Genomic DNA, 72,089 nt, shown 5'->3' on the forward strand with positions numbered 1-72,089 from the left:
CCATGCCTTGGTTCTTTCTATCCCCCGTTCTCTGCATTTTTTTTTTCATTGTATTACCATTTAACATATCATATCTGTTCATTGTGAGCCTCTGTATACTAGAATGTGAACAGAAAATGTATCTGACTTGAACACAGCCATATCTAAGAGCCTAAAGCCTACCCAGCACATGACAGGTATTCAAAAAATATTTGTTAAATAAATTAATGGTGCACACAGCCATTACAGACTACTTAGAATTTCATGGAAGTGTTCTATATTCCTTTGTCTTTTTGTGCTCTATTCCCTCTGCCAAAAATATCTTTTCCTATTTCTTTCATTTAGCAAATTCTTGCTTACATTTCAAAACTCACTTTCAGAATTGCCTTCTCAAGGCCATCTTGCTCAAATCTAGAGAATACTGCTCCACAATACTTACCTTCTGGCCCCTGTCTTTGTTGATTCACTTGAGAGTCTCTCTGCTAAACTATAATTTCCTTAAAGGAATTCTGTTTTATATAATTTTCCCTCTTCTTACTTGATTTACAGCCACACTAATTGGGTAACTCCAGACTTAAAGTTTCCTGTTGGGCAATAAGAAGATGATACCTCATTTACCAAGAGAATTCTCTTACCATAGGAGGAGGTCATAGAGAAATTCTAAATCATGCCACTATTTTCTCAACCAAATTACTAATAATGTTAACATGTGTGTAATACGTAAAAATTTAATATTCTAAGGAATATTGGTCATCCAAAGCACAACTTCAAACCTTGTTTTATCAGGTATTTTCTATGTGATTATTAGCATTTGCCTTTAGTAATTTCTTTACATATAAAATTTTAAAGTTGGAATAAATGACCTCTAGGACTCCCCCCTTTCAAAGGTTCTATAATGCAATTAATAGTAACAGCCATAACCAATAACCATAAATAATAAATTGAGAACATATGGTATCATTGTACTGTATTTTTCAGCTAAAATTATTATTAATTAATTTAATTTGGCATCTTCATGGCTCCAATTTTTTCTTTCTTTCTTTCTTTCTTTTTTTTTTTTTTTTTTTTTTTTTGCAGCCAGCTAACTTGTTTGTTTGACTTTGTCTGTTGGGGATAAAGGTATCCTCTCTTTCTGTTAATTGGGAAAAAAAACTAATGACTGTCCAGTAATTATTTTTCATCAAATTCTTTTGATTATGGATTTGTTTTTATGAAATCAGTTGAGAGAATCAAGTGTTGAGTGGAGTATTTTATAAGTCTAGTAACACAATGACAAATGTTTGATTAAATATATATAAGATGTTAAGATCACACACACACACACACACACACACACACACACATTAAAGCACATAATTTTGAGAATTTAAGCAATATCAAGAGATACCCAGAAACTTCAAATAAACAAATGAAAGAGCATAAAAATCACCTTTATAAAATCCCAGATCCTTTTGGAGAATAATAGCCTAAAAGACTAGGCCAGGATAACAAGTCAAGTACTTCTTTGGAAGAACTAGCATTATTTATTTAAACAGGGACAAAAGAAAATGTAATAAACCTTCTAGCTGCCTTGGGTCACAGCATGTGGCTTATAACCTAAACAAAGGAAAGAATTTGACAGATTCTACAGGTTAGTCATGATGGAAATAATTTTCATGATTTAGCTGACAGGTCCTTTTATATTTTTGTTGTAGATAAAGTGGAATGGAGAGATATATTACACTGACTAGCATGCTCTCAGTCTGATTTTATTCTATTACCTTTAGTTTCTTCTCTAGTTTTCTCCCTTCTTAGTTGAGTCTGCTCGCATTGAAAGTGAACAATAAATCACCTGGTTTGCTTCCCAAGAGACCAGGATAGGATTGAAGTAACGTGGAGCACAAGATTCTTTTAATTTCCTTAGATCTATGACTGAGAAGGCATTTGAAGCTCGGGAGTACTCTGCTTTTTTGTGAGACTGAACTAGATTCTATGATTTTGTGGAGAGAGTCATACCAGATAGCTCACGGAGTTATCTCTGTCACTAACAGTGTAACCTTGGGGAATATACTTAAACTCTTTATTTTCCTAATGTGAGAAATAGGTATGAAATTGTTTTTTGTTTTTGTTTCGTTTTCTTTTCTTTTTGCAAATTTATTGAGGCTTAAATGAGATCATGTCTACAAAGCACTTAATATACAACCTTGCATTTATTCTTTCAGCAAGTATTTATTGAGTTCCTATGTTCCACACTCTAAGCTATAGTAAACTCTCAGTAAATACTAACCATTATTATGTTTATTATCACCATCATTAGCCTATCAATGCCAGTAGAGAAACATTTCAAACAACTATTCATATTGCAATTTCAAGAGTCCCTTTGTGGAAGGGAGAGGGAGTGGTAAGTAAAAAATTACTTTTAACCTGCGTAAAAAGTCATGCCTAGAGGAATAAACTATGTTGGTGCCTTTTCTAGATCTCTATGTTAGGATTAATTCTGGATTTTGCAAAGCAAAAACACAGGTTTGTGGCTCCATAATTAATATTTATTCATTTGATATTTTTAAAAGGCTATTAGAGAAACACACACACACAAGTTGTTAAAAGAGGATATCTGAAATCTATTAAGGAAGATAAAACTTGTATAAAAAACAAAGTATATGATAAATGTCACATTGATGGTATAAAGTGCTGAAGAGGAAAGCTATAGAATAGTGTACCCTAAAAATAAGCCTTATAATAGCTTCAATGTCTATGACTCCAATCTAAATTTGAAGCTAGTACTTAACCCCCCTCCCCTCTTACACAGTGTGACTTCATAAATCAAATCATTTCTTCCAAATGGAATTCCCAAAGAGCAAATAGAGGGCTTCAAAACTGCCATCCTTGGAAGCTGCTGGTGTTCAGACATTTTATGACTTTTCTCTTTAAACTGATTGTGAAGCCTCCATTTTAGTGAATTTCTTTGGTTCTGCTCCTCTTTCTTTGTAACAAAAGGATAGTTATTTTGAGTCAATCCCTTGACGCCAAGTGAAAAGAGAACAATCTTGTATAGGAGAATTAGACACATTTAGAAGCTAAATATGGCACTCCTGTTAAGCAGTCTTGGAAAATTTCAAGGCAAAGGGATTCATAAGGAAATTGCAGTTGGGAAGAGAATAACAAGCATCTGAAAGACAGAGAATAGAATGAGAGGAATAGTTACAAGTGCAAGTATAGAATCAGATAATTGAGGCAAATCGTGCGCAGTGCTTTGAGTTTTTCAGAAGAAATTTACCACAATATATAAATTTAAAGTATTATTAGCGAACACCGAACCTTCTCAATATAATCAGCCGCTGAGAAAAGCATGCACCAGGAAAAGATCATCATGTAGCAACAATTCATTTAAACTTCAGGGCATGTAATTGTTTAAAAAAGCATTCAAAATACCCTCGATGGGTGATAAACGGGTAGTTACAGAAGTTATCTATCCCATCCACAATTAAGCTGAGCCCATTGGCTAGCCCCCTTGGGGGAGTTTGCTGTGACTGTATTCAAAGTTATGATCTCCATTTGATGTACAGATATCACATCTGTGGAAGGATTAACTGTACATTTCAAATCATAGGTGGCTAAGGAATAGAAATTAAATTACATACCAATAGACTTTAAGACATTTCCCCTCCAAAATGCTTCTAAATGATAATAAAGAATTGAAAGCTCCATGAAGTACCTCTAAAAAGTAATCCATGCTAGTTGTGTCAGAATTTCTAAAAGATATAATTTCTAAAGATATAATCCCATTTATTGTTAAAGCTCTTGGGGCTAAATCCCAGGCCAACTTATTTTCTCCCTCTATAGTAATTCTCTCTCTCTCTCTCTCTCTCTCTCATCTCTCTCTCTCTCTCTCTGTCTCATTTCTTTTATAACATTATGACTTAAATTACAATCTATTCTCTGGTAGTAGATCTCCAATCAACACTCCACTTCTAAACAAAAACTTAACCATATATATTCCACTGCCTCCTCAATGTATCCCCCTAGATGTCTTACAGGTACTTCACACCCAACATACCCCAAACTGAACTCATGAGCTTGATCCTCAAGCCTGTTCCTCCTCCAAGTCTCCATCATTCTACAAACAGGTGTCATCATGCACTTATTTTCTCAGTACAGTCTTAGCCGTTAACTTTAACCCCCTCTATACAAAACCATCCCACTCCCTGCCCCATCTAATTAATCACCAAATCCACATATTCTCCTCTAAATGTTTTGAATGTGTCTGTGACTGTAATGATAATGAGAGAAATGTTTATGTAGCATTTACTCTGCGACAAGCTGTGTTCTAAGTACTTTACATATATTGACTCTTTGAACGCTGTCAAGAGCCCCATGAGTAGGTATTATTGCTGTTACTATTCCAGTTTTACCGAAGAGGACATTAAGGCAAAAATAAGTTAAATAAATTCCTCAAGGTAGCCCCACAATCAGACAGTCTGGCTTCAGGTCCCATGCTATTACCCACAGTGTTACCCCAGCCAGAGTTGGTACCAGAACATTCCCAAAGAGCATGTAGAGGACTTCAAATCATCTATGGAAGCTGTTGGTGTTCAGATGTGAGGTTTTCATTTTAGTGAATTTCTTACCTAGATTTTTCAATATCATCCTAACTTTTCCACTCTTTTATCCACTTTGGTGTTTTTTTGTTTATTTTGTTTTGTTTTATGCCCATCCCATATCCATTCTCCATTATAACCAGAGTGAGTTTTTTAAAATTAAACTCTAGCTAGGGTATGTACACTAGTCAAAAAAAAATTTTTTTTTCAACGTCATCCTATTACTCTTAAAATCAAGGAAAAGGTTCTTAGCCAGACTTATGTGATTAGGCCCCTGTCAGCCTCTTCAGGCTTCTCTTCTGACACTGTCTGGCTGACTGCCTACACTGTGGTTTTGTATCAGCTTCTTGAATACAACATTTTCTTCCTAACTCTAGATCCTGAAGATGCTACTCGAGTCTCAGCTTAGCTGAATTCTACTCGTCATTAGGTCATCTTTGCAAAACCATTTCCTAAGGTAAGTTACTCTTGATGTCCCTTAAAATTGATCTGATGGACCCATACAGCATTGAAATCAATTTTAATTAATTACATATTCATTTAACATTAGTATTCCACACTAAACTGTATGTTTCATGAAGCCAAGAACTCCATATATATTTTGATAGAGGAATCACCAGTGCCATGCACATTGCCTGGCACTTAGTAAGCATTTTATGAGTATAATTTTAATTATTAAATAAATGAAATACTTTTATTTTTGTGCTGATTAGAAATGTAAGCCATGTTCACACAGAGAGTATAGAAATTTTCAAACAATAAAATTACCCCCCCACCAGAAAAAAATCTAACAAAAGTGATAATCACCATTAACATATGGGTAGATATTTTTTAGTTTTTATTTTACCCCTTCACACACCCACACACAATTTTGCATCTTATAGGTATAGCTTAATTTGATTTGGTTTAAATGGCTAAATTCTACTCTATTTCCTTCTCTTTTTTTTTTCTTCCTGAAACCAGGAAGTACCTGTCACCGTGTTTAAGTTATAATTAACAGATAATTACTGAAGTCTCAATTTGTATAAGGCACTACACTAGAAACTCAAGTTTCAAAATGTGTAAATGAAATGACCCTTGTTCTGAGAAATCAAGAGGAATACATTTTTTGACACATGATTTGATAAAATAGAATATTCAAAATTGTGATTGACCTGAAAATCAATACAAATGATTATTATCACTTCACGACAAGGCTTCTGTTCTAAAAGATCCTACAGTCCAATTGGCAAGATGAAATGCATACACTGAAAGACAACTAAATATACAACCTATGCTAAGTGGCCAAATCGGTCATTTAAACTACAGTAATTCAGATGTTTAAGATATTGGCATAGGCTGACATAATCACGGCAGGTTTCACTGAGAAGTTAGAAGAGTAGATTCTATAATATATTTAGAATGATGAGTTAGCTTAAGATGATCTGTATGCTTCATTAATCCTCTTTTCAATATTCTCTTATTTTGAACAATTATAATTCCTCAAAGAGTTTCTTTTTTCAACTCTATTTTGCATTATTTTTTCTTTAAACTGGCATTTACTAAAGTGCGATACTCCAAGTGATAGTCCATACACACACACACACACACACACACACACACACACGCACACACACAGGTTCTAAGCTACAAATATGTTTGGGTCAAACACATTACAAACTATTTCTTTTTCTTGGACAGTCATAAAGTTCATTAGCCAATACAGAACTTTACAAAGCTCAGAGTAAACTGAAAAAAACCTGTTTAGTTTTATTTAACCTAGTCAATCCTACAGTTTTTCAACCATGGAGCTCATCTTTAATGAGATATCTAATAATACCCATGCAAAAGTATTTCATGGAAGACAATTAAATACAGATGGCATTTATACACTTCATATGTTGATTCTCAGAAATATAATTGGAGACTACTCCACAACAAATATGTAGTTTCAGTCTATCTATATTTTATCAGTTCAATAATCTTTCTTTTAAAAAACAACCCGAATAGGGGTGCCTGGGTGGCTCAGTTGGTTAAGCGTCCGACTTCAGCTCAGGTCACGATCTCACGGTCGGTGAGTTTGAGCCCCGCGTCAGGCTTTGGGCTGATGGCTCAGAGCCTGGAGCCTGCTTCCGATTCTGTGTCTCCCTCTCTCTCTGCCCCTCCCCCGTTCATGCTCTGTCTCTCTCTCTCTCTCAAAAATAAACAAACGTTTAAAAAATAAGTAAATAAATAAATAAAAATAAAAAAATAAAAAGGTCTCTCCTATCAAAACAAAAAATAAATAAATGACCCGAATAAATCAGGCTGTCATAGTCCATCTTTTTTTTCCAACCTCATGGACTTCAATCCTGTTTCTTTTTTAGCCACTCCAAAATTCCAATATAATTTTTCGTGATTCAAGACACCTCATCCAGCTTAGCAGTTTGTCACAGAGAGATCTGTAACCAAAATAGCTTTTGTTCTTTGAAAATGTTATGTCTAATTTTCCAGGTAGGCCATCTGAATTTTACCTTTGTTATGCGTCTTTTCCAACATACCTAATTAGAAAATATACCATTCTTTGTCAGTGCACAGAACATTCACACAAAACAAAAGGAAAGAAAAATTGGAGTGCAAAAAAATTGTCTTGCTCCATTTCTCTGATAACCTGGTGTCATAAACAAAGTAGTTTCAGGTTTGAGACACTATGTTAACAAAGTGACATAGAATAAAGAGGAAAAATAAGAGGTCATAAATGGGAAGGGAGAAAACTTTCCATCTAGAAGATTAATAAGGTCTTTAAGGAGGAGAATGACAATAAGATACAGAAAAAACAGAAAAAGACAAATGTGCAAACAACTCTAAATACTGGTTCCATCTTCTGCTCCATGAATTTCATCTCACTGTTCAAAGGCCAGCTCAAATAAAACTTCTCTGAACTTACAACCATGGCAGCACCCTCCCTCACTCTCTGGTCGAGCAAGAATTCTCTCTTCCTCATCTGCCACCTAAAGCATTTTGTGCACTTTGGACCTATTTTCTCATTACAGTATGTTTCAAGTTGCATTGCATATGGTGAGATGCTCATTTGCCTGACTTGACTAGACTGTGGTCTTAGCTTCTTCTCCCTTGGTCCCAGGACAGTGTTGCAGAGTGTAAAGCATGAGGGCTTTAGAAGAGAATTAAATTTAAATTATAGCTCTGTGACATACTAGATGCAAGAACTTCTCTCAATAACTTCCACTGTCTAGTGGACGATTCGGGGGAAAATTAAATGAGATAGTTTGTATAAGGCTCCTGATATATATTGCAAATATTCTGTAAATTATTAGTAAGTTGCAAATATTCTGTAAATTGTTAGTTTTTTTCATTGTAGACATACGATCAGTTCTATCAAAGACAGAAGAGAAAAAGAAGGAAGAAAAATATGGTACCAAGTCTAATCACCTCAGTGCTCAGTGCTGAGCACTGATGGGGTTGAGCTGGGTTGGGGAAGAGGGGAGGTTTGTAGGATACTAGGTGGGAAAAGAGACCGGGATAGAAGCCTCACCCTTCATCATATGTTTCAGACCTTTAATGGGATAAGTGGGAGAGAGGGAAGTACTGAAAATTAGGAGTCAATATCCAATGTTTGTTGGTGGTAAAAGAAATTAGAAGAGTAACACAGAAGCCTGGCTGTGCAGACTGGCTTCCAGATTCTGAGTATATGAATCAATTCCAAGGTGGTGGGGGTGTGGTAAAGATATAAATATGTCTATCCAGATGGGCTTGGAAACCAAGGTCTTTTTGAGCCTGTATCTGAGAGCAGTCTGGTAGATACAGTTGCAACATGAATCTGGGGGAATCAGCCATGGGAGAAACAAGATAAAAGCTGAAAGCTGAGGAATCTGTGCCAGAATCAGACACTGTAAAATCCAAGAATTCCTGGGATGGAACCAGAGTGTGTAAAAGAATTCCATTTTTTTATCCAATTTAGAGAATAAAACCTTCAAATGCTTTTGGTCACCCCTGAATCCTCAGGGAGTGCCAGAGATCTAATCTCGCAGCCTACAGGCTGGGAGCCCACTTAAGTGCCAAGGGATTTCTATGTTCATCATGATACCAATCTGGAAACCAACAGGGTGCCATAAATGCCCTTAAACTTTCCCAAGTCAATCTAGGATTCCCATGCCGTAGTACCACATACCAAGCAGCACTGAGCCTCTCTGTGGCCCTAACAACTGCTGAGGTATTGGCAGAGTCCTGGGTCAAGTTTTTGCTGCTTCTCCCAGGAGAAGTTGGTAATGATTTCAAACACCACAGGGGAAAGAAGTGTTTAGAAGGGAGATGATGACAAATGGTGGAAGGGGAAATGGATGAAATGGTTGAAAAGAGAAAAGATGAAGAAAAGCAGTAAGCAAGAAGAAATTGTAATTTTCATAAATTTTCAAGGTCAATTGGCATGACAATATTTTAGTGTCTTTGAAGTACAATACTAAGTTTGAGGTGATGAAAGGAAATTCATCAGCTCCCCCAAATCCAAGCTGAGTATGTGATCAACTGTTCATTCACCCCGTGGCTGAAAGGCAATGAAAACACCAAGGCATGATTAACCCACAGGAATTGGGGAAAAGAAGGTACTTACCCGATTTAATTTGAGCTTGTGGCTTAGCCACTGCACGGGGGCCTTTGCCTTGCTGTTCCTTTTTACAGGAACTTCTAGAGAACAACTCTCCGCAGCTGTGTTGATGCTTTTTTTCCTAAAAGGAAATGTCAGAAGACTGTCTCTTTAGTGCTATTTTAATTAGGCTCTGCTTGAAAGTATTGTGCGTGTGTGAATCTTGTGATCACGATCTTAATTAGGATCGTATTTAGATTCAGACTCAAACTGGACTGGATAATCATCTCCATTACCTTGCATTAGATATGAGGAACCAAGTGTGTGCCATTTGTACTGGGAGTATTGTACAAACACAGGACCTTATTAGTGTTTTGTTCTTTCTAGCTCTTCTTGGTTTCTTTCCTCCTTCTGAAACCTGATATGATGTGTGTTCAGGAAGCAGCAACAGCATATGCACCAGCCATTTGGGAGGGCAAAGAGGAGGACAGGAACTGACAGCAGGAAATAGAGACCACATTTTCAAAATATGTTTCTAGCATGACTATTCTCTAATGAGAGTCGTGTTCTCTTTCAGATGGCAGTGACCGCCAATGAGACGCATTGTTTCTCCAAGCCCTATTTAGCCCAGCATTATTGAAATAAGGGTCATAGCTCTTCTTGAAATATCGAAGTATTTTACATAAGGAAATTTGAAATAGCTAGAAAAATAATTGCTTCGGTCATGAGAAGATGTAAAGGATTATGCTGCCTGTGATAATCTATTCAGGAAAATATTTCTCTAGACTAAAAATCACACATAACTTGTAAGTGGCCACTAACTCTGAGGGGTTTTGTGTGCATATTAATATATTGTTTTCCTTTTAAAGTAATGAAAAATGAGTTTCTAGGGGTTTATTCTCTTGCCTTAGAGGACTGATACAAAAGAGAAGGCCAGTAATGCCCCCGTGTGGCCAAAGCATGGCATAGCAAGCTTCTTTTCACAGCGTTGAAGAAGCAAAGCCACTTGAGACTTACTCGGTCTCTCCATTTATAAATTTCTGGTTTTGAAAATGAACAGCCAAAAAGAACAATCTTCACTAAGCCCATAAACATAAATGATTAATTAGACTATAATATGTTTAAATAAATCCTACTACAGAAAGCCTCTACATAATTCAGAAAATGCTAAAGATAGCAGAATTTTAAAAGCATCCACTTTTAATATAAGAATGGCTAACTCATTACTTACAGAAACCAATGTTCTTGACCATGAAAAAATGTTTAAAAGGTCATTGATTATGTATACAGTGAGATACAGTAAATATATTCCTTCTTTGTTCAATTCTTAGAACCTTAAATACTAAATATGTAAAAAAGAAATCGTAGAACAAGATAGTATTTCCTTAGAAACATTTATGATGTAGTATCATAAAGTCAGCTTTATTGGTGAATATACAGGGGCACTTCCAGACATCCCATTGATTAGAATGCGGAATATTAGTGGTTTAATCATTCCATCTGCTCATTTTGTCCTTTTAAATGGTATCCCTTGAAGGGATAGGAAGGAAAGAAAAAGAGGGGGAAAGAAAAAGAAAGATAGGGGGAAGAAAAAGAAAAGAGAAAAATTGGCTAGTGACATGAAAATCCCAATTTCTGGGCTTTCGGTATGTTTCCAGACATAAAAGAGGTCCTGCATAAAATTGGCACTTGACAAAATGTGTTGTTTATTCAATCCACACCATACCCAGTTTCGATAAAAACTAAAAAAAATAGCATCTCAGTGGGCAGCCACATGTCCAGCTCACCCTCTGGGGATTTGAATTGCAAGAGGAATAAGGGAAAATAGATGCTGGAGGATAATTAGCCACCACCAAGGAAGGACACACACTGAGCCCCATGTGGCAGATGAGGTATTCTATGGCCTCTCTGCTCACCTTTGCAGTTTCACTGTTCTCCCGTCAGAGGGTCAGTGGGATACTGGAAGACACAAGCATCATATGGACGGTGCTCTCTGAAGTTCCACCATAGCTGGAGAGACCCATTGTGATCCAGCTTCTGCTCATTCCAATCTCACCTTCCCTCTCTCCTAACCCTCGTCACGCAAGTTTTTTATGTGCCTCTATTTCCTCTGGATGTAACATACCATTCCACACTTCTAAACTTCTGCCCATCCATTTCCCATCCTCTGATTTCTCTTGACTAACTGATAGTCTTCGTTGAAAACTGCTTAAGTGCGCTATCCTTCAACAAAGCACCCCTCACTCTCCAGACCAAACTACAAGACCCTTGTCTACTCTCTTAGTACCACATCATTGTCATTTCACTCTGCACATTATAAAGAATGCTCCTCTGCTTAATAATGGTTCAGGTGACACAGGCTCAATACTGGGAGAAATGGAACACAACGTAGAAAAATGTCAGTTTGACTCAGCATCTCCATATCATGAGTGATTGTGCTCTCCCAGTGTAGATGTGGTCTTTGAATAATGTAATGGTCTATGGCATGTGCATTGTATTTGAAGCACTGTTCCGTTATATATTTACTTACAATGAAAAGTAAAATCCAAAATACAAACATCTATATTTACGGTTTTCATAGGATGGAAAAGAAGCAAAAAGTGACCAATGAACATTTACAGCTCTTACAGTAACTTTTGGTATAGTATACACAAACCATTTTGAACATATGAACTTACATAAGCCCATGTTTTCTCTGGCATCTAATCTTTGCCTATAAAAAAAATAAGTGTCTATACTGGAATATTCTATTTACTTGACTACTTCCCTTACTAAACTGCAAACTCTTTAATTCAAGATGCATGCCTTATTCTTCCTTACATCTCAGCACCCAGAACAATTCCTGGTATGCGGAATCATTTCTCACTATGAAAGCTTTCATAGAATCCCATTCGGGTCATATTAGAAGAACTTGCATAGCTTTACTTGCACAGCATCACCATAGAAGTTTCCAGAAGAAATTTGTTTTCCCTGAGTTCAGATGTCCCATAGAAGTAGAAAACTGAAGTCAATAAATTAAGCTTTAAAATGTACTAGTGAGGTTAATGTAGTAGAATTTTCTAATATTAACACGGATGTTTCTGCAAATATGAGTCCTGCTTCTCCACTGTAGGAGAAAGTACTCACAGCCACAAAACCATATGTAATCTATGCTCCAACAGCCAGGTCATACTGGCCCCATAGCCTTCCTTCCACGGGGAAGACTTCATTACTACAGGAGTATGGGGTAGGTAACATCAGAGAAGTCTGGATTTTGGAGGGATCACTGGATGCAAGTTGAATTCCCACTGCAGAATCAGCATCATCCCTGGTAACATTAGAAGTTGTAGAAAAATCAAATTCCTGAAATACACAGCCTGATAGTGCCAACAGAACAGGCACAATTTTCTTCATCAAGCCCAGTAAAGTATGGGTGGTGTTCTTAAAAGTTTGGCCTCAAGTCTGCTCCTCCAGAATTCCCAAGAATTCTGAAAACTCTGCTATCTTTCAGTGCGTAATCCTCAGAAGTATGGTCTAAAACCAGCACCAGCAACATTCCTGAGAACTTATTAGGAATTTAAACCATTAAGCCCACTCCAGACCCACTGAATCAACAATCTGTGTTTAAAAAGCCTTTCCAGGTAATGCTAAATGCATGCTCAAGTTCCACGCCATTAATGAATCTCTTTTCTGCTACTTGCAATTAAGAGCCCTGATTGGCGTATCTACCAATCACTACTTGCCTTTGTTAGGAGGCTGCATTATGTTGGGTTACCTAATTATAGACCTATGGAATTTGTATGGCTTGGCAGATTCAAAGAAAAACTAGAAAAAAATCAGAGTATTTCTTACCTAGAAATAAAGACATTTCTTTTCAATATCTTTTATTCTAAATTGAGTCTAGAAAGTGAAACACTTCTGGAAGGCACCATTATTGTGGTTTGTTTTTGTTTGCTTATTTGATTTAATTACCCAGAGTTTCTAATGAAGGGATTCTTTCAAATTTTATTATTACTTGTTTTCTAAAGCGCTCAGCTTTAGAAATTTGAGCATGTTTTTAGCTAATATGGGAAAGAGGTAATTAGGAAGTTGCATCCAAGGTGAAAAGTCAAGGAAGAGCCATTTTGACTTGAAACATCATCCCCTGTGGTTTTCAATGTGTCTTAAACTCTCTTACAAGTCATAAAATCTCAGGCTGGGAGATATTTCACAATTTATCTCATTTGGCCATCTTTTAAAATGCATTCACTCTACATCTCTGTCATGGGAAGCCCAGTCTAACCGAGTACTGGCATTGAGAGGAACAAATTCTCTCCTGGAGACTGCACCCTTTTGGACAGTTCTTACTGCTAAACCAATCTTCCTTATACTGAGATACTGTCCGTCTATCTGAAATTTCTCATCAATCTGACTTCTCCTCTCTGTTCACACCCTAAATTTCTCAATGATAACAATTTAAATATTTTTAGATGATGCCTTTGGTACATCTTATTCTTTTTTTTTAATTTTTTAATGTTTATTTATTATTGAGAGACAGAGAGACACAGAGCATGAGCAGGAGAGGGGAGACACAGAACCCGAAGCAGGCTCCAGGCTTTGAGCTGTCAGCACAGAGCCGGACGCAGGGCTCGAACTCACAAACTGTGAGATAATGACCTGAGCCAAAGTCAAAGCTGGATGCTTAACCGACTGAGCCACCCAGGTGCCCCACGGTACATCTTATTCTTATCTCTAGGCCTTACAGAATCCATTCCCTAATGTTCAGGCCTGAACACACTTCGTGCAACAGAGTTTGAAGCCCCTACATTCATTCTCTTTTTAACGTGTTTCAGTTTGTCTAAATACCTCTTGATACATCATCCCTGCAAAATCTGAGCAGTCTGAAGAAAAGTGGGTCTGTGCCCATCCTCATTCTACATTCTGTTTATTCAATTGATGCATCCCCCAAACTCACATTAGCCTTTGGGACATGCACATCACATAGTTGACTTCTAGAAATAGGACTGTCCTCTAATACCTCTAAGCATTTTTACACATTCTGCTCAGAAACTACTAACTTCATCATCCCTGGAAAGTGCAGTTATATTTCTATTTTTTGACCCAAGTATAGGACCTCATATTTATCCCTGTTAAATTTCATTATGTTTTTTCACTTCAAAACGTTTCACCCTGTCAAGATCTTTTGGGATCCTAATTCTGCCATCCGACACATTCTTTATCCCTCCCAGCTTTGTCATCTGCAAATTTGTTGAGACTTCCCTCTATAGCTTCACCCAAGTCACAAATTCTGAAAGGAGAAAATATGACAAGAGTATGGAACATAACCCTGAGATTGTCAATAGAAATTTCTCTCCAGATGCGTGTTTATCTATAAATCAGGTCCTTTGGTTAATATTCTGTCAATTATTCACTTAATTATAAGACACTTAATTCATACTTATCCTTCTTATCTATGAGAATACATGATATACTTTGCTAAATGAATTACTGGAGTTCAAATGCTCCACGTCAAATGCTTTATACCAATCTAACAACTCTATCAAAGAAAGAAATGAAATACATCTTAGTGACCACATGGTGATCCTTAGTGACTATCACTTCCTATCATTTGCTAGGATTCTAGGATTAAAGAATGCCCTGTTAGTAAAATTATTCAGTCTCATGACAAAAGTGCATGAGCTGAAAAGAGATAAGTCAGTCAGTTATCATAAATCTTCTTTAAAGATTAATCTTTTTAAAAACAGTAAATCTATTAAGTCAATATATATATACACACACATACACTTAAGTAGAAAATACACATATATGTGTATAAATTATTCTATAAAAAGCATAACTTTTCTGATTAAAATTAGGGTTGGGGTGGAGTGCCCAGAGCCACTGGACTGAATCTCCAAATCCCTACAGCTCTTCATTAGACTTCCCTGAAGAATCCCGAGAAGTACCCGAACATAGTTTTTAAAAAGTACTGCTTTAAGCCATTGATTAGACATTTACCAATATGAATTAGTTTTTAAGTCAGCTTTCAAAAACCCAGCTATGAGCTAGTGTCTTAAAACAAAAGTACGTTTTGGTAAGACAGGAAAGGGAATATAGGATAGAATCTAAAAACAGGGATCATGTCTTGAGGCATCTGGGTGGCTCAAGCATCGACTCTTGGTTCTGGCTCAGGTCATGATCTCATGGTTCATGAGTTCAATCCCCACATCAGACTCTGTGCTGATGGCATGCAGCCTGCTTGGGATTCTGTCTCCCTCTCCCTCTGCCCCTCCCCTGCTCACTCTCTATCTATCTGTCTCTCTCAAAAATAAATAAATAAATAAGTAAATAAACAAACAAACATTAAAAAAATTTTTAAACAGGGATCATGTCCAAACCATCCAATTCTTTGAAGGATTAGAAAGGCAAGCAAGGTTCCTCTGAATTCTCTTACTAAACAAATAGCCAGAAGGCCAGCATATCCCTTCACATTTTAGCCACAGACTTGCTTCCCAGATGAAGAGTCTTTACGCAATTACAAGGCAAACATGTAATGTAAATTTTCACATTCACCCTAAAACAGGAGCTTCGATGTCCTTTAGTCCATAGACATTTACTGAGTACCTATTATGTGCCAGGTACCCAATTAGGTATTTTTCAAGATGGTAGCATCATTCAGCATCACAAAGCCAGTGAGACTCACATGGAACGTGAGACTCGAAGCAGCTAAGTTTCTTGCCCAAGTTCACAAACTAGTTAGCGGGAAGTGCAATCAGGACTTAAACCCAAAGAATATCTGGCTCCAGCTCTCAAGAAGCTCTCTGTATAATCAAAGAGACAGTTATGCAAATAAATGATTGCTCAGATACTGCATCTATAGATTCATATTGACAGCTCTCCTAATTTAATCAGAGCTTTCTTCACCATGCTGGAGAGAAGCACGGAAAACAGAAAGGAGAGTGGGCAACAACCAGGAAATCTGGTACACACTTAAGACAGGCAAGTGCCGGCTGCCATCCTATAGAGAAAACTGAATGTACATTTCCTTCACGTCCTATGCATTCGAAGTACTGTCACCTAACAGGCAGCTGTACTGAAGTATGCTCACGACACCTGCTCTTAAGATGACTTGCCAGAGAACAACTTTCGAGACTTCACCCTTAAATATCTCCAAGGCTTCTGCTAATGCCGTGGTCCTAAAATGCTAAAAAGACATTAAATCATGTTTATGTCAATGGCAGCTCTTAAGGCCTTGGTTAATTTTTTTCACGGCAGCAAAGGGAAAGAAACAGGACCTGCATTTGGCACCAATATACGCCTGGCTCCCTTACTGTGCCAACAAGCCTGACTTGAAGCATTTGTAGTGGCTTTCAGCTGCCGCAGACCACCTCTCTGCGGCTCAGCAGATGGTTTAGAGCAGTAGCAAAAGCAGCAGAGGCCATTTTAGGCTCCAGGAAATGTAGCAGGTGTTCCAGGTTCTGAAGAAAATTATGCCCAACTTTGCCTTTCATCGTTTCTTTTTTTTCTTGACGTACGAGAGATTTTCTCCCTGTCTGTTGCCTCTGTCTACACCTAATATGGCAGTAGGGTACGTCAGTGACCTCGAGAAAAGGTTACAAGTGTGCGAGGATAATTAAGGAAAATACTTCTGGGTATCTGATGCAGAATGCTATCTGTTAAGACATTTTTCCACTTGGGGCTTACGGTATTTCCTCCTGTGAATGCACAATGTCACCTTCTCAGGAATCCAGAATTTGACCTGGGAGGAATCACCTAGGATTTGAGATCAGAAGTATTTTAATGAGCAATACAGGAAAGTTTGGGAAAGTGATTTAAAAAAAAAACTTTAATTATTTTTGAGAAAGAGAGAGCGTGAACGGGGGACGGGCAGAGAGAGAGAGAGAGAGAGGGACACAGAATCTGAAGCAGGCTCCAGGCTCTGAGCTGTCAACGCTGAGTCCAATGCGGGGCTTGAATTCATGAACCTCGAGGTCATGACCTGAGCCGAAGTCGGACGATTAACCGACTGAGCCACCCAGGCGCCCCAAAGGTAATTTTAAAGAAATCAGAGACAGAATTAAGTTCCTGTAACTAGTGTTCAGGGTTTTTGAACTGGCACCTCTTCTCTATGGGTTTTTGTGCTCAACCAAGAGGAACTATTTTCACACTACTGTCTCCTGGGTTTCCTCCTTTTCAGGCCACTCCTTCCCTCATGCTCCTGCCCTTCAATAATTTTAATACTGCACAGGGTTCCACTGTTGGGCCTCAGTGCTTGGCGTTCTATGAATTCTCCCTGAGTGATACCATCTAAACCTCTGGCTTCAACTTCGATCCATATGCGGACGCCGGCTAGGGCAGACTTTGTTCCAGATCTACATAACCAGCCAACTGAAATCAGTGAATTCCAAGTTTAGCCAGCACCTTCTCGTCCCACTCCCCACACCAAATCTAACTTTGTTTCCAGATTCACTGTCTAAAGGAGGATCTGAGGGTGGAACGCCACCTTCCACCCAGTTCTCCAAGCCAGAAACCTGGGAGACTATAACTTTTCCTCCCTTCACCCCAAACTAAAATGTCACCAATGTTTGTCACTTCTTCCATAGTACTATCTCTCAAAAAAGGTTTTTGTACTTTTCATGTCTATTGCTATTGCTCAGGCCCTCCCCACTTCTTGCCTCCTTTCCACTTGCCTTTCCACTTGCCTCCCTGTTTTGTTCCTTTTTATCTAAAAGATTATCCAAACATGTTACTTTCCTACCTCTCTCTCACAATTTCCCATAACCATCATAATCCAGCCCCAGCCAACTTCTCTTCCTTCATTTCTTAACATTAATGAGCTCTGTACGGAAGCCACAATGAACTACTTGGAGTTCCCCTCAAATTTTAATTTATCATATACTCCCATGTTATATTTCTTTTGTCTAGAATTGGGTATCTCTCCTCTCGGTAGCCTCACCATTCTAGGAGTTCAAGCATCACAGCCATTAACTCTACATACTGAGAGAAGATTGAATAGCAAATTGCTCAACCATGTGGGTCCTGGGGGCAGGCAGATTCTAGTTTAATTTGCGTCTTATACTAGTTGTTTGATCTTGAGCAAGTGTCCTCACCCTCTCTCTACGCCTCTGTGTTTCTCATCCACAAAGTGGAATTAATGATAGTTCTTATAGTTTGGGGTTATTGTGAAGCTGAAATGACATGATGTGTAAAATGCTTGGAACAAAGCCTGGCATATTCAGAGTGCACGGTAAGCTGTTGTTATGGCCATTATCGTAATGATTGGTTACGACTCTTTTGTGAGCTCCTTGAAGGCCAGGCACGTGACCTTCACCTCCATACCACCATGCCAGGTGCTTACTCACAGATGTTTCTGTGAACAGGTTAAAATGGTTGTGAAAGTCATCGAGGATATTCAAAACTCTTTACAAGAAATATTGTTAGCTTCATCAGTTTACCACTCACTGTTTTGATAGTGGATCCTTAAAAGCCTAAGGTGTTTTTGTCATTTTTCAAAAAAGATGCTCTCAGTAAAACTGAACTGAAAAAAAATCTAGATATGTCTCAAGCCCTCATTCATTATTTTTTTACTGTTATTGCCCAACAGCTTCCCCCAAATTTCCCAAGTTAATGTATTATGTGTTGTTGCATCATTTTTCTTATAATTTATTTTTTCAACATCTATCATGTGCTCTGTTTACTAAATACCTACCTCATTATGGAAAATAGCCTTCCCTTCTAATCAGTCTTTATAAAGTGCATAGATTGGATATTGCATAACAGGACATGGGGAAGAGAGGTATTTGAGGATGATGAACTTCCTCTGTAAAGGTGCCCACCCTCAGCTTCCAAAATTATAATGCAAGACCACATAAAATAATAGCACCAGTTCCCTACTGATAACATACGGTATACAATAATAAAAATAACAGTAAATGCCTCATACACAGCCATGCATGTAGCAGTAAATGTTAACTGAGATCAAATCTAGAACCCTGGCCCCTCTGAAGGATTCTATGAAGAGTCTTATGTGCAAGTATATGACAGTAATAGCATTTGGTGCACACTGCAGAGACACCATTTATTGTCTTTAAAGAGTTTATTGCAATGGCTGAAGTCCACTGAACCAAAGACAGGCAACAGAATACAATTTGTCTAATATTAGACTTCGGTGTATGCAATTAAGGTGATGCTGCTGCACTGTTGGTGTTTATCACATTAGCTGGAAAAGAAACAGACCTTTCCATTAAGATGTTAGATTGGATTAATCACTGATATAAAGAGCATCATAAGTAAACACCCTGTTAAAAACCAATCTATTGACTAAAACATTTATTTACTGAACAAATGCAGAGGTTCCATTATATTCCATTTTAACCTAATTAAATCTAAACTATGTAAACTAATTAGGACAGCTAGAAAAATATATTTCTGATTTATAAAAGGAAACATTTGACAATATTTTAATACACATCTAAATATATGTTTCTTCTCTACCCCTAAGGTAATCAGTATCTTTATTTATCCACTACATATGTGAAGCCTCACCATCAGGAAACTAACCTATAGCACCATAATTAGAATGATGATAGTGGAGGGTGCCTGGGTGGCTCACTTGGGCATCCGACTTCAGCTCGGGTCACGATCTCACAGTCAGTGAGTTCAAGCCCCGCGTCAGTCTCTGTGCTGACAGCTCAGAACCTGGAGCCTGCTTCAGATTCTGTCTCCCTCTCTCTCTACCCCTCCCTTGCTTACGCTCTGTCTCACTCTCCAAAATAAAATAAAAACATTAAAAAAAGTTTTTTTTTAAAGAATGAAGATAGTGGGCTAGTGGATGACATTCAAGAGAGTTGATCAATCATATTTCATGATTGCTACAGCTCTTCATGTTTTAATGCTTCTATTGCCTTTCCATAAAAGACCTCAACTAGAAAACTCTTAGTCATTGTTCAATACTCAATTCAACTCTTACATCCTCTGAAACTTCTCCAACTGACTAAAGCTGTGTTAGTAACTCTTTTTTTCCTTTTGTATTGCCTTTTTCTGTAGCTGAGTTAGTGACCACTGAAACATTTTGTTTCTATTTCAACTGCAGTACTTATCACATCACACTATAATATACTGATTTGTCTCTCAAACTGGCATACTTTGCCTAGTACAATACAGAATGCCAACCACACAATGGGCATGCAATTGACATTTATGAATGAACAAATAAATGCAGGAATCAATCACTTATTGGGATTTTTAAAATAATAGACTTTAATTTTTTTAGAGTAGTTTTGGGTTTGCAGCAAAATTGAGTGGAAAGTACAGAGAATTCCTGTGTATGTACTCCCAATCTTCACCCACCTCCCCCACACTCAACATCCTATACACCACAGTGGTACATCAGTTACAATCAATGAACCTACATGAACACAGCATTATCACCCAAAGTTCATAATTTACATTAGGTTTATCATTGGTGTTGTGTATTCCATGGGTTTGGACAAATGGATAATTACATGTATCCATCACTGCAGCATCATACAGAATAGTTTTACTGCCCCCAAATCCTGTGTCCCACCTATTCATCTATTCATCCCTCCTTATCTCTCCCACTTCTTCCGGTACCACTGATCTTTTTGCATCTTTTTTCCAGAATGTCACATAGTTGGAATCACACAGTGTGTAGCCTTGTCACATTGGCTTCTTTCACTTAGTAATGTGCATTTAAAATTTCTCCATGCCTTCTCATGGCTTGATAACTCCTTTCTTTTTAGCACTGAATAATAATCCATTGTCTGGATGTACCACTGTTTATTCATTCACTTACTGAAGAATATCTTAGTTACTTCCAAGTTTTAGCAATTATAAATAAATTATAAATTATAAATTTAGCAATTATAAATATAGCTTCTATAAATTTGTGTGTGTGTGTGAACATAAGTTTTCAATATACTTGGGTAAATACCAGGGAGTGTCATTGCTTGATCATATAGTAAGAGTGTGTTTAGTTTGGTAAGAAAACACTAAACTGTCCTCCAAAGTGTCTGTATCATTTTGCATTCTTACCAGCAATGAATGAGAGTCTTTGTTATTTCACATCTTGCCAGCATTCGGTTTGTCGGGATTTTGGATTTTGGCCATTCTAAAAGGTATTTAGTGGTATCTCACCAGTGTTTTACTTTGCAATTCCCTAATGACATATGATGTGGAGCATCTTCTCATATACTTACTTGCCATCTGTATATCTTCTTTGGTGAGGTGTCTATTTAGGTTTTTTGCCCATTTTTAATTAGGTTTTCCATTTTATTGTTGTTGAATTTTATTGTTGTTCCTTGTATACTATGAGTAACAGTTCTTTATCAGATATGTCTTCTACAAATATTTTCTTCCAGTCTGTGGTTTGTCTTCTCATTCCCTTAACTCATTAGGTTTTTATCTAATTCTATAATACTTTGCATACTTCCCGAAATATAGTCTCACAATTGAGGACTTCGAGGCTGTTCCATTCTAATGTTTCATACTAGGCTCTACAATCAAATCAGTATTCCATAATCAAACAGTTCTCAACAAGAAGCACCTGCAAGTTAATTAAAATACATTGTCTAGGCCAAACACGTACGGCATCTGATATGGTTGGTCTGGAACGCAATCAGAAGTCTTCATTTTTAAAAATCACTACAGGTGTTTCCAAATCAAGTGGCTTTCAAAGAAAACTTCCAACAGGACACATCTCCTCCTAGCTAGGAGGTGACACGGAGCAATATTCAGTTCTGGCAGGAAGAATATGCAAAGGCTTCAGGTGAGCCAGGAACACCTTACAGCACTCTTATTCTAGTAACTTATTTAATTATCTTTTTCATCTTTCACAGGTTCATGGTCTTCTATAGTCTGAGACTTCAGTTCATTATGTGCTTCTCAAACCTTATAATAACAGATTACATGCTTGCTATGACATTGATAGCCTGCCATAATGATTAATTAAGTCTATCTTTCTCCTTGGATCTCTGACCTCAGGTCAGACCCATACATACTTACTGAGCCTCTACCACATATCTGACATTGTGCAAGATGCTGAGGACTCAAAGAGAAAAACAGGGTCTATATCTCATGGTGTATCCAATCCAGACGTGTTTTTCTGGTCTTCACTCACCATCCATTTGTCTCACTTCAGGCTGACTTGTTCCTTTTTAAATTGTAAATTCCTCCAGAGTGGAAAGCACAGCTTATATAATATGCTTCATAGTGCCTTCACTTACTTGACTCTTTTGAGAGAATTAACAATATAGATGAGTTTAAATAAATAATACAACAAACACTTATGATTCCACCGTCTAGAATTAATTACTAGTACTTTGTTACTTTTCATTCAAGATTTCATGACTAAAGGACAGAAAATACTACAAATAAAATTGGAGTCTTTTCTGAAAATCTCCCCCAGCCCCATTCCTTTCCTAATATCCTACTTTCTAATCTTACCCAATCGATACCAAAAGTTTGGTATATAACCTTCCAATCTATTTGTGTATTTTTTAAATTTTTTTTAACGTTTATTTATTTTTGAGACAGAGAGAGACAGAGCATGAATGGGGGAGGGCCAGAGAGAGAGGGAGACACAGAATCTGAAGCAGGCTCCAGGCTCTGAGCTGTCAGCACAGAGCCCAATGTGGGGCTGGAACTCACAGAGCGCGAGATCATGACCTGAGCCGAAGTCGGATGCTTAACCGACTGAGCCACCCAGGCGCCCTATATTTGTGTTATTTTTTAATATAGTCCATAAATAATTACATATAATATATACAAATACTGCAATTCTGTATATTTAAAATGGACACAAGTGCCATATTATAGATGTACTTATGTATTTATCTCACCTTGTTCCACAAAGGAGCTTAGATGACACCTGAAGTTATATATTGAATTTAAAATTATGTGTTGAATTTTTTTTAATCTGTAACCTTATTCTTTTCTAATGGGTAACCCTACTGGCATTGGATATACAAAAATCTCAGCTAAAAATATATGGATGTTATTGTAGTGATTTTTCACTAGAAAAATCTAGATTGTGGTTTTCCAGATTCTTTCAACACGATTCAAAATTATTTCTGTCTCCTCGTGAGTGTTGTAATTAAACTTAAAAATTCACATCTGAAAACTGCACCAAGATATCCTGTACAATGTTATATATTTTTTTAAAAAGTTATGTCCCAAATACCAGCCAGAAATTATAAGTGAAGCAACGTAATCCTTTAAAGGATAGAATTTGCATAAGAAAACAAGTGTTTGTGGAGCAAATGTAATAAAGATAATTATTGGCATAGTTCAACATAAAAAAAATACACAAAACTACAATTTGCATCTCTATCAACTTTATAATTTGCATTGTACTTTCATATCTATTACCTTAATCCATCTACAATACTAATCAAAAGCAGTGGAAAACATATCAAAGCAGCCACAGCTTTTACCTGGTTGCTTGCAGCTCAGCATCCACAAGCCTACTGGGCTCCCTTCCCATCCGATGTAGCTACATTTGAGCTTATTAGCTATGTAGTTGGAGATGCTATTACTCCCCCTGATGATTTCTTTCTACACAAGTTAATCAAGCACAGCATATGGGATGTAATCAAAATACATCTTTACTTGTGACTCCCACTGCCCCTTTAAAATTTATTCAGTAGTGAAAGATTGTTTTCCCTGACCCTAGATTAAAAATCTGTAGGACCCATGGCTTTCAACAGTTGTAAAACCATTTTAAATTCAAAGCACAGTCTAGGTTCAAAAACTAGAACATCCTGTCTCATTAGTGATCAATACACTGAACTTAATTTAAAATGGGATTGTCTCCCCCTCCTGCAGCCCTGATGGTATCGGGTCTTGGAGAAAGGAGAATACTAGGGTTTCTCTCCCTTTCTCTAAACCTCCTCCCCCAGCACGTTAACCTTGATTTCATGTCTCCTCACCATTGTGGCACAAAAAGGAAGAAAAGATAAATGAATAACAAAAAGATTTATTAGACATTTGGAGTGGGTAAAAAAGATGTAGTGTATATATATACACACAATGGAATATTACTCAGCCATCAAGAAGAATGCAATCTTGCCATTTGCAATAATGTCAAGGGAGCTAGACAGTATTATGCTAAGCGAAATCAGTCAGCTAGAGAAAGAGAAATACCATATGATTTCACTCATATGTGGAATTTAAGAAGCAAAACAAATGAACATAGAGGGGAAAAAAGAGAGACAAACCAAGAAACAGACTCTTAACCATAGAGAACAATCTGAGGTTATTGGAGGGGAGGTGGACGGGGAGATGGGTTAAGCGGGTGATGGGCATGAAGGAGAGCACTGGTGATGAGCACCGGATGATGTATGGAAGCATGAATCACTAAATTCTACACCTGAAATGAATACTGCACTGTACATTAACTAGCTGGCATTTAAATAAAAACTTGGAAAACACAATGGGTATTTAGAGCTCTAAACACAGAAAGAAAAGAAAAGACTGGAACTGGCAATGTCATAACTGAGTTTTGTGGCATCTGGATCTGTAGTGTGTGTAAAACTGCATCATGGGGCACTTTTGTTTACTGGGAAATCCTAGTTAATCTTCACAGGGAGATGTGACAAAATCATTCATCGTCAGGGTTAGTTACACCAGCTATCTGTGCAAAGCAAAGGAAAGAATGATGCAGCAATGCTATAAAAAATCCTCCTGTGTCTCACACCTGCTCTTATAAGCCTTTTCTTTGGCACATCTTTCTTTCTACATGGATGTCTGAAGTGCCCTCTGCTCAGAAGTAAATGACCTTTGTTCCATGCTATTTCCAGGATTTTCGCAAACTGAAAGAATCATTTTTGATCAATCCATCCATTACCACCTACAATATCAAAATCCAGCATAGGCTGGAAAACCAGACTGCCTAAAGTTCAAATCACAGCTTTTCTGCTTACTAATCAAATGACACCAGGCAAGTTCCTTAAATTCTCAGTGCCACGGTTTGCTATCTGTAAAATAGGGAGGATGATAATAGTATCTGCCACAGAAGCCTGTTTTGAGGATTAAACGATTTAACACATGTGCATGGCGTATATTGCCAGTAGACATCAGCTCATATCAACTGGGCTGAGCCACTGCAACAGAATGGATAAATAGCCACTCATGGATCATTTCTTAACGCTACATTTCCTTAGAGGATATTGGTTACAAATGAAATGTTTTAAAATCCCATTAGAATTATTTCATTTTTTTTCTTCCAGCAATTAAATTCCTGTTTAATAGATAGATGATTTTGCCTTTAGAGTTTTAACCTGGTTGCTTAAATAAAGCGGAAAAATGATTTTTTTTTAAATTGTTTTCCGGGGCGCCTGGGTGGGCAGTCGGTTAAGCGTCCGACTTCATCCAGGTCACGATCTCGTGGTCCGTGAGTTCGAGCCCCACGTCAGGCTCTGGGCTGATGGCTCAGAGCCTAGAGCCTGTTTCCAATTCTGTGTCTCCCTCTCTCTCTGCCCCTCCCCCGTTCATGCTCTGTCTCTCTCTGTCCCAAAAATAAATAAACGTTGAAAAAAATAAATTGTTTTTACATTTTTATTTATTTTTGAAAAACAGAGACAGAGCACAAGCAGGGGAGGGGCAGAAAGAGGGAGACACAGACTCCGACGCAGGCTCCAGGCTCTGAGCAGTCAGTCAGCACAGAGCGCTCGAACCCACTAACTGTGAGATCTTAATCTGAGCCGAAGTCGGACAGTAACCAACTGAGCCACGCACCCAGGTGCCCCAAGAGGAAACGAGATTTTTAAAGAATTATGAAAATAATAGGGTTGAACTGTGCTAATACCTTTATTAGTTAACTACAAAAGACACGTGCTTATTTGGATCATGTGATCACAACCACTTACTTTTTGGCAGGATGCCCTAATTTCAAGGTAAAGTATGTAAAGGAAATAAGGAGAATTTGGGGTGTTTGGCATTTGGATGAAGTCTATATAATGGGGATATTACAGCAGTAGCACACAATTCAGTAAAGCAATAAAGCTGACTACACAAACTTGAAATTACTGTGACATACGTGAGAATATTAAAGTATATCCAAATCAGTTAGTGGCTATTATGTCACATTCTTTATAGTGCTGGTTGTTCAAAATCATTTTGCTTCTTCACTGGAAAAGTCTGTATGAATTTATCATTGAAGGTTGACCAGAAGAACAATTCCCTGGTGCAATGTTTTAACCATCTTGCAACATGTATATGCATGAGAAGTATATGACATAATTTTTACAAGTGTACATTTACCTAAACTGCCAAAATGTATTCTTAAAATATTCTCATTCAAAAAATGTGTTGCTCTCATTATGGTAATTTTTTTAAAAGCTTTTCTGCCCCCATCTCCTATATACATTTCACAAATCAGTGGAATGGACCACAGGTACTTAATTAACATCATCAGTGTCTATCTAGATCACCAAGCTGTATCCTGAAAGGTTTGTGCAGCCTTTTGCATTAAATTATAACTTATACAGGAAATTGTTTTTTCAAAAGTCATCACAGTTTCAATTCAATTCCATTACAGGTTTTTTTTGCTGACCGTTAAAGAGGGGGAAAATCACCCCACTGAAAACAACAAACACAGACTTTGATTGTTGGTTACAATGCGAATAAACGATCCCCGCCCTCATGGTCACTTTGCATAAAGCTTCCTCCAAAAGATCTGGTCTAGTGTCTCAACATAAGAAATTCAGTGGCAAAATGTTTAAAGGCATGAATTCCCATAATATTATGCTGGATAAGAAACGAGGTCCAATATCCCTAACCAAATAGTCACTGTGTAACACACACCAGATACTAAATTCAATTTTCTGCTTGAGTAAAACGGAATAATAGTTTGCCTCCTGTTCCTATCTATGGCTAAGACTACCAATGCCACTCAATTAAAAAAAAAAGTTAAAACTTCAAGATAGAGATATTATTGATAGTTTCAGTAATTATCATACAAGAAGTTTTAAATATCTCCAAATAGGCATCAATCAAAAACTAATCATCGCTAAAAAACAAAAAATAATAAAATAAAACAACAAACAAAAACATCTGTGATACTAACTTCCAAGCATTCAAAAGCATTCTATAGTAGACTAAGGCAACAATGTCCCCACACTAGGTTAGCTTTCAAAAAGCTTAGGATATAACCCATGAATTATAAACAAAGCAAACATAATTTTAAGCAACCAAAACCTATTATCCTTATCAGGAAAGAGTAAAATGAATCACATAAATAAAATTCCGAAACTTGCATATGCCAGCTGTAAAGTCGCAAGACTTGTATTAATAATACTCACGTCTAGCCACATGCTAATTATATTCAGACTTAATTTGGATTTCAGAAAGTGATACAGGCTGCTTCTTACCAGCGCAGATACATTTTCTTTTATTAATACAGCACTTTTCATATTGAAAAAAAAATAGGGAATAAAGGAGTCATAGCTATCTTTGCCTTCATACACTCTAAGCTTGTTATAGGTTTTGCCTATAGCCAAAATGCAGACGCGCAGCTAATTTCGGGCCTACCAGCCTTGACAACACTCTCCTTCATAAGCAGCTGGTGATTAACCATATGGGAAAGTGTGATTGAACTCCAGATGGAGTTGACTCCTTCCTAACTCCAGACTAGTCGTTTTGGGGACAGATATCTTTAGTGCTATTGACTACTGAATCACCTATTCCTTTAAAATTAGATGATGCTGGGGGATTTGAGAGTGTTAAAGAGAAAAGAGAATTAAGATTAAGACTATGGTTCTTTTCTGTCTGCTGGGAGACTACGGCAAAGAGAACATACAGTTGGTTAGCACTCTCCAGCACTGACCTCACCTACTAAACACATTGATGCGCCTGTTCTGGGAAGGAATTCCTAATGAGGCAGTAAATGCTCTAATACTTTCTATCTATCTTGAGAAGAATAATTTATGACCAGAGAAAGTGAAGAAGATATCAGTGATAAGATTAAACTAAGTGTTATTCTGGTCAAAATAATTAAATGTATTTTCCCTCTGGGGAACTCAGCATACATTACTCAAACTGAATGCTTTCCTAAATAATTAGTCTGTTTCTTCCAAACATTATCAGGAATGGCAAAGGCAATGAGACAGTCAAATCAAAGCAAGACAGCAGCATAACTTTTCTTCCTCCTAGAATAATCAATTTATCACATTTAAAAATGCCAATATTATAGCCCTTGAATTTAAGAGATTTTATTTTTACTTAGAATTTATATAATATTTTCTGAATAACACCATACTTTACATCCCAGGTAAATCTATAATTGCCCACAGAGTCACAGAATTTTGAAGGCACAAAAAATTTTTATGTTCATCTATGTTCATCATCTGTGATGTAACATGGCCATCCATAATTTTATAGTAAATATAATACTTCAGCTTCAGGCCAGAGCTTCATCACTATAATAACACAAAAACCATATGAGAATTTTTCTTTCACTACTAACTTTTAATTTGAAATTGGAGTAATTCTTAAAATTCTCTATTTTGGTAAAGTGGGTTTTTTTTTTTTACTTTCATCTTTCATTTTTAAAAGCATTACTAAAAACTTGTATTAAAATAAATCTACTGTGATTCAAAGCTCAAAACCTAAAGACAAATACACTTTACTTAAAGGATCTGTTCAACATGTATAATAACTCATTCATTCCCTTATTAAATCTATCTCAACCTATAGTTTTCTTTATATTATCTTTTCCTAGATGCTACATCCTTGTACTTACCTAACAGATAATCTTCATTTGTTGTTTCATCAATTTATGTAAGAGTGTAATTAATGGATTTATTATACACAATCTGATAAACAAATACCTTGCTACAACATACCTCCTATCATTGAATATACAACCACAAAGTACACACAGATAAGAAAAAACAAAAAAGATACCTCATGTCAGCTGTGGTTTCAATGATTAGTCACCTGAAATGTATCTCGGATGGAAAGAAATCAATCATATTTTTCATACAACCAATTTACCACATATTGAAATACTAAATGAAATCCATTTGTCATCTATGACTAATTATGCATTTCTATCTTGGAAAGACATATGTAAATCAAACATTTCTAAAGAACGGTGCAAACAGGCTAAGATAAATATTTACAACATATAATAAAACACAATAACAACTCATTAAATCCTGGCCCACAATAATCTAAACACTAAATAGTGCAATTAAGTCACTCCAGTCATTAGACTAATTTATCCCTTGAAGAAATAAAAATACACATCAAAGACAACATTATTGTCAGTTTGAGCTCTCTCACAAAAAAATGACCTTGAGGAACCATTCAGAATAGCACTGCTTAGAATCAAACTCCATCAACCCACATCATACTAAATCCTACCTCTTTATTTTTCATACCTTGGTTCTCTCACCCTGAGAGACATCTCCTTCCAATACCAACTATCTAAAACTTTCAAGGATCACCCTTCCTATGAAACTTTCCATCATATTCAAGCCAATATTGACTACTTCTTTCCTTACTGCATTATCTGTGGTGACAACAGACATCCTGGTTTTCTTTTGTTGTTGTTGTTGTTGTTTTACCTTTTTCCAGCTTTACTGGGTTTAATTCATGTTGCTCTTTTATCTATTTCTTATTTGTTTCTCATTATTTCAAATTAGTTTCATTATTAAATTTCTAACTTCAAATGACAAAACTAAAATACAATTCCTTGTTATGCAGCCCCCCCCCAAAATACTGCTTTTTAAAGCAATTATCTGTAGTTTACAAATACAAAAAGAACTTTTTTAAGTGATATTTTACTAGCAATTCCAAAATAAATATTCCCACTTTACTCATCCAAGGCAAAACAAGAGGCTCAATAGATAAAGCTCGAGATGTTGGGGCACGTGGGTGGCTCAGTTGGTTGGGCATCCAACTCTTGATTTGGGCTCAGGTCATGGGATCAAGGCCCGTGTTGGGCCCTGTGCTGAGCATGGAGCCTGCTTAAGATTCTCTCTCTCTCTCTCTCTCTCTCTCTCTCTCTCTCTGCCTCTGTCCAGTACTCATGCTGTCTCTCTCTCTCTCTAAAAAGAAAATTAAAAATTAAAAAAAGCTAGAAATATTGCTTATTTATTTTGGTTGTTTCGTTTTGCCTTATTTTTGTCTTTGTTTTGAATCAGACCATGTTTTAAATGTTTATTTATTTTGAATACAAAATAAACAAATCAATGAATATTTATTAAATGTATTTAATTAATAAATAAACAAAAAACAGTTTTAATTAATAAGTAGATATTTATTTATTTATTATTGAGCATGGAGCCCAACAAGGGGCTCAATTCCATGACCCTGGGATCATGATCTGAGTCGATATCAAGAGTCAGGTGCTTAACCAACTGAACTACCCAGGTGCCCATGCGTAAGAGCACTTAACTTCAACTTCTTTCACCACTTAATTACATTTATTCTAACAGAAAATGCTCATACAAACTACTAAATAAATTTCACTTTATAAGCTTTTGTACTTGGAATTCTCTGTACAGAAAAAAAGAGCATGCTTTCAATGTTCAAGACTTTGGTGTCTTTTTTTTTTTTCTCCAACGAACATATTAATTTTGTCTCCTATAGTCTATTGGTCACATCATAATCAATGCATAGGATTTGAATCATATTAAAACTAATTTTCTACAGTATCAAATCATACGACACTGTATATATTATCCACTTAGCTCATCTATATGTCTGGTCTACATATCCCAGAATGTACATATCCTCTTTTCAGCCTGATATATTCTTAGATTCTAATGTTTAACAGATGCTGTATTTGACCAATTTGTTTGTGCCAAGTCATCTGTAGTGGACAATTATGCTTTTCCTGTTGATATCCAGAGACTCCCTAACATTAAATAATTATTCTTTCATTTTTTGCCCCATTTTTACAGTAAAAAAGGAAAATAGCAAAAGATAAAGAGGGCTACAAATTATAATAAGTGCACATTTGTGCATTTACTGACAGCAGCTATCATTTGTTGAGTGTTACCTATGAACTATAAAATACAGACACATTTTTAAAATTTAATCTAGATACATGGAAAGATAGAAAATATTTGCAAATTATACATTTGATAAGGAGTTAATATCCAGAATATATAAAGATCTTCTATAACTCAACAACAACCAAAAAATACAACCCAATTAAAAATATGGCTAAAGACTACATATTAGTATGCCAGGGCTGACATGACAAAAACCACAGACTTGGGTTGCTTAAACAACTAAAATTTATTTCCTCATATTTTTGGAGGCTAGAAGTCAAACATCAAGGTGTCATCAAAGTTTATTTCTTCTGAGGCCTCTCTTTTTGGCCCATATATGGCCATCTTCTCTCTCTATGGTCTTTCCTCTGTGTGTTCATATGCATGTCCCGATTTCCTCCTCTTACAAGAACTCCAGTCATGTTGAAATAGGGCCCACCCTAAAGATCTCATTATAACTTTATTATCTCTTGAAAGACCTTATCTTGAACTATGGTCACGTTCTGAGGCACTGGGGTTAGAGTTTCAACATGTGAACAATTCAGCCCATAACAGATTTGAATAGATTTTCTCCAGAGATATACAAACTGCCACATAAAACCATGCTCAACATCACTAATTAGTAAGGAAATACAAATTGAACCATAATAAAGTACCACTACATACCTATTAGGATAGTGATTATCAAAAAATAAGAAAACAACAAGTTTTGGTGAGGATGTGGAGAAGTCAGAACCCTCAGGAACTGCTGGTGGTAATGTAAAATGGGGCAACCACTGTGGAAAACAGTTGAGCATTTCCTCAAAAAATTAAAAATGCAAATACATGTGATCCAACAATTTCACTTCTGGGTGTAAGCCCAAAAGAATTGAAATTAGGGACTTAAAGAGATATTTCTACTCATGTTCATACTGCATTATTCACAATAGCCAAAAGATGGAAGCAACCCAACTGTGTATTGATAGATGAATGAATAAACAAAATATAGTATACACATACAATGGAATAAGATTCAGTCTTAGGAAGGAAAAGGCTACCACATGGATGAACCTTGAGCACATTATGCTAAGTGAAATAAATCTCACAAAAGAACAAATGCTTGGGGCACCTGGATGGCTCAGTCTGTTAAGCATCTGACTTAGGCTCAGGTCATGCTCTCACAGTTTGTGGGTTCGAGCCCCGCATCAGGCTCTGTGTTGACAACTCAGAGCCTAGATCCTGACTCAGATTCTGTGTCTCCCTTTCTCTCTGCCCCTTTCCTGCTCACACTCTGTCTCTCTCAAAAATAAATAAATATAAATTTTTTTTTAAAAGAACAAATGATTCTTTGTAAGATTCATGTGGTACCTAAAACAGTTAAATTCAGAGAGAGAGAAAATAGAATGGTAGTTGCCATGGGCTGGAGAAAGGAGGAAATGAAAAGTTATTGTCCAATGGGTACAGAGTTTCAGTTTTACATGATAAACGCTTTGGAGATAGATGGCAATGATGGTTGTACAACAATGTAAATGTACTTAATGCCACTTAAGTACCATTAAAAATGGTTAAAATGGTAAATTTTATGTTTATTTCATAATTGAAAAACATAATTGAAAAACAGGTAATCTATATAGCAATTCAAACAATAACACAGCTAATATATATTCCTATTTGAATTTTTCAGATGAGGTAACAGAGGCTCAGAAAGGTCAAGTTGCTAAGCAGAACCAGATTTCAAATCCATGTTGATCTCACATTAAAGACTTGCAGGTTCAAATAGACTACACTTACCCACACTGACCACACTTCCTCAATATAGTTCAAATATTTGCTGGAGAAAGTTCTGAAGATTACAAGACACTTTGACACATAAAGGAGTCTATTGAGCAAGTTTGATGTATTGATCATATGTGTTAGTTGAGCTCTTTCTCTAATGACCTCTTCTGGGCAGAAATGAGGCAACCTCACCTGTACCAGAATAGTTTTATCATCTCATAGAACTATTAGTATACAGTTTTATATATCAATATTAAGTAGGAAAACGTACTCCATTACTGCTCATTCTCCTTTGGAAACCAGTGTTTGGTTTTCTACCTTCCCAGTTAGAGGAGTCATTATTGAACTGCTTAGGAACCCGAATTGTAAAAGATCCAATGCTTTTACCAACTTTGTAGAAGAAATTAGTGTTAATGTTTATATATCTGAAATGCCAAGCTTTGTGCTTTATTTTCATGCTAATAGGCCAGAATTCTCTGAGTCTCCAAGGTTAGACTCTCAAGACAAATTGTTTCTTCAGCCAACCTCTTCTTGACTTCACAGTTTATAAAATAAAACACTATCTATCTGAGATACAAAGAAAATACAAATTAATGAAACACTGGACTAGAGCCTTATATCAGTGTGTTGAAGATTTATGCACATAAACTGCCAAACACAGGTTTTGAAACAGACCTTATAGACTCCCAGTTGCCATAGTAACTGCACAGCTTTATTGAATGTAAAAGTGTAAACAGATGAGCAGAGCTCAGGTAAACCATCAGCGTTGCCGTTGTTGGCCTCTGAGTGACAGAAATAACTAGTATGTGCTGTCACTTTCCAAAATAAAATAATCATGATCATAATTTAACACCCTTGACTTCTTGGTCTGTGAACATGTTCCCCTTAGAACCTTCTTCCAGGGCTGCTTAACTAATTACTTGTGAAAAGAAAGGTTCTAATGAATAATTAATGTTTTTGTTATTGAAACAGGTTGGAGAACTATGCTGCGAACAGCAAGGAGTGTTAATACGGCAGTCCTACCAAATGCTTGCATTCTGTCTTCTCATTCTCTTGATCACAAGAGAAAGGGTGTGGTGGGGACTAAAACAACTTTTAGAAGTGCACACCCTCCTCTGAGATGCTTGCAGGCTAGTTTCTAAATAAATAAATAAATAAATAAATAAATAAATAGAAAAGTTTTCAGTTGGAATAATTAAAGGAAAGAAATGTTGGTGGAGACAATGTTAAAGACGTATAATCATTGAAATATTTGAACATAAAACTAATGTTCCTACAGTTATTCTTTGTTTTTCACGATTACAATTATATATTTTTATTCAGAGTTCTAATTCCATATTTAGGACTGCCGTAAAATATTTGTAAGAGCCATTAGAAAATAAATAACTCAAGCCCCTTTCTTAGAATGGGAAGAATAAAACCCAAAGTGGTAAAAATAACATACTCAAGGTCACAATATTAGTTAATTCCACCACTAAGATTTAGATTCCACAATCTAAGTATTTCTCCTACAGACACCAAAGGAGGACATGGAATACTTATTCTTAAGGCTACAAAGTTGTTAGAGAAAAGTATGTTTGATTTCCTGTTGGATCATGGGACTGGGAATAAGAAATTTCCTGTTTCATTTACCACGGGATACATTAGAGGACAATCTTGCTAAAATAGTGGCATAGAGTCTAGGAGAGTAGGTGATAATAATAGGAAGACAGACTAGAATGCATTCATCCAACAGCATTCAACAGCAAGCCCTCAAATCTTATGCGAAGACATCCTTCATGCTAATAAAACTGCTATCATTTATTGAATATGTAATATGAGCTCATCATTGTGTCAAATGCTTACATACATTAAAGTTTACTGATTAAGGGGTTAAATTTTACAACGTTGGGTTCACATCCTTGTCCCAGTGCTCATGAGTTATAATCTTGGGCAAACTGCTTAATCTCTAAACCTTAACTTCTTTGTAAACTGAAGATGATAATAATAGCACCTACTTCAGTGTATTTCAAGAAGTCATTATTACACAGTAAATGAAATACCCATGTAAAATATCCAGTTAAGGTATTAGCAATATACAAATTTAGTAATTTTGTATTATTATCCCATTTAGTATCTACAATGATAACAGAAGATGGATAGGATTATCCCCATGTCACAAATGAGAACACTGCGGTTTAAAGGATGTAACTAATTTGGCCAAGTAGAAAAGCCAACATATAAACTTTGAGATACACCTTGTTCCATAATCTGTTTTTAGCTGCCACACATACTGAATCAATCTGGAGTCTGGTTTGGCGATCTGGTTACATTTCTCATTCTTTCTCTGTAGTCTTGAAAAAGTCCTTCGGTCAATTCCTAGTATTTATTAAGTGTCCCAATGCTCTAATTCTTTTCCAATTATCAAAGGGTTCATGACCACAGTTCGTGACCTAAGAGAGGTGATAATTTATCTGAGAAGACAATATGAAATAAAAACTCAATAAAGGATTAAACCACATTGTCTCATTTCTAAGATTTAGGATTTGGTTACAGAAAGCCAAGATTTAGGTGTACAGGCATCATCAGAGAAGAATATATAGAATTAAGCTGACTGTAGGAAAGGAGGCTATTTTGAGTATAAGACAAAGAGTGAGAAAAGACATCAGAGTGCTCATTGAAAGATAATTTGGACATAGATTCGGAAGTCCTAAATTAAGGAGCTGGAAATGGAAAGAAATGGGTAAATCAATGACGCAACTGACAGGAAAATTATAGAACTTAGAAACAGATATAATAATGTGAAGACAAAAAAAAATGGCTTGAAATGTTCTAGCCTGGGACATGAGAAAATGTCTCCATGTAACAGAGACAAAAGCAGAGTAACTGAAAAAGAAATGGGAACATGTGGGGATGATTATTTTCAGTTTGGGACTGATTGTATTTGAGAAACTGCTGGAGTAAATGCTGGCTTGTCCTGAACACAGCTATAAAATAAAGAATAGCAGGAAGGTGACAGTCAAGACCTGGGAAAACATGTAAATACTACAAATGTTATGATAATTAAAAACATAGGATAGGGGTGTCTGGGTAGCTAAGTTGGTTAAGCGACTGATTCTTGATTTCGGCTTAGGTCATGATCTCATGGTTTGTGAGTTCAAGCCCCACGTCAGGCTCTGTGCTAACAGGTTTTCAAAACGATTAATATCATCTTGGGAGAGTACACTATGTTGGTAGCGATGTTAAAAGTAAGAGCAGTCAAAATCCAAGATAAGCAAATTTCAGTCAGAAAGGAGGAAGATAAACAGAAAAGTACAATTTTACAGAAGCCAAGGAAATGCCACCAGGGTGTTAAGGATGATTAAAATAGAGCTTTATCAAGATGCTTCTAACCTCTTGTAATATCTGCACTCCCCATTCTTGAATCTGAAAACAGACTTAAAATAACTTTATACAGGTTGTGTTTAGGTTTCAAAATTCATTGATAGTGTTTCTGTACTATTGTCTGCAACGTTGATTAATCCTAGGTCTCTGCTACGTGGACAATTTTATTTCTTTATTTGTAGAACAGGGAAAATAATACAGTCCTTTGAAAAAGTCACAGCAAGCAAGGTACCTGGAAGATATCAGGTACTCAATAAATGGTAGTAGTGCTTATTTCTGCTTTTATTTGAACAAAAAAGAGCTGGCTGGGCTGATTTTCCTACAAACAGGTACATATCAGGTCTCCCTTGGCTTGAAAGATCTCCCATTCTTAAATTTAGGGTGGTTGAATGAGCAAATATGTCATGTACCCAAAACAACTCCCACTGCAACTTTAAGGGACACTGAAATGTCATTGAATAAATACAGAGTGCTACAATTACTATCTCATATTTACTTCTTATCGTCCAAATGCAGAATCAGTTGCAATGCCCTTCTCTATGCGTATGCCTTCACATGTCCTCTTCATTATTTAAGATTAATCTTGAAGGCTTCTGAGTATATTTCCTAGCCAAGGTGGAAGTTTCAATTTTGTCCATGGGACCTTCTCATCCACCATAATACTACTTGCCCTCTGCTTTGGTATTGCTTAGTAAATTGAACAATTTTAGCCCTCATTTTTTTAAAATTTTTTAATGTTTTATTTTATATTTGAGAGAGAGAGAGAGAGAGAGAGCATGAGCAGGGGAGGGACATGGAGAGGGAGACACAGAATCCGAAGCAGGCTCCAGGCTCGGAGCTGTCAGCAGAGCCCGACGTGGGGCTCGAACTCACGAGCAGTGAGATCGTGACCTGAGCTGAAGTCGGACGCCCAACCGACTGAGCCATCCAGGCGCCCCAGCCCTCATTTTATGCTTAAATTTACAACAGACTTATTATGTGTATATGTATATATAGGTGTATTTGTGTTTCACAGAACAACAGTACATACCCATCAGCTTTATTTTCCATAAAAATAGTAAATTTAAAAAAAGATGTTTAAATATTGAGAATGCCTTCTGTCAAGTATAAATTTCCCCAAAGCTCCTTCGTCACGTAGTTACTGGGGTGCCTGCATAGCTCAGTTGGTTAAGTCTCCAACTGTTGATTTCAGCTCAGGTCATGATAGCAGGGTCATGGGATCAAGCTCTGCATCAGGCTCTGAGCTGACAGTGCAAACCCTGCTTGGGATTCTCTCTTTCTCCCCCTCTCTCTGCCCCTCCCCCACTCATTACTGTGCTGCTACTCTCTCTCTCTCTCTCTCTCTCTCTCTCTCTCTCTCTCTCTCTCTCTCAAAATAAATAAATAAACTTTTAAAAAAGTATAAATTTCCCCCAAACTCTTCTCTATCACATAGTTATTTCAACAAGGCAAAAAATGATTCTGCTGTATCACAAAACTTTTGAGAAGTACATTCACCCAGTCCTATAAAGATCACACAATATATCAGAACTACTTTAGTCTAAATTTTGTTTGTTTATGCAATGCACCTGTGTTAATGGTCAAACTGACTACTCAAGCTTTTCTCCTTTGAGTATGTGTTGAATTTCAAAACTGTTCCTTTTTGTGCCAATGATATTCTTCTGACTAGTTTTAGTTATGAAACCAAGGATGCTTTTGCATATGACAAACTATTTAACTTAGCTAGTAATTACTAATTAGCCAATTAAAAGAATGAAATTTCAGAAGACCATTTAGCAATAAAGTCAAACCCACTACATAAATATTTTTTTTCATTTATTCAGGGATTATTTTTATTTCCCAAAGAATAAAATTCAAAATTTTGTGTATATTCTCTTTGAAACTTAAGTTCACGATAAATAGATATAGCTTGAAAGCAATTAAGGCCAAGCAGAAGTATCAACACCTGAACACATATAGTAGGCCTCACACCATTTCTCATTCACATTCACACCACACACCAGTTTTTCAAAAAAATCTTTGAGAAAAGTGGGGCGCCTGGGTGGCTCAGCCAGTTGAGCATCCAGCTTCGGCTCAGGAAATGATCTCACAGTTCATGAATTTGAGCCCCACATCAGGCTCTGTGCTGACAGCTCAGAGCCTGGAGCCTGCTTCAGATTCTGTGTCTCCCTCTCTCTCTGCTCCTCCCCAGCTCATGCTCTGTCTCTCTCTCTCTCTCTCTCTCTCTCTCTCTCTCTCTCTCTCTTTCAAAAATAAATAAAAACATTAAAAAAATTTTTTTTTTAATCTTTGAGAAAAGTAAAAGAAAGAATATTGCTTTTAATATACAGATTAAAGTGTTAAATAGTAAGTGATTTTAGGAATGAATCCTTTTGAAAGATTGGTTTAAATTTGTTTTGTTTCCTTCATAGAATGTGCTAGTACCAGAATGTTAAATAGAATTGGTTTTATAGCCAAACTCACTTGAGAGACTTCAGGAGAAGACGGAGGATTAGGAGGATCCTAAACTCCCCTTGTTCCATGGATACAACCAGATAACACTCGCATCAATGTAAATAATCCAGAGAATGTTACCCAAAGACTGGCAGGGCAGAATCTCCATGGCTACATGTAGACAGGAGGCCATGTTGAAGAGGACAGGAAAAGCAGAGATGTGGTCAAGAGATAGACCTGCAGGGCTGTTCATGTGAGGGAGGGACCCCAGGGGTGCAGAGAAAGAAGAGAAAAAGACTCTCACACCATGTACCCCAGGCATAGACGACCCCACACAGTAAAGATTAATCTCCATAGCATTTAGCTTTGAAAATCAGAGGAGCCTGATTTTGTGAGGTCTTATAATCAGTGGGGCTTAACACCTAGGACTTTAAAAATCAGTGGGCTGGGCTCTAGCAGAGCTGAGAAAATGAAGGAAAACTGAGTTCCCCCACTTAAAGAGACAGCACAACAAACAGCCCCCTGGAGATAAAGAATAGAAGCAGCAGTTTGAAAAACACAGAAGGGATATTTGTTTATCAATCTCAGAGCCCATGCTGGAGGGGCAGGGATCTTTGGAAGAGTTCACCAGGAATAAAGGAGCTAGAAGGCACTATTTCCCTCCCCTGTCCCCCAGCCTAGCCACACGGATACATATGGGAATTAGCATAGCACCAACATTCTACACCTAACTTGCTAATAGCATATCCTGCCCCTGCATTCTCCTGCAGATCTGCTCCATCCAACATACCCTTGGCCAGAGACCTCCAAAGCAGTGCCACAAGTCTGGCAGTGTGCAAGCAACCCCAGCAGAGGCCAGATCCTCTCCAAAGTGACTCCTGCCCTAGAGAGAGGGCGAAGATAACCAAAGATACACCAGTCTGACAGCAACCCCAGCAGTAGGGCTGGGGTCAGACATCTGATGTGACTGCAGACCCTGCCCATCAATAAAAGTTTCCCAGGGAATAACATGGAGAAAATTTCCCTGCAGTTTAGTGCTATTGCGTCTCTGGCAAATACCTACCTGGTCTGACTCCACTCAAGACCAAGCCAGCCCCATACTGGCCCACTAACAACACAGGGAACGAACCCGGCCCACAACACGCAAAGAGAGCACTGCAGATGACCGGACTAAAGGCAAAAGTAGCTCAGCCACAACAGTAGAGCACACACAACACACAGAGGAGGCACTCCTGAAGCACCAGAATCTGGTGAACAGGAGACACTGCACTGCAAAGCACTACATGACCTCTTCTTCATAAGGCCACTACCTTCAAGAGCAAAAAGATATAGCTGACTTTCCTAACACATAGAAACAGACACAGAGAGTTAGACAAAACAAGGGGACAGAGGAGTAAGTCCCAAATGAAAGAACAGGACAAAAGAGACCTAAATGGAAAGGCAATGAGTAATATGCCTGATAGAGAATTTAAATACTCATAAAGATATTCACTGGACTTAAGAAAAGACTGGAGGACCTCAGTGAGACCCTTAACAGAGACAGAAAACATTAAAAAGACCCAATCAACCCAATCAGAGAGGAAGAATTCAATAAATAAAATTTAAAAATACACAAGATGGAATAAATAATAGACTAGTGGAAACAGAGAAGAACAGATCAGTGACCTGGGGACAAAGTAACGGAAGCAATGAAGCTGAACAAAAGAGAGGAAAAAAATAATATAACATGATAATAAACAGAGGGAAATCAATTATACCATCAAGCCTAATAACGTTCGCATTATTGGGATCCCAGAGGAGAAGGGAGAGAAAAGCGGGCAGAAAATTTATTTGAAGAAACAACAGCTGAAAACTTCCTGAATTTAGAAAGGGAAACAGAAACCCAGGCCCAGGAGGCACAGAGAGCCCCCAAGAAAATCAACCCAAGGAGGTCCACACCAAGAATCATAGTAACTAAAATGGCAAAAAGTAACAATAAAGAGAGAATTTTAAAAGCAGCCAGAAAAAAGGAAATGGTTACATACAAGGGAAACCCCACAAGTCTATCAGCTGATTTCTCTCCAGAAACTCTGCAGGCCAGAAAAGAGTGGCATAATATAATCAAAGTGCTGAAAGAAAATAATCTACAGGAATACTCATCAAGGCTATTGTTCAGAATAAGAGAGATAAAATTTCCAAGACAAACAAAAGTTAAATAACACTAAAAGAATTCATGACACTAAACCAGCCCACAGAAATAATAAAAGGGATTCTTTGAGTGGGAAGGAAAGACCATAAGAAGGAGTAAGAAAAGTATGAAGTACAGAAATAGAACTATAAAGTGTATCTGTAAAAAATCAGTCAGGAGTGATTACTACTTCACAAAATAAAAGGATGTAAAGTATGACCCCATATACCTAAAACCTGGAGTAAATAATGGGTTCAAACTTAAGTGACCATCAACTTAATATCAACTGCTATGTGCATAAGATATTATATATAAACCTAATGGTAACCACATATCAAAAACCAGTAATAGATATTTAAAAAATAAAGAGAAAGGAACCCAAGTACACCACTAAAGAAAGCCAGAAAACCATGAGAGAAGAGAGAAGAAAGAAACAGAGAAAAACTACAAAAACAACCATAAAACAAGTAAAAAATGGCAGTAAGTCCATACCTATCAATAATTACTTTGAATATAAATGGACTAAATATCCCAATCAAAAGACACAGGGTGACCACATGGATAAAAAAGCAAGACCCATCTGTATGCTGCCTAGAAAAGATTCATTTCAGACCTAAAGACACATGCAGATTGAAAGTGAAGGAGTAGACAAGGATTTATCCTGCATATAGAAATGAAAAGAAAGCTGGGGTGGCAATACTTACATCAGATGAAATAGATTTTTTTTAATTTTTTTAACGTTTATTTATTTTTGAGACAGAGAGAGACAAAGCATGAATGGGGGAGGGTCAGAGAGAGGGAGACACAGAATCCGAAACAGGCTCCAGGCTCTGAGCTGTCAGCACAGAGCCCGACGTGGAGCTCGAACTCACGGACCGCGAGATTGTGACCTGAGCCGAAGTCGGCCCCTCAACCGACTGAGCCACCCAGGCGCCCCTGAAATAGATTTTAAAACAGAGACTGTAACAAGAGACCAAGAATGACACCACACATGCATACAGGGAACAATCCAACAAAAAGATATAATAATTGTAAATATTTATGCACCCAGCATGAAAGCACCCAAATGTATAAAACAGCTAATAACAAGCATAAATGAAGTAATCAATAGTAATACAATAATAGTAAGGGACTTTAACACCCCATTTATGTCAATGGGTAGATCATCCAGACAGAAAATCAATAAGGACACAATAGTTTTGAATGACACACCAGAACAGATGGATTTATCAGATACATTCAGAACATTCTATCCAAAAACAGCAGAATACACATCCTTTTTAAGTGAACATGGAAAATTCTTCAAAATGGATCACATATTAGAGTACAAAACAAGTCTCAACAATTTTGAAAAGATTAAAGTCATACCATACGTGTTTTCCTGACCACAACACTATGAAACTAGAAGCCAACCACAAGAAAAGTATCTGGGAAGACAACAAATATACAGAAGCTAAATAACATGCTACTAAACAATGAATGGGTCAACCAAGAAATCAAAGAGGAAATTTAAAAATACCAGGAGATAAATGAAAATGAAAACACAATGGTCCAAAATCTTTAGGATGCAGCAAAAGCTGTTCTAAGAGAGAAGTTCATAGCAATACAGGCTTACCTCATGAAGCAAGAAAAATCTCAAATAAACAACCTAAACCTACACCTAAAGGAGCCATAAAAAGAAGAACAAACAAAATCAATAAAGGGTTAGTATCCAAAATATATAAAGAACTTATACAACTCAACACCAAAAAACCAAATTATCCAATTTAAAAATTGGCAGAAGACATGAACAGACATTTCTCCAAAGAAGACATCCAGATGGCGAACAGACACATGAAAAGATGCTCAACATCACTCATCATCAAGGAAATGTAAATCAAAAACCACAACGAGATATCTCCTCACACCGGTCAGAATGGCTAAAATCAAAAGCACAAGAAATAAGTGTTGATGAAGATGTGGAGAAAAAAAAGGAACACTTATGTACTGTTGATGAGAGTGCAAACTGGTGCAGCCACTGTGGAAAGCAGTATAGAGTTTCTTCATAAAATTAAAAATAGGATTACTCTGTGATCCAGTAATTCCACTACTGAGTAGTTACCCAAAGACAGTGAAAACACGAATTCAGAAAGATAATATGCACCCCATGTTTACTGCAGCTTTATTCACAACAGCCAAATTAAGGAAGGAACCAAATGTCCATTGATAGATGAATGGATAAAGAATATGTGATATATATGTGAAGGTTACTCAACCATTAAAAAGAGAGTATAATGCTAAGTGAAATAAGTCAGAGAAAGACAAATACCATATGATTTCATTCATATGTGGAATTTAAAAAACAAAACAAATGACCAAAAGTAAAAAGAGAGAGAGAGAGACAAACTAAGAAACAGACTCTTAACTATAGAGAACAAACTGATGGTTACCAGAGGGGAGCAGGGTGGGTGAAATAGGTGAAGGGCATTAATGAGTACACTTATCACAATTAGCAATGAGTAATAAACACAATTGTTGAATTACTATATTACATCTGAAACTAATATAACACTGTATGTTAACTATAGTGGAATAAAATTTTTAAAAAAGAAAGATAAATCACTTGAGTTATCAATACACATTCCCTGTCAAAAACAGAAGAGATAGAATATAAGTATTGTTATTTAAGGGACTATTTTATTTTAAGGCCAGTTAAAGATGAATCATGTAAAGTTCTGATCATCCCTAAGGTTGAATCTCAATGGTTTGCAGGTTAAGCTTTTGCACATCTTTCAAAGCTCTGAAGAGAGTCCACTTAAGAAAGCCTCAAGACAATGGTCTCTTCTAGTGCTTTACAGACTAGAACATATAAATATGCAAGTATGCAAGTACTGGTTTTGTTTAAATTTCTTAAAATTTAGAAAAGTTCTGATACATATTTTATTTCAAACATCTCTTCAACCTCTTTCCTTTCCCATGCACACTCCAAGAAATTACAAAATCCTAGCTTTCTCTAGAAAGGGAAATATTTGTCACAAAAAAATGAAATACATTTTTGGAAACAAAGAAATGTTTGTACATGGTTATATGGTTGACTAATCTTTTGCTTCTCTTCTCACCAGTCTTTTAAAGATATTCTATAGTAATATATGGAGCTAGAATTTTTATCTGTGTGTAACAGGTATTTTTTAAAGAAATCAACAACTGTTAAAATCTCCCAAGGATGCTTTAGAAAGCGTATATCATATTTTTTCAGGTCTCAATAATTTAGTTGAATTGCTTTTTTAACCTCTTAATGGCAAAAGAACATTATCAAAGAATGATTGTGCTGAGAATAAAGAGGAAGGATGAATGGGGGAAGGTATCACTAATGATACAATTGACTGCAAACGTATAGACTGTGATTACCATAATGGATAAATACCCACAACCAATAAAATGAGCTCTTCTACCTATAACTGTTGTATGCAGGCTTTAAAATTTTCTACCATCTTTGAAATCAGGTATTTGTCATGCAGTCTCTCTGCACAGCATTTGATCAGTATTCATCCAACATCCTCAGCCAGAGAATGCTGCCTAACAACACAGCACTCTGAAATACTAGTGTGTGTTTAGAGAATTTTTTTAATGCTTACTTATGTTTGAGAGAGACAGAGAGTGTGAGTGGGGGGAGGGGCAAAGAGACACAAGACACAGAATCTGAAGCAGGCTCTAGGCCCCGAGCTGTCAGCACAGAGCCTGACGCATGGCTCCATGAGATCATGACCTGGTCAGAAGTCAGACGCTTAACCGACTGAGCCACCCAGGTGCCCCTAGAGAATGTTTAACCTACCAGAATGGAAACCTTTGGGGGAACAACTTGCTCCATTATAGTTTCCCACAAGTTTGTAGATTTCCACAACTTTCTATCGTATGGCAACAGAAACCACTCTGTGGTTCTTAATCAGCGTCTTTAAAAGCCTAAGCCTGGCTTATATATTTATAGATGCAGACATCCTAGAGATACGATAGGCTCAACTGGATAAGCCTTGTCAAGGGACTCTGTAGCTTTTGCTATATATGCAGAACCACCAAGGATCTGCTAATGCTGTTATCAAATGCAGCCCTATCAGCACTAAACACTTGGCTTGGCATTTTGATAGTAACATTTTAAAGAAAGTGGGCAAAATGGGATTCTCCTTTATATTGTAAATGGATAATAAAGAAGCTTCTCTTATTGGTCTAGCAACTAAGAAAACTTGATGAAGTTTGTAACATAAGAAACCGAAGAGATGGTATTGATGATAAATTGTCACACTGGGAAATGAACACTCCAAATAGCTGTTTCTGAATTTGTCATTCCAATTGAAAGGCTGTCCATTCCATGACTATTTCACAAGTGATATTGACAGCCTTTGCAATGTTAATACAGAAAGATTTCCAGCATTACGATCTACTTAAACTCCAGCTCATTGCAATAAGGAAATTACAAGAAAGCCTTATTCAAAACTTACGGGATAAAATAGCAAAAATCCCTTACACTGGAGAAGGAACACTATGTGGATATAGTGGCAGAAATGGGACTAAAGGAGGAAGCAAACTGTGGATATCGCATTTTGCACAGCAAGCCAGTCTTCATTCACCAGCCTACTTTTCTGAATTCCTGCTTGGCCTTTCAACTGTGCCTGTCTACCTCATGGCTTTTCTGGCTTCTTGCTAAAAATAAGAATTGAGGGAAAGGTGTTCGATGATTTTTAAATCTTTCTCTCACTGATATGTTAAAAAAAAAACACAACTCACCACTCATTTGAGAGCTGGCAACTCTTCTGAGAGTTTTTGCAGCTACTGTATTTCTTACCAGTTTGGTTAGTGAGTGCCCCTATAAGCACCGGAACAGACAGGGAAACAAGTCCAGAAGAACTAAGAGGCTCTGTGCAAAACACACTGTGAGCGCAAGGCACCAGCATATTTCCATTCACCTTGTCTGAAATCACAGCTCATATTCCTCCCACACCATTATCTTCTCCCCTCAAAGGGAGCAAGTATACTTGGTGTGGTTTTTCTTGCAACCAAAATTTCTAAAGACACCAAAATCTGCAAAGCTATCCCTGATTACCTTAGGTAAAGTATCTCCTTCCTATACCCACTGTTCTCAGTCTCAGCTCTCTACTGCCTTCTTGCCACCTACCACAATCTATAATCATTTTCCTGATTGCCTGCTTATCTGTCATACACTGGGCCAGAATCTCTCTGGGGGTGGGGCTGCCAGTGTCTTTGTATTGCACTCACTGCATCTAGCTTTCAGCACAATGACTAGCACATAAGTAGAGTTATAATCAGTAGTTAGATGTAAATAGTTCTATTTCTTCATATTTTACACAGAAGAATCAAGCAGAGTTCTGCATGATGTCACTTAAAATCAAATCCTCCTAATGCAAGAATTAGTTGGTAGGAATAAAAATAGTACATTTGAGAACCATAAAGGGCTTTAGAAAACTACTTCATTGAACCATTCGGTATAATTGATGAAGTATTGAATCCCAGAGGTTACTCAGCTTACCCAAAGCTACATACTTAGCCACAGAGCTGGGACTAAAACCTAGTGAATGTTTATTAATTTTGTTTATTTGTTCACACGTACCCTGCATTACTGAAGAAGAGGTCTAGGGAATTTGACTCATAATGTTGAAAAAAGGTAGAAGTTAGCACCCTGACACAAAGTTCAATAGCAATTCAATTTTTTGTAGCTAGAAACATTTGATCCAGTTTCCAAATAATACTAGTCTGTCCCATAACTGTTCCATAACAGTTCCAAAACACTGTATTTCAGGATAAAAAACATATTTTAACATGCTTTAACCCCTCCCCCACAAAAGAATCCATCAGTTCTGAAATAAAATCATTTGGGATGGTAGGATATTATATCAAATAATGCTACAGACAGGGACTTTATGTTCAACCTTCCAATTTCTTTTTTTTTTTTTTAAGGTTAATTAATTTTTTTTTTTTTTGAGACAGAGAGAGACAGAGCATGAACAGGAGAGGGGCAGAGAGAGAGGGAGACCCAGAATCTGAAACAGGCTCCAGGCTCTGAGCTGTCAGCACAGAGCCCGACATGGGGCTCGAACCCACGGACCGTGAGATCATGACCTGAGCCGAAGTTGGACGCTTAACCGACCGAGCCACCCAGGTGCCCCTCAACCTTCCAATTTCTGCATCAACTCAAAGAAAATCTTTAGCCTCTCTGTGGCATACATAAAATGAAAGCAAGTTGTTTTCTCACTTGTGTACTAAAGAGACCACTTGGGCACTTACAAATAACATTCTGTATCTTGGAATACAGGCTGTTTATAAATATATACCAAAGGTTATTAATACTATTTTAAGCCAATACTATCATATAACAAAAAGGGAAAAAATACTCAACTGAGATCATCTGTAATTCACACCACAGCAAGTAGTTATTACAGTCCATATGGAGTGAGGATCACCCACTGCTGAAAATTCCATGAGGGTGTGACAAGGTGACATACAGGAGGTTAAGTGCTGTATGCTGGGTGGCAGCTCATTTCATAGGGGTGTAGAACTTGCGATTTGAAAAGGATGTACAGAAGTCGCCACGCAGACAGGGGTGAACACTGCAGAATCAAACAAATGTTGCTGATTCAAAGTTGTTCTCCTACAATAACAACCAGCACCAAATGAGTTGCCGCGGTGGAGAGCAAGCTGTGCTCAGCGACTAATTGCTACACTTGTTAGAGTGTGCAAGAAGGTGTTTATTTGTTTTACATGTGTTTGGTGCCAAGACGTCCCGGGGATCTGGAGCTGAAGTGGAAACAGAATGACAGTGTTTAGAAAACTAAACACAAAAACAAAAGGGAAAGAGAATTTTTTTTTTCCTGAAAGTGACTTGAGCATTAAATGTATGAAAACCTTGAGGCTCTTATCCTGGGTGATTAATTCTTCAGGCTCCTTCAGATCAACCCGCGGGAGCCCAAGACGGAATGGAGTGTATTAAGTCTGGGATGCTTTGATGTTGTTACTTTTATTTAGATGGTGAATTATTCAAAGCAGGGAGGATCAATCTAAGAGCTACCAATAGAAATAAAAGGGAATGAAGTCAGAAAAAGGAAGGAAGGAAAGCACAAAATGTGGGTGTTGAAAAAGTTCCACCTGAATGGCAAAATTTAGAATATGTACTATGGGGAATTTGCCACACTGTATCCTTCCAGTTTCAGAAATAATAACTGGATTTTAACTGACATTTTGAACAGTTTAATGATGGAAATATTTCTACTGAACAACCTTGTTTTTCTTCTCTGATACTTCATAGGCCTCCAGAGTCTTCCTTTGGACAGAAATTTGCTACTCCAAATATAAGCCCAAAATACTTCTAGAGTATGATTAGCAACTTAATTCTTTCCATCAATGAACACGGTAGGTAAGTTTTAAAAATAATTATTTTTACTTATTATTTTTCTTTTAATATGCAGAGATATCTATCTGAGCACTGATAAATTCTTCAAGAACAACTGTGATATGTTTACATCTTTCATGTGATTAGCATACCATGTGGATTGTTATTTTTTTTTAATTTTTTTAATGTTTATTTATTTGTGGGAGAGACACAGGACGAGTGGGGGAGGGACAGAGAGAGAGGGAGACACAGAATCCAAAGGAGGCTCCAGGCTCTGAGCTGTCAGCACAGAGCCTGACATGGGGCTCGAACCCAGGAACTGTGAGATCATGACCTGAACTGAAGTCAGCTGCTCAACTGACTGTGGCACCCAGGTGCCCCGATTATTTGTTATTTAAAATTAGGAGGCCGCCTGCACCCAGAGCTCCAGAGTCTGACAGGATTGTGATCTCTCCATTTTTTCTTGCCGCTGTGATAGTGCCTGTGAGTCACCGTGGATAAAAGTGGAGAGACAGGGGAGTCAGATGAAAACGGCACTGCTCCCAGGGCCCCCAGGATCACTGATATAGAGACATTCCCGGAGGAAACTGACAGGGATGGAGATGGGGACTAGAGAGAAGACATGGCCAAAGCTGCAAGCTCAAGAGTCAGGACATCTCAGATAGAAGAGCAACTGGAAAGGAGGACTCATCATTACTTACTCCTGCAGCCAAAGAAATGAAAATAGACACCGAAGAAAAGAAGAGAAGAAGCCAAAAGTGGACGAAGAGATTCAAAAGATGCAGATCTGGTTTCCTCTTTTTCTGAGGAGCAGCTGAACAGTTATAAAACATATCACCAGTCAGGTTTCCCTAAGGCAGCCATTAAAGGGCTGATCCAGTCCGTCATGTGGCACCTCCTGTGTCTCAGAATGTTGGGATTGCTGTGAATGGTGTTTCCAGGGTTTTCTCTGGGGGAGATGATAGAAGCAGTACTGGATGTGTGGGGCAAGTGGGGACAAATGCCACCAACTACAACTCAAACATATGAGGGACACTGTTCAGAGGTTAAAGTCAAAGGGGCACATCCCCAACTCAAAGCACAAAGAAATCATCTTCTAGACCACAAAGCCTAGAAGGGCCTGGTACTGAAGGAAGAAGTACGGGTTCCAGACTTCTTGCTATTGCATGAGACTTTTGCACTGCTGCTCAAATATCTCAGTCCTCCAAGGATTCGATGATGGCTTTAATGTCTTTCTCAGAACTCTGATATTCATCACATCTAAAAAGCACGTGCCCTGTTTCATACTTGCCTCGACTAAATATTGGGACCTCTTTGGGCATTTTATTTTATTTTTTTACTTTTTTTAATGTGTATTTATTTTTGAGACAGAGAGAGACAGAGCATGAACACGGGAGGGGCAGAGAGAGAGGGAGACACAGAATCTGAAACAGGCTCCAGGCTCTGAGCTGTCAGCACAGAGCCTGACGCAGGGCTTGAACTCACGGACCGCGATATCATGACTTGAGCCGAGGTCGGATGCTTAACTGACTGAGCCACCCAGGTGCCCCTCTTTGGGCATTTTAAAGTATTTAACCGTCTCTTGGCTATTTGGAAGAAGAAAGATACATGGACCTTAGGCATCTTTAGACAGGGAAGCTGCTTTCAGAGAGAAAACCTTTCCAAGAGAGTTTTGATGGGTTCATAATGAAGCATGAAGTTGCTATAACTTAGGTTATTTCTTCCTTCTGGTTTTAAGTAGATGAAACAACCAGAAACTTTTGACTTGCTATACTCTATTATGTAAAACACGGTGATAGCAAGTGTAGTGTAAAAGTTTACCCTGTAAACATTTAAGGTTCTCTTATGAATTTTAGTGAGTGGTCATTAAACTGTTTTCCAACTTGCAAAAAAATTAAATAAATAAAATGAAATTAAATAATATGAATATTCATTAGGTATCATATCATTTTGAAGCACCTGTTTTACATAAACCATATCATGAAAAAAGTAATTAGATTTTTAAGTTCCCTTTATTACCTCAAAATTTTATGGAAATTTTTTTTTACTTAGTTTGATACTCCTTCTCTCTATCTCTCTCTTTCTCCCTCTCTCAGGTATGTGAAAATTTATCAGACAGGAGGAAGCAGTAACCTTCATATTCCATACAAGGACAATAATGCAAATCTATACCCACCATAGATTAAAAACTTCATTTTAATGTCATTTACTTTCTATTTTCCACTGCTTTCTGCCACATAGAGTGTGAACAGTTCATTAATGTGTAGTGAAAAACATATGTCAAATTGGGATTCATGCAAATCACCAACCCTACACAAAAAGAAAATTCTGTATCCATAAATATCTAACAACTTCTCCAAGATTCCATTTATATTTAACTTTGAACTATATTAACTTGATCTTTGAAAAAGTTATCAGGGAGAGGATATAGTTTTTACTCTAATAAAAGCTAATTTCATGCTTTTTATCTGGTCTTCTGTACACTTAAGGGAATATGTTTGCAAAAACAACCTTATGGCAAGGAATGAGACTTTGTCTCTGTTTAATGCAAAATACATCAAGTAAATCAGCCACATATTATTGGCCCAACTATTACACCTACACAGGAGCTCTTCTACCTCACCGAGGTTCCTAAAACAGAAGAGTACCAGAAAAACCAACGAATGAACTTGCATGTACAGGGATGTGTGTGTGTGTGTGTGTGTGTGTGTGTGTGTGTGCGCGCGCGTTTGTATTACATATATGTATATATGATGTTTACCCTGATATTTGTAATTCTAATCCAATGCCACAGAGTTCCCCCTTGCTTTCCATTTTCTCTTTTTGCATCTCTATGCTGCCTGCACTCCCCAACACACAGCAAGCACTCAGCTCCAAGAGCAGGGGTGTCACTCAGAGAAACACTTGCCACAATCCGCGCTACCAGCTCCAGAGCTCTGACTCAGAGATTTTGCCTGGAGGAAGAACAGACTGTAAAACAGATGGCTGCTGATCTCTTCCCAGAGGAACTGGCTTCATTTGCAACTGAACATGAAGAAGTTAAAACCTGAGGGTGCTCTCAAGATTACTGAAGGTTGTGGTTATGAAAATGAATAAAATAAACCTCATTTAAAATGGAGATGGGAAGCCAGAAGGGGGAGCTCTTATGCCATACCACTCCTCATAGCATTTTATAGAAACTATGCAAAGAGGCATACTTTGTATTCCAAACAGGGAGAAGCCTATACTTTACTACCCAGGAGGAGGAAGATTTTTCTCCTTGCCCAGCAACAGCCCAGCCAATGAGAGACTAACACTAACACAACTCAGCCAATGAAAAGCCACTACACTTTGAACTCCTAGTTTACTCCAATGGACTTTCCTTTATGATAGCCTCTCTTAACTCCTCTTTCCTCTATAAAAGAGCATTCCTCCCCTTGTTCTCCAAACTTGCCTAAGTTTTGCCATGGCTGGCATGTCTATAATTATAATTCCTCTACTATTCCCGAAGAAAGCTATTTTGCTGGTAAAATGACTGGCTGGGTTTTTTTTTTAATGTTTATTTATTTATTTTGAAAGAGAGATAGAGGGCAAGTGGAGAAGGGGCAGAGAGAGAGGGAGACAGAGAATCCCAAGCAGACTCCATGCTGTCAGTGCACAGCGGGATGCAGGATTCAACTCACCAACTGTAAGATCATGATCTGAGCTGAAACCAAGAGCCAGTCACTTAACTCACTGAGCCACCCAGGTGCCCCTGTTTTATTTTTAAGGTCAACATGGTGAAAGAATATTCAAATATGAGGAGATTCTTGAAAATACAGCCTAGACTGCAGATGCTATCTCACAGGAGATAACTGGGAAATAAGACAGCTGGGAAAAATCCTTCTGCAGTCACAACAAATATCAAACACTGACCTCAGAAACTATTCCAGCCATTAAAAGAGTCACAATTTGATCTGTTAGTTTGTAGAGGAATGTGTGTCCCAGGGTATTGTTGAAAACAAAGCAATCAACTGGAAATCAGTGGAATTTAATAGGTGGGTGTGGTCCAAAAAAGAATGGAAGAGAGTTCTACCAGTCCCATTGTTATGTAGGGTGACTGTAGGCATATCCAAACCTATGAGTCTTTGAAAAGCAATCTCAGAGGTTTAAAATAGGGAGGTGGGGCAATAGACTTCACGAATATAATCCTGCCACGTACTAAACATATGAACAAGTAAATAACAATATCTGCCCTGAAATGGAGGAGGAGAGGGAGGATACCCAGAATTGCTACAATGTGTTATTTAAAGTGTTCAGTTTCCAAAAAGGAATTATGACGCACGCAAAGAAACAAACAAACAAACAAACAGAAATATGAGCCATACACTGGAAGGGGAGGAGGGGCAAAACTACTTGTGAGGGTGACCAGATGTCAGATTTAACAGAAAAAGATTTGTAAGGAGCCATTGTAAATTTGTTCACAAAACAAAAAGAAAGTATGATTAGTGAAATGAAAGGTATGATAACAATGTTGCATCAAAGAAAGAATACCAATAAAGAGACTGAAATTTTAAAAAATAAAATAACCAAATGGAAATTATGGAGCTAAAAAGTATAATAACTGATATAAATAAATTCACTGGGGCTCAACAACAGATACGAAATGGCAGAAGAAAGAATTAACAAACTTGAAAATAGGTTGATAGAAATTATGCAAGCCCAACTAGAAAGGGAAAAAAATGAAGATAAATGAATAGGGTCTCAGAGAAATGTGGGACAATATTAAGAACATTAAAATATGTATAATAAGAATATAAGGAAAGGAGAGAAAAAAATGAGAAAAAAGTATTCAAAAAATAATGGCTAAAAACTTCTCAGTATTATTGCAAAAGTATAGCCTACATTTCCAGAAAGCTCAACAGACTCCAAGTAGAAACACAAAGAGATCCACAGACACACCCTGCTAAAAATGCTGATAGTCAAAGACAAAGAGAAAATCTTAAAAGCAGCAAGAGAAAAAAATAACAAATCACTTAAATGACACTCCAATATGATTAACAGCACAAATCTCAGCAGGAATCAGAAGGCAGTGGGTAACATATTCAGTGTTCAAAGAAGAAAAGTCAACTAAGAATTCTGTATCTGGCAAAACGATTATTCTCAAATAAAAGTGAAATGAAGATTTTCCATATTAAAAAAAAAACAAAACAGAATATGTGTTCCTAGCAGAAATGCCTTGATGAAAGCAAGCAATCCTGGACGGTAATTCACATTTATACAAACGAAGAGTACCAGTACAGGTAATTATATAATAATAAAAAACACTACTACTGCTTTTTTTTTAACTTTCTTCTTTTCTTTCTCTTTTCTTCTTTTTCCTTCTCCTTTCCTCTCTTAACTGAGTTAACAACCAATTCTTTATACACATGTAATTTATACTTGTTTATATATAATATATACTTTAAAAAATTTTTTTAAGTTTATTTTCATTTGTTTTGAGAGAGAGAGAGAGAGAGAGAGAGAGAGAGCAAGCAGGGGAGGGGCAGAGAGAGAGAGGGAGACAGAATGCCAAACAGGCTCTGCACTATCAGGGCAGAGCCCAATGCAGGGCTTGAACTCACAAACCACGAGATCATGACCTGAGCCAAAGTCAAGAGCTGGGTGCTTAACTGACTGAGCCACCCAGGTGCCCCTGTATATATTTTCTACTAATAGCACAGAGGATGTAGGAGAAAGCAGATATCTAATAGGGTAAGGGAATAACTACAGATGCTAACTAAAGTAGTATTTTGGGATTTATAATTTTAATAGACATAACATGTATAACAATAATACCACAAAAAGGAGACAAAATGAATAGATCTATATAGAGGTAGTATTTTCTGTATACTTCTGGAATTAAGCTAGCATAATCTCAAGCTGATTCTGATGAGTCAAAAAACATATATGGCAAACCCTAGAGCTATCACTAAAGTGATATGTCACTTATACTCAGAAAGTATAGTGACAAAATCAATAATGAGGCTGAAATGTTACATGAGAAAATATTTACTCACTGCAGAAAAGATCAGTAAAGGAGAAATAAAATAACAAAAAAGACATGAGACACATAGAAAACAAAATTTTAAACAGCAAACATAAATGCAACGTAACAATAATAACACTGAATGTAACTGGATTAAACAAGCCAATCAAAAAGCAGAGACTGTCAGACTGGATTTAAAAATATTACTCAACTCTGTGTTGTCCACACAACACTTTAAATTCAAAAACACAAGTAGATTAAAAATAAAATGATGGAAAAAGATACATCATGCAAAGGGCAACCCAGAGGAAAGCTGGAGTAGTTCTACAGTAATACTAAATAAAATAGACTTCTACAAATGTTACTAGAGATAAAGAGAGAGATTTTATAATGATAAAAAGGTCCATCTATGAGGAATATATACCAATTACTAATGTATATGCACCTAATCACAAAGTGCCAAAATATATAAGGCAAAATACTGACACAAATGAAGAGAGAAATATACAACTCAATAATAATAGTTGAAGACTTCAATATCCTGCTTTCCATAATAATAAAAACAACTAAGGAGAAAATCTGCAAGAAAATAGATTTGAACAACACTATAAAACAACTAGATCTAACAAACATCTATATATCCAACAACAGAATATATAGTTTTCTCAAGTGCACATGAGACATTCTCCAGAAGAGACCATATGCTTATGTCACAAAACAAACTTCAATAAATTTAAAAGAATAGAAATAATACTAAACACGTGTTCTGAACACAATGAAATAAAATTAGAAATCAAGGTGTGCCTGGGTGTCTCAGTCAGTTGAGCATCATTTCATCTTCGGTCATGATCTCACAGTTCATGGGTTTGAGCCCCACGTTGGGTTCTGTGCTGACAGCATGGAGCCTGCTTGAGATTCTCTCTCTCCCTCTCTCTTTGCCCCTCCCTGGCCCATGTTCTCTCTCTCAAAATAAATAAATAAACAATAAAAATAATAATGTAATAAAATTAGATACCAAAACAGAAAAATTAAGGAAACATAAATATATGGAAATCATAAAACACATTCTCAAACAACCAATGGGTCAAAGAAGAAATTAAAAAGTAAACCTGAAAATACTCTGTGATGAATGAATATAAAGATACAATATATCAAAACTTATGGGATGCAGCTAAAGGAATTCTTAGAGTGATTCTTTATAGCTGTAAATGCCTGTATTTAAAGAAAAAAGAGGGGCGCCTGGGTGACTTAGTTAAGTCTCAGACTTCAGCTCAGGTCATGATCTCATGGTTTGTGGGTTTGAGCCCCACGTCAGGCTCTGTTCTGACAGCTCAGAGCCTGGAGCCTGCTTTGTATTCTGTGTCTCCCTCTCTCTCTGTCTCTCTCTATCTCTCTCTCTCTCTCTCTCTCTCTCTCTCTCACTCTTTCTCTCTCAAAAATAAGTAAACATTTAAAAATGTTTGTAGTAAAAAATTTTAAAAAGAAACAAATGTCTCAAATCAAAAATATGAACTTCTACCTTCAGATATTGAGGGGGAGGGAAAAGAGCAAACTAAACCTAAAGGAGGCAGGAGAAAAGTTAAAAGATTGTAGTGGAAATTAATGAAACAGACAACAGAAAATCAGTCTCCTTGAAAAGATCAACAATAACAAAAAAAAATAACTAACCTTTACCAGTTTGACCAAAAGGAAAAGAGGAAAAGATTCAAATTACTAGAATCAGAAATGAATGAGCAGACATCATATAAATACCAACTTTACATAAATAAAACAAGCCTTATATAAACAAAAAGGATTATGAAGGAATACTATGAACAGTTGCACACCAACAAATTAGATTACTTAGAAGAAAGGGAGAAAATCTTAGAAAGACATAAACTACTGAAACTGACTCAAGAAGAAATAGACAATCTGAATAGATCTATATAAAAAGTGAATAAAAGACTGAATCCACAATTTAACAAAGAAGCCCAGGCCAATATGGCTTCACTATTGATTTCTACCACATATTCAAAGGAAAGTGAATACCAATTCTTCACAAATTCTTTCAAAAACTAGAAGAGGAGTTAGTACTTCCCAACTCATTTTATAAGGGATTACCCTGATACTAAAATTAGGCAAAGAAAGCAGAGGAGAGGGGGGAGGAGGAGGAGGAGGAAAGAAAACTACACAAGAAAAGAAACTACAGGCCAATGTTTCTTATGAATATAGATGCAAAATCCTCAATAAGATACTAGCAAACTGAATTCAACAACATAGGAGAAGAATTATACATTATGGTCAAGTGAAATTTATCCCAGCATATCAGCCTGGTGTAACATCTGAAAATCAATTAATGTAATATATAATAGTAAGAGAATTTTTTAAATCACAAAATCATCTCAATAGACAGAGAAAAGGATTTGACAAAATCCAATGTCCTTTGATGATAAAAACACTACACAGACTTGGAATAGAAGGGAGCTTCCTCAACATGATAAAGGGCATCTAGAAAAAAACTCATAGTTTACCTCATACTTAATAGTGAAAGACTGAATGCTTATCTCGAAGATCAGGCACAAGACAAAGTAACCAGTCTTGCCATCTTTATTTAACATTATACAGGAAGTTCCCACAGGTCAAAAACAAAGAAATAAAAGTCATGCCGATTGCAAAGGAAGAAGTAAAACAACAACTATTCATAGATGGCTTGATCTTACATAGAGAAAATCCTAAAGAATCCACTAAAAAAAACTATTAGAATAAGTGAGTTCAGTAAGTTTGCAGAGTATAATATCAACATGCAAAAATCAACCGTATTTCTCCACATTTGCAATAGACAATCTGAAAATAAAAATTCCATTTGCAATAACATCAAAAGGAATAGAGTATAATAAATTTAACCAAAGAAGCTCAAAACTTACTTCTGAATACTATAATACATTGTTGCAATAAAGTAACAAAGGTCTAAGTAAATGGGAAAGTAATTCGTGTTCATGGATCAGAACACTTAACATTGTTAAGAAGGCAACAGACCCCAAACTGATATACAGATTTAGTGCAATTCCTATGAAAATCCCAGCTGATTTGTGTTTTAAAATTAACAGATTCTAAAGTTCATATGAAATTGCAAGGATCCCTCCCAGAAGAGCCAAAATAGTCCTAAAAAGAAAAAAAGAGAATAAAGAAGGAGGGATATGTACTTCCCAATTTCAAGACTTATACTGCAACAGTAATCAGACAGTATGGTACTAGCATAAAGATAGGCATACAGATCAATAGAACAGAATTGAAAATCGAGAAATACACGCAAGCACCTATGGTAAACCGATTGTTGACAAAGGTATCAAGACTACTCAATGGGAAAAGAACAGTCTTCAACAAATGGTGCTGGGACAAGACAGCCACAAGCAAAAGAATAAAGTTGGACCCCTACCTCATACCATGTGCAAAAATTAACTCTTTTCTGGCATGACAAGAATAATAAGATTAAATTGACTCATGATTTTTAACAGTTTATGATAGCTGAGAATAGTTCCTAAGTGTTTATATCTGCAATAAAGTGGATATAATCTTTTCAACTGTAGTAGTTTATAAGTAATAAAAGATTTTATCGATTTACTACATTAGAGTCTCAGTGAGTAAAAAAGTATGATATTCCCTTAAACTAATCAGGCTCTTAGTTATCAGGAGCTTAGCATTTGGTACATAGTTAAGGTAGCACTGAGATATTATTGCATATTAAACACAGGAAAAAACAGAGAGCTAGCTTGATATATTCAGACCTACAAAGTGAACATTAAGGTCCTTATTCCCCCACAGTGTTTCTTTTTTATAGCTTTGTAATTTGTATCTTGGAATAAAATGCAGTTTGAATGCAACGATGGAGTCGTTTCCAATAATTGTGGCAAGGTCGTCTGTCACATAATGGGTTCTGGAGTTAGACTTTCTGGGTGCAAATCATACTTCCATGCTTTTGCCAGCTGAATAGTGAAGAAGCTTTTCTCATCAGAAAATGGGTGTAAATATAATAATAATTCTACTTCATTAAGTTATCAATAGGATAAAATTATTGGCACATATTAAATGCTCAATCAGTAATAGCAAATTGATATTTTCTCTCAGTTTCTTTAAGGTTCACCAGAGAGAAATATTTTTCTATACCCTTATATGAGTCTCATCTAACCCTGGATTTTATTAGGACTAATTTCAATTAATGAACACAAGGCACAAACACCTGTGATCTCTGAAATTTTAGTTCTTCTTATCTGTTATGTGGAAGGTAATAAAAGACCTAGAGCACAACTGCTCTTCAGTCATCAAATTCCTTTTTACAGGGAGCCTTTTAACAAACACAATTTGAGCACTTACTGTGGTCAAGGTACCATGCAAAGTATTATTATAGGCTACCACAATTTTAAGGCTGTAGATGTACAGGTTTTTTTGGTAGATGTACAGTTTTAATGGCTCTTGTGTTTAAAATAATATCAACAAGTAAACTCCAACAGAAGTACTTACAATAATAAAGAGAAAGAAAAATGTGAATCAGGAACATAAATTACATATTGTAAGAAAGTGAGCCCAAGGAAACAGATTGTTCCATAAACCAGGAGTGAAAGGCATTCTGGTCAGTGATGCTCCAAGCTGTTATTCCAAAAAGATCATCTCCTAGTGCCATAAAATAAATGTTATTGGCCTTTAAATAAAGTTCTGCCATTTGACATACTATAATTACATTTCTTGTGCAATAGTTTTCCTACCATTATCTTCCCCTTGTTATTATCATTGCTATCGTTGTTATCATCATCATTATTCCTGGTAGTCAAGTATTTTAGAAATTCAAATTTTCTCCATATCCAAAGTATATTTTGTCTACAGACACAAAAAATATAATCCAAGTCGCTCACTGATATAATGAAAATGTCAAAAAATATTTGGACCATATTTCTCTTGTATATTTTAGTCCTCATATCAAGACCTCCTAAATAACCTGCATAGTCCACCTGACAATCACAAATCAAAATGTCAAACAGCTTCAGGTGGTAATCATAAACTAAGCACAAATATTCCTGGTCTCATGCTTTAGGGTCAAAGATAAGATTGTTCACCCCTCCCCCTGCTTTCAACTTCAATATAGCAATAATGTGCTTGTGTCAATGAAATGTGAATGAAAACTTCCAGGCAGAAAGGTTTATTATAAGCCAGTACATGATTGACCATATTATTTCTCTCATTACCAAGGCCAGTAACATTCCATTCTGCCTCAAAGTCCGACTGTAGGTAATTCATTTAGGTAGTCATTGTTAAATCAAGAATTCGTATTAAAATTAGCTGCAACGAAACCAAATATATCTCCCATTTTAACGGGCCGAAAAATCTATAACTCACTGAAAAACAGGACTACAAACTACAGATCACACTACAAATATGAACTTACTTCTGTGCTGTATGCACAGATCCTACTAAAACCAGTTATTCAGAAAGTCTGAAAATAAAAGAATAGTGAAAAGTATAAACCACACAGTGTAGGGGGAAAAGAAAAGATAAGGATTGGGATATAACTCTCAGTTGAATCAGATGAGGCAGAGTTCCAGCCAATGTATTAAACATAAGAAAATAAAAAGTTAGAAAGGATACTTTATAAGTCTAAAGAACACAAATCACAATGAATATATTAAAGTCATTAACCTTTACCTATCTCATAATATGAAACCTTTTAAAGGACAAAATAATGCAGGAGATACAAACAAAAATTTGAAATATATCAGTAGTAGAACATTATTAAGCTGCACACACAAAAAATAAGTATTAAAAACTGGAATGAATACAGATAATATTCACTGATCAAAACATAGAAAAATAGAAAATAACTTTAAATTCAGAAACAAAGAGTCCTTTTCACTTGGAAATTTAAAAAATAAAACTCTCAAATCTTGTGTCAAAGCTATAAATATATACACTATTTGAAGTTTTATTAGTGACTGGATATTAATGATTAATTACATCAGTTCATTTGTGTTCTTATATTTTATTTTATATTTGTACATTTATTTATATTATTTATATTTATTTATCTTATTTTAATATCTTCATAATATATATATTGATAATTATAATTACTTTATATATCAAGCCATTAGATTAAAACTTGGAACAATTATTTTATTGCTTTGAAGTAGGCAACTCTCTTTTATTTATTTTTTTAATGTTTATTTATTTTTGAGAGAGAAAGAGAGAGAGACAGAGCATGAGCGACAGAGAGGCAACAGAGAGGGAGACACGGAATCCGAAACAAGCTCTAGGCTCTGAGCTGTCAGGGCATACAGCCGTACACAGGGCTAAACTCAGGAGCTGTGAGATCATGACCTGAGCTGAAGTCGGGCGCTTACCCAACTGAGCCACCCAGATGCCCCAAAGTAGGCAGTTTTCTAACCTGTACTCAAAGTTCAGAAGCCACAGAAGAAAAGATAAATGTATTTTATTATATAAAAATTATAATAACAAACCTGCAAAATAAAAAAATACCCTAAGTCAAAAGATAGATGAAACATACCTCAGGATGTTTATAAGAAGAAAATATAATGACCCAATAGAAAAAGGAGCACAGTATATGTACAGATGGTTCATAGAAAAAGAAATGTGAATGGCCCCTAAACATCTGAAGACAGGTTTTTAACCTTATCATAAGAGAAATGCAGATTAAAATTACATTGATATGATTTTTATCCAGATATCTTAAATATTTGTAATCTATTAAAAACCAAAATATTTCTGACACACTGTTAACATGCTCCTGAGTTGCTGCTGAGACCACAAAGTAGCTTAACCTATTGTGAGCAATTTGGCAAGTTCTTTCAAAATTATATATTACCTGGATTCAATTTATCTTACAGAAATAATTGTCCACAAGCAAATGACACATATCCAGTTATTCATCACAATATTGTTCGCAATTGCATAAAATTAGCAACCATATAGATTGCCTTCAATAAGAGATTATTTGAATTGTTACATCCATACACTGACATACTATGTAGTTATTTTTTAAAGGGAGAAAGGGAAAGACAAGGACTCTCATTGAGTTTGATATGGAAATAGTGCCAAGATACAGTGTTAAATGAATAAAACGAGGTGCTACCTTTTGAATCATGTAAAAGGTGGGTAAAGATAAGAATAAAATACAATACCTATTTGCTTATATTTGCATTAAAAACTTGTGGAAGTATACTAAAGAAATTAATAAAAGGGACTAAGAAAAGGAGTCAGGACACCTAGGTGGTTCAGTCATTTTGCATGGGACTCTTGATTTTGGCTCAGGTCATGATCTCACGATAAGTGGGATTGAGCCCTGCATCTGGCTCTGTGCTGAGCACGCAGCCTGCTTGGCATTCTCTCTCTTCCTCTCTCTCTCAAACTAAATAAACATTTAAAAAATAGGGGCGGGGGGGGGGGGAAGAGGCAGTAAGACAGTTCTATTTTATTGTACGTCTTTTTATGTTGTTTGATTGTTTTTTTAACAAGTACATTCTAATACGAGGAAAAACCTCAAATGGCTAGCTATATATTCCATTGAGCTAAAATGGTTGTCATTTCCAAAGAGCCTTTACAATCCAAGCATTTTTTTTTTGCATATTTATTTTTGGTTTGACCCTCTGCTTCAAATTTTCACAGAACTATAGAACTCTCTCCATGGAAAGTAAATGTCATAATTTTCCCTTTTAGTCTCCAGATTTTGGAAGACAACATCTCCATCTCAAAGCCCCAGCAGAGATCAATGCTCTCAACCCTACATGTCTTTTTACACACACGGAGGTCTCAGCAAGGAAGTTAATCTTAAATGGCTCTATATTTGTAGAGGGGACAGGCAAAGTATTTCAAAAAAGTCTAGGATGTGGTGTTATGTTTTTGACATCAGCCCACCAGGTTTGCCTGTCAGGGGTAATGTGTGTGAAAATGTTTTATCCAGTTCTGACATTTCTCGAAGTGATTTCATCAGTAGTCCCTCTGGAGGGCCAAATGAAAGCTTGTTCAACTAGAACTTGAGGCGATGACAGTAGCAAGCCTCTGGCAATTCCTGCTCTTGGAGTGTTAAAGGTCATTGTTAAAATTTATAACATATTATCTAGCATTAACGCTTCTGCCCATGTATTCTCAAAAAATTTTCACTTTGATGTGCCTGAATTAAAGTCTGCTTCACAATCTGGATTCTTCAACATGTCCCTTCACAACAAGCACGGACAGAACAGTCGATTCATTGAAATATTTATGCAGACACATCCACAGGTTGTGAATTAGTCGGTCCTCTGGTTCTGAGCACAAGTGACATGCCAGACTTCAAAGAAAAGATGATTTTTGTTGTGACTCTAATTATAACTGATTTGGTGGTCTTTGCCCTCCTTGCTCACACATGGCATTTTATAAATAAACGTGTCAATGTAACGACATCACAACCACACACACCATAGCACCATCAGCAGCATTAAGATGATGTTTTGAGGTTTGGTTTTTTTCCTTTTTAATTAAAAAACAGAGAAGCAGCAGAACACACACAATCTCTCAAAGTCTTGTCTGTCCCACAGACGTGGCTGTGCTTAGGCCAGACATAGCTATATGGCACGCAGCACGGAAAAGCTCCAGAGAAGGAAACGAACTTCATAACCTTCTGCACAGAGGGAAAGAGGGCAAAACAGTACTGCAGGGAACATGCTGGTTTTTGAAAGCCAGTTGTGGCTACCTGGTGACAGAAGGGCACTGTTAGAAATGATGGGGGAGGGGAGGGACTTCAGTCTCTAGTATCAGCCTCTTCTCTTGAACGCTGCTGAGCCAAGCTGCTGGCTAAACTACCAAGAGATGAGACGGAATGCACTTCCATGGCTATCTAGGACCATTTTCTCTCCTCCAAATGCCTAGAGCATATTAACTACATTGCATGTAACAAAACACTGTACAGGCAAAGTCTTGAGAAATGAGGACATCTTGGTCAGGGCCCAGCCTTTCTCTGTGGTCCACCTCCCTCATTCCCAGAGTCCTCACTCTGACTGAAAATACCTTCTGTCCTTCCCCAAATGAAGCCCCCCCTTTCAAATAGGGCAGGAGACACGCTTTCGACCTGCTCAGCACAATGCCCCAGACACAACAGGCATTCAATAAGTGCCTACTATTTGTTATGAAGAAAGTGCTCACTTATATAAAGCTCGAGTGATAATTATTTTAATGCTCTTCTCAGTCACCTTTCTGTTAATGAGATTGTTCAAGTTTGAAAATTTTGAAAAAAGAGCATTCCATTTGGCACCATTTAAAAAGGAGAAGTGGCAAATACCAGCCAGGTTACCTGGAGGAATTTTTATACATTTGCATACAAATGGAATAGTAATTCATGCTATCTCTTTTGCTTTTACTTATGTTGGGAAATAGTAACTTTATGTGAATTAGTGGCTTAGTCTGCTCCAGGAAGTGATTCTCTATAAATACAAATAATATTATAGCCTTTACCTAATTCAATTTTACAAGAAATGGCGGGGGGGGGGGGGGGGGGGAGTTCATGTATTAAATGGGCCAGGATGCTTTCCTATTACTTAAAGCAACTCATGGTAACAACAATGTGTTTTGTTTCTAGACAGTAATTTGGTGTTTTATTATAGCTTGCCAATGTGATGAAACAGTTGGGCATGCTGGCTCTGCTTTAGCACATTTATTGCATAATTATTCAGCAAAAATACCAGAACTTCCTCTGCAGGCAAACAATTTTATCTGCGTATTTTCTTCATCAGGATCTTTAATTTGGACCGGTTTTAAAGTATAATCTAAATGTAGTTTTTAAAATATAGCCTAGGGGCGCCGGGGTGGCTCAGCTGGTAAAGCATCCAACTCTCGGTTTCTGCTCAGGTCATGATCTCACAGTTTCATGAGTTTGAGCCCCGCGTTGGGCTCTGCACTGACAGCACAGAGCCTGCTGGGCATTCTCTCTCTCTTCCTCTCTCTGCCCCTCTCCCACTGGCACTGCCTCTGTCTCTCTCAAAATAAATTTAAAAAAATTAAAATGTAGTCTAAATATAATAATTATATATGAAATATTTGCCATTAAATTCTAAAATTACACTAATATATACACATATGCTCATATACACACATGTACATATACATGTATACGCACATATACATGTACTATATAGACATATATAGACATATATATATATACACATATTTGTAAACAAATATATATATTAAATAGAGAGACATCATGAAAGAATATCAACTAGTCTTGTAGTTAGACTGATCTAGGCTTAAGTTTGAGTTTTATACCACATGCTAGTTAGGACAACTTGGGAGAATTACTTAACCTTTCTCAGGCTTTTTGCTCATCTATAAAATTGGGACAAGTATTCTCCTCAAGATAATTGAGAAGATTAATGCAATGTAATGAAATGTCTAATATAAAGTGCTCAGCATAGGTCAGGATGGCATCTGCCTGGGGCAACAATCAATAAGGAGAACTAACATGACCCTGGAATAAATTGGAAATACAATATGGGCTAAATCGAAAAAGGTTCTTTGTGTAACTGGACATTTGAGATATTCTAATTCCCACAGAAGTAGGCAGCGCCCTCAAGTGGAGGTTTTAAAAAGCACTCCCTACAGAATGGACCCGTTTGGAGCAAGATGAAAATGGCATAGTACAGGTTCCCACCTATACCCCAGGCTGGAGACTGAACAGCTGACATGGCCTAGGGCATCAAGTCTGAAAATCTGAAGCACACGATTGTGTGGTATAGTGCTATCTTCCAAGAACAGATGAGTTATTTTATCACCTAACTTGTAATTCTTTCAAAAAAAAAAACAAAAAAAACCCATAGGTTACATTTGCAGAAGCTTAATGCTGCTCAATGTCGAAGTGACAGAGATGTGTTATTTCCTACTTTTTAAACCTCCCTCCCTCCACTCCCAACAACCCTCTGAGCTAGGTGGCACTATTAACATCTCAATTGCCCGATGAGGCAACTGGAATATTTAAAAGGCAGTTGCCTAACAGGGGTCAAACAGGAAGTGAAAAATCAAGAATTGAACCTTAGGACCTTCCTTGCTCTTCATTTTTATGTCAACCAATTAGCTTTACAGTTCAGAGTATCAGAAAAGAAAGTCAGAGAAATAAAATCCCCTGGAAAATAGGAACTGTTTTGCTAACAGAAAAGACGGAAAAGAAACTTCAAATACAGTCTACAGTCTGTCCAAGAGAGGTGTTTCTTTCCTTACGGTGTGAACGACCAAACAGTACAGCAGACACAAGTTAAATACTGTGATAATGAGTTTATGGAATGAATCTGTTATGTGGAACACAAGTATTCCATTTTTATTGATAGGAAACAAGTTTCTAAGTGCCAAAATTAAGTAAACACTGAATATATATTTTAAAACATCAGATTTAAAGGACTCCATATTAATAGTCTGATTGTGCACTCAAATTCCTGTTTAGAGCCTGCCACACAAGAGGTGTTTAGTAAATGTTAATTTCCTGCCACCTGCTTTTCCTCTAAGATCATTTCTGTATTTATCTACATAGCCCCGAATATTGTTTTGTACAATTGTGCTTATTCAATTAAGAAATCAATTAACACTTATGCATGAATTAAGAACCACTTTCTGGCTGCTCAGTTCCTGAACTCCTGGGACTATTTTTAATACTCTTTTGCTATGGGAAGGAAAGACAGAGGAAAAATACGTCTTGCTTGTTTGCCTCCATTACCAGAAAAACAGTAGGACTGGAAAAAGCACAAAAGGAATTCCTTAACTTGCATCATGAACTCGGTCTACAGAATTAAAATTAGTAGTCTCATGATGACCCTAATCACACTCATATATCTGAGAGAAAGTATTTTTGTATTGCATTAATAAAGTATTCTTCCTTTTTGTTATTTTTAAAAAGTTTTAAAGCCCCCCCAAAAAAGCTTTTAAAGCCCAGAAAATTAAAAAAGGATAATAAAATGTACCTGTACCTCTTTTAATTAAGTAAAATTGACATTTGGTCATATTTAAGATTTTTTTAAGAAATAGGAGCACCTGGCTGGCCCAGTCGGTTGAGTCAGTCCGACTTTGCCTCAGGTCATAATCTCACAATTCGTGGGTTTGAACCCTGCATCGGGGCTCTGTGCTGACAGCTCAGAGCCTGGAGCCTGCTTCAGATTTTGTGTGTGTTTCTCTCTCACTTTGCCCCTCCCTGCTCGTCCTCTGTCTGTCTGTCTCTCTCTGTCAAAAATAAATAAACGTTAAAAAAAGTAAAATAAATAAATAAAAAGAAAAAGAAAAGAAAGAAAACATCTGTGGGGGTGGAGGCACCTAGGTAGCTCAGTCAGTTAAGTGTCTGACTCGAGTTCAGCTTAGGTCATGATCCCAGGGTCATGGGATCCAGCCCCATATTGTGCTGAGTTAGGAACCTGCTTAAGATCCTCTTTCTCTCTCCCTCTGCCCCTCTCCCCCACTCGCACTCTCTCTCTAAAATAAAAAATATATACAAATTAAACAATAATAAAAAAGGAAATAAAACATTAGAGATTACATTCAAACACCTACATTACATTACCCACTCCCAATCCCCTCCAATCCTAGTTGCAAGTAACTAACATGATTTCTTTACTATAACTAATCTGTTTGTTTGTACTTTTATTGCATATCTATCCAGAAACAATACACAGCATTATTGTACTTTTGGTTTAATTTTCACAAATGGGATTATTCCAGTCACAATCATATTAAATATATTCTATACATAATCATTTCATGAGGTTTTTTTAATTCAGTATTTTGTCTTGAGATTTATCCACATTGACACATAAAGATCCAACCAATTCATGTTAACTGCCGTATAATGGTTTACATCTTCTAATGATTATTTGGCCAACTGTATTGATTCATAGTACTTATATATCCTGGAATGCCATTCTTTGTGTGCTATATATGTAGTTTGTTATTGACATTTGATTGTTTTGCGTATTACTGTCCAAAAAATTAATTTTACTATAGTTCCATTCATCTGTCTGTCTTTTGAGATGTGTTTTTGGGATCCTGGTAAAGAAATATTCCCATACTCCCTAGATATAGTCTCATTATCTTTTAATAATTTCAATGCTGTGTTTTTCACATAAGGGCCTTTATTCTACCTGGGATTTATTTTTGTGATGAGGTTTTACCAAATATATTCCTTTCCACCTCCAGATCAGATCTCCCAATTCTCCATTCTACTCTGTGTCCCCAGGGGTGGATCTATCTATGTGGGCACATCAACCAGCTTCCTTTCCCTAAGGCTTCCCATTGGGTTTACTGAGTGAGAAGTCCCAGTAGGAGATGAGAGGGAAAAAGGAGAGTAAGGTCATGTCTCTATTCAAGGAGTAAAACATCTGAAGGAAAATGACTTGAAATGTGTATTAATATATCTCATGGCTTAGAAGTTGTATATTTGATTATTATTCTTCAGTGATAACCTTGAGGTTGTCAACATGCATACCTAAGAAAATATTTTTTCTAAAATTATTTAATATCTTTTTTCTCTCCCAAAAGACAAGAATCTTATCACAAACACCCTTTCCCCATCTGTATTTTCCATGTTACTACCTAGATCTGTAGTCCTAAATTTTTTTTACTTATAAAAAGGTAGACATAGAGTAGTTATTAACACTTACTCACATAGTTTAGCTGTTTGTTTTCTCAACTGCACACCTGAAAATACTTTAGCTGTTACTCTATACAATTTCCTCAATTCTCTACTCCTAGGACTCCTATAAGACATATGTTGGAGCCTCTCAATCGATTTTCCACCATCATTCTAAGTACCCATTTATCTTTTTCACCTCTTTATCTTTGTGCTAGGTTCCAGATGAACTTCTCAGTAGTATTTTCCAATTAGCTAATTCTTTTCTCAATACTCTTTATTCCTAAGATTTTTAATTGGTTTTTACTATCTGTAACTGTTTTTCAAAAATACATATCAGTCTGAATCAGTCTGAAATTTATTTTTAAGTAGTATTTCTACTTTTATATCTTTGAGGCTCTTAAATATATTAATTTTAATGTCATATTCAAATCATTCTATTGTTTGAATTTTATGGACATATACTTATGCCCCAACTGTTGCTTGAGACAGTCGTGTCTTGGAAATAGATTCCCTCCTGTGCATTAAAATTTTAATTTGCATGCTTCTTTAGTGGTAGTTCACTTTTCTTCCTTTCTTATTCTCTCTGTTCATTCTTCCCTAGCAGTTTTACGCTTGCCTACATTGCACCCTCAAGACCTCCAATGTACAACCGTGCATTATAATGGCACCTCAAGGCTCCTATTTCACATTAGTACTGGAATGATATCAAAGGCCATAACAGAGCATGATCCAGATCCTGGGTGCATGACTGTTTTCTCTTTCCTATCATACCAAGCAAGGTATAACTCTAGGCAACTGTGGCAGCCTTTTTCAGCCTGCTTTCCTTGGCAAGGAACCCTAGCCACATCCTCCAAGTTTGATTCATCAACTTTTTTCTCTAACTACTCATGAACAGAAGGCAATATTGATTGACATTAGTCCAAAGCAGTCAAATTCCAATTGCCTTTCACCATTTGGTTCCCTAAAACCCAAGAAATATGTACCTTTAGCCTTCTGTTTATTACTATCAGTTTCTGTTCTATTCATTTCTCAAAAATATTTATCTTATTTTTGAACAAAGCTATGGGCATTTAATTTTTAAATAAATGTATTTTATTTATGATTGTTATGTGTATTCAACAGAAAGGGTAAATTAAACTGTGAACGCATAGCTGCTGCTTGATCGGATGTTAAGACACACTGTTTTGTAATCAAAATCATCTTAATGCATTTAAATGCCACAGTGTGTTCCACCCATGAAAATAACTATAGGTTTCTACATTTGTCCATAAAATAAAGACAGAAAATTATAAGACTTCATTTATGCTGGTATTTTTAGAAAGTGTTGAAAACTTTTTATATTAGAAAGTATAAATTTTCAAATCAAAGAGTCAATAAATTATAAATTATGGTAAGTGATACACACACCAAAGTATCTGCATTAGTTTTCAAAATATGAAAGAAAATGACAAAAACTCAGAATTTCAACAATCACCAAATCATACTGTTCCTGATTATTTAATTTATTAATAATAATGTTTTCTGCATGGAGAACAAGTTGTATGCATATGTGTTTGGGATGGGAGACTGGTGTGTTTTGCCAAAACAGTGAGACAATACCACCATTACAAATGGCACCTTTAATACCCTACTCTCAGGAATTCATAGAACTACTAGACAAAAATCAGCAAGAATATGGACATACTGGACAATACAACCAACCAACAGTGTCTAATTGGCATTTATAGAACAGAACAATAAACAACACAGAACAGTGAACATAATTTTTTTCAGGCACCCTGGATGGGCATGGCTACTATTAAAAAACAGTAACAACACAGAACTGAAACAGTTGCCAGAATCATTTGACGTGCAGGGCTCTTTGGCATTGACTAATCAATCATTATGTCTCTAGGATTAAAATAGATGAGAAATCTGAAAAAGTCATACTTTAATTGTATAAGTATAAAAGGTCTAAGTATGATAAAACTCTTTCTTGAGCCACCATAAAAGAGTTACAGCTCTTCAACAAATTTCTAGACTTAAGCCTGTTTATAGACCTAGAGCCTCTTATAGAAATTGAGGATGGGTCCACTTGAGTGAGGACCCTGCTACACTTGTAACAATTTAAACTATAAATCTTCCTCCTAGCTTTCTCCAAAAGGACATGAGCCAATTTTGCGGGTGACTGTCTATACAATGGGGACAAATAAATAATCATATTTTTCAAGATTTATTAGACAGTGACTATTCCCTGAGAATCCAAACTACCACTATGATCCACCAGGCTAGATAAGGTTTAAGAAGGAGAAATGAGATCTAATCATCAATGACATTTTGGATCAGATCATCAGCCTCATAGTGAACCCAGTGGGTGCCCCCAAATTACCCCATGTTTATTTCCTCAACTCTGGAAAGGATAGTTGGAAGAGACATACTCAGAAATTGGCACAGTCCCCACATTGGATCCCTGACCTATGGATCGAGTAGGTTACAATGGAAAATGTCAAATGTAAGCCTCTAGAATTCCACTCTTGACCAAAGTAGTGAGGAAAAACAATAGCACATTCCTGGAGAGAATGCCAAGATTTCTCTCATCATCAAGGACAGAGCCCTACCACATCCTCATTCAATTCACCTATTTGGCCTATGGATAAGGCAGATGGGTCTTGAAAAATGACACTGTACTATTATAAACTTAATTAGGTAGTAACCACAACTGCAGCTTATTTCCAGATGTGGCTGCTTTATCGGAGCAAGTCAACAACTCCATTTTTTTCTAGTTTGAGACTATTGATCTCAAAAATACGTTTTCTCAAACTTAACCAAAAAGGAGAAAGACCTGTACTCCAAAAACTATAAAACATTGATGAAAGAAATTGAAGATGACACAACAAAATGGAAAAATATTCCATGCTCATCATTTGGAAGAATGAATATGTTAAAATGTCCATACTACCCAAAGCAATCTACAGATCCAATGTGATCCCTACCAAATACCAATGACATTTTTCACAGAACTAGAATAAATAATACTAAAATTTGCATGGAACCACAAAAGACCCTGAATAGCCAAAGCCATCTTGAGAAACATCAAAGCTGGAGGTATCACAATCCCAAATTTCAAGAGATACTACAAAGTTGTAGTAATTAAAGCAGTATGGTCCTGGAACATAGAATAATGGAACAGAACAGAGAGCCCAGAAATAAACTCATGCTTACATTGTCAATTAATCTAAGACAAAAAAAGCAAGAACATACAATGGGTAAAAGACAGTTCTCTTCAACAAATGGTGCTGGGAAAACTGGACAGCTACACGTAAAAGAAAGACACCGAACCATTGTCTTACAACATACACAAAAATAAACTCAAGATGCATTAAAGACCTAAATGTGAGACCTGAAACCATAAAACTTCTAGAAGAAAACATAGGCAGTAATTTATTTGATATTGGCCATTGAAACATTTTTCTAGATATGTCTCCTCAGGCAAGGGAAACAAAAGCAAAAATAAACTACTGGGACTACATCAAAATAAAAAGCTTTTGCACAGGAAACCATCATTAAAACAAAAGACAACTTTACTGAATGGGAGAAGATATTTGCAAATGACATATTTGGTAAAGGGTTGGTATCCAAAAATCTATAAAGTACTTATAGAACTTGACACTGAAACAACAACAGCAACAAAAAAATAATCTGATTAAAAATGACAGAGAACCTGAACAGAAATTTTTCCAAAGAAGACATACAAATGGCCAACAGACACAAGAAAAGATGCTCAAAATCACTCATCATCAGGAAAATGCAAATCAAAACCACAATGAGATATCATCTCATACAACCCAGAATGGCTGGTATCAAAAAGATAAGAAATAACAAGTATTGGAGAGGATGTGGAGAATAGGGAACACTTGTGCACTGTTGGTGGGAATGTAAATTGGTGCCACCACTAGGGAAAACAGTATGTAGTTTCCTGAGAAAACTAAATATAGAAGTACCATACTACCCAGTAATTTCACTGCTAGGTGTCTACCTCATGAAAATGAAAACACTGATTAAGAAAGATAAATGCACTCCTACATTTATTGCATTATTTACAATAGACAAGAAAGGGAAGGAATTCAAGTGTCCATCAGTAGATGAATGGATACACACACACACACACACACACACACACACACACACACACTCACACACACAATGGAATGCTTTACTTGGCCATAAAAAGAATGAGATCTTTCCATTTGCAACAACATGGATAGACCTAGAGAATAATTCTAAGTGAAATAATCAGAATGTCAATTACCATATGA

The 72,089-nt window shown here is 36.6% G+C and overlaps 1 pseudogene; it reads left to right on the forward strand.

Annotated features, from left to right (window-relative positions):
- The first annotated feature begins 24,388 nt into the window (after positions 1–24,388).
- LOC125149864 (transcription initiation factor TFIID subunit 11-like) lies at positions 24,389–49,287 on the forward strand (annotated as a pseudogene).
- The last annotated feature ends 22,802 nt before the right edge of the window (positions 49,288–72,089 follow it).

This window comes from Prionailurus viverrinus, chromosome D4, assembly GCF_022837055.1.
Source record: "Prionailurus viverrinus isolate Anna chromosome D4, UM_Priviv_1.0, whole genome shotgun sequence".
NCBI lineage: Eukaryota > Metazoa > Chordata > Mammalia > Carnivora > Felidae > Prionailurus > Prionailurus viverrinus.